General features: G+C 32.8%; 4 protein-coding genes across 7 annotated transcripts; 3 read left to right on the top strand and 1 right to left on the bottom strand.

The window, feature by feature from the left end:
- Positions 1 to 5,595: 5,595 nt before the first annotated feature.
- On the top strand, positions 5,596 to 10,644 carry LOC148176430 (putative fatty acyl-CoA reductase CG5065). Of its 4 annotated transcripts, none has more exons than XM_088034975.1 (6): positions 5,596 to 6,093; positions 6,148 to 6,538; positions 6,597 to 6,729; positions 8,990 to 9,199; positions 9,238 to 9,745; positions 9,787 to 10,644. In XM_088034975.1, exons 3-6 carry the CDS (start codon positions 6,604 to 6,606, stop codon positions 10,278 to 10,280), a joined length of 1,338 nt encoding a protein of 445 aa, XP_087891101.1. In that variant the 5' UTR covers positions 5,596 to 6,093; positions 6,148 to 6,538; positions 6,597 to 6,603; the 3' UTR covers positions 10,281 to 10,644. The 4 variants fall into 4 exon arrangements, with proteins under 4 accessions (XP_087891101.1, XP_087891102.1, XP_087891103.1 ...); XM_088034976.1 differs by having other exon boundaries at positions 5,596 to 6,072; XM_088034977.1 differs by having other exon boundaries at positions 5,596 to 5,985.
- A 3,412-nt stretch (positions 10,645 to 14,056) lies between these two features.
- Positions 14,057 to 38,368, top strand: LOC148176431 (fatty acyl-CoA reductase 1-like). Its single transcript, XM_088034500.1, has 6 exons — positions 14,057 to 14,254; positions 14,293 to 14,800; positions 14,842 to 15,169; positions 15,335 to 15,518; positions 37,388 to 37,508; positions 38,280 to 38,368. The coding sequence occupies exons 1-6, from the start codon at positions 14,057 to 14,059 to the stop codon at positions 38,366 to 38,368; spliced, it is 1,428 nt and encodes a 475-aa protein (XP_087890626.1).
- A 23,046-nt stretch (positions 38,369 to 61,414) lies between these two features.
- LOC148176432 (cytochrome P450 4C1-like) lies at positions 61,415 to 62,775 on the top strand. Its single transcript, XM_088034501.1, has 6 exons — positions 61,415 to 61,505; positions 61,554 to 61,623; positions 61,700 to 62,127; positions 62,175 to 62,337; positions 62,386 to 62,565; positions 62,612 to 62,775. Exons 3-6 carry the CDS (start codon positions 62,110 to 62,112, stop codon positions 62,773 to 62,775), a joined length of 525 nt encoding a protein of 174 aa, XP_087890627.1. The 5' UTR covers positions 61,415 to 61,505; positions 61,554 to 61,623; positions 61,700 to 62,109.
- A 3,095-nt stretch (positions 62,776 to 65,870) lies between these two features.
- On the bottom strand, positions 65,871 to 66,867 carry LOC148176433 (uncharacterized). Its single transcript, XM_088034502.1, has 4 exons — positions 66,850 to 66,867; positions 66,601 to 66,783; positions 66,056 to 66,558; positions 65,871 to 66,009 (listed from the first exon to the last, which is right to left on the bottom strand). The coding sequence occupies exons 1-4, from the start codon at positions 66,865 to 66,867 to the stop codon at positions 65,871 to 65,873; spliced, it is 843 nt and encodes a 280-aa protein (XP_087890628.1).
- Between the last annotated feature and the right edge of the window lie 5,222 nt (positions 66,868 to 72,089).

A 72,089-nucleotide genomic window follows, 5' to 3' on the forward strand; every position in this document is an offset into this window, starting at 1 on the left:
TTTAACGATTTTCAAATTTTCTGTATTATATTTTTAAGTTAATTCGTTAATAAAATAATAATAATAATTATAATACGCGACCTGAGAGGTTCTAACTAACATCTAACTAACATCTAACTAACAGCATTAAATTGATCCAGTGTTCACGTTATCAGTGATATCTCTTTAATTTATTAAGCATTTATTTACAAAATGACAGGATTTATTAAAATCATTTTGGCTTGTTAAAATATTAACTCACTTCTTTTTTATACATGATAGAACATGTTTAAAAAAATATACAAAACATACAAAACATGCAAAACATACAATTTAAATTTTGACAAAAAATCACTTAGAACCTTATAATTCTCACGTCGCGAATAAATACTAAAATGCGTTGTTCTATATTTGGTTGCAATAGTGACAATCAGGGAAACTATGCTGAAAAGAATATCATTTATTTTAGATTTTCCAAAACCAGTGTGACAAGAAAATTGTGGGTGATTTCGTGTTTGATTCGTCGGTTTGATTTTTTAATTTAGAAAATGCCAGAATATGTTCAAAACAGTTCTGTACAGAGAGAAACTTAATAGATATACGAACTGTAAAATTATTTACCAAAGAAGGGAAGAAAATTAAAAGACGAAGCTGTTTCTTCTTTATTTCTTCCTAAAAGAAAATCACACAAACCTTCAACAGCTTTGGAAGAAAAAGCGTGCAAATTCAAGAGATCAAGCCAAATTTGTGAAAAACATAATTGAAACGGAATAAGTTGGTAACTCATGGCTAATAATTTTCCTACATTACTTTCATTTCTTTTTATTTATGTAAAATATGAGGCCATTATTTGCTGAAAAGTAGTAATTAATCAAACAATTTTTCTTTGATTGTATTCTTTATAGTTTTTTCAGTTTTCTTTAATCAAATTTTTATAGGGAACTTAAGATCGACAATAACACGACGGCAACGTTTATTGACAATGTGCTTCAACTTCAAAATTTATCGGGTAAATTTACACTTTCACCTAATAAGGAAAATCAGTTTTTTTTCAGAGATCATTTTTGTGTTTGCATGTTTTTGCATGTTGTCAAATAATCAAATAAACTTTACTTTTTGTTTCGATAGCGTAAACACAGACTTCGAAAATGACTTGACAGCAAAAGTAGATTTACTTAAAAGCGAAAAACAATAACTTTAGAAAAAATTTTAGAATTAATAAATTAAATTCAGTTTTAAAAGAAAGAAAAAATAAAATTAAAAGGAACAGGGAATTTGTGAAAATTATTAATTAATTTTGAATTAAGTTTGTTTTTGTAGCTTCTGATTTCTTTTTTCTAACTTGATAAAACTTTTTTCAAACTTACTTTATTGTTTTTTTTTATCTTTGAAATGAGGGTAAAGAAGTATAGCATGGCTTACCAATTTCTGCAGATTAAAAAGAGTATGATATGTTATGTTGACAATTTTAATTTTAAAAATACGTAATTTGAAATTTTTTTTGCATTATGGTTTTTGAGGAGTTGCAAAAAATACCATAATTACATCAAAACCAAAATATTTTATTTCTACATCTGAAAAAATCACACCCTTGTTTAGTGATTTCATTATTCTAAACTGATATATCTACGCTCGTTTGCTTAATGAAATGTTTAGAACCTCATTTCAACAAAATTTTCACAAGCGACAATTATTTGGACTGTCCTGATCCGTAAATCTATAAACTTTTTCTTGTTTTAACTGCCTTCATTCAGCATTAAAATGGAAAACGAATTTTAAAGTGTTCCTTAATTAAATCGATGTTGTGTAAAACATTGTTTTTAATAATATTATTTAATAACACGAATATAACACTTTTATTCCTGCTTTTAAGCACCGTACAATGGCAATTCTTCCAACTGCTACTCTCCGAGTGACGTCACTGCGCGAGCTGGACGCGTTCGGGTTGCCTGAGTATCATATCTTAGAAATCTTTATATCATGAAATTTAGTTATTGCTACCGAACGTGAATCATCAGAAATCAAACACTTTAGATGAGTAAGTAAGGTGTAGTAGGCGGAATGAAAACACTAGCGCCAAAGTGTTCGTGGGGAGAATTAAAATTGAAATACGATTAGTATTATTATTATTTTTATTGTGGTTTCACTTAAGATCAAATAACCCAAAAATTGCTGTTGTAACTTTTATTTCTTAGTAGTACGTACTTACACTGCACTTTAACTGATGTTTTTGAATAGTTTTATGTATGTTAGGAACAGCCAATCTTGCAAACGATTAGTTTTCCCCCGGTGTGATCCATTTACAGATAACATTTTCCAGTTTCTTCCTGTTGATTATCGGTTTCGTTATTCATTCCTCTTGGCGATTTTTCACTAGAACTCTGATCTATCCATCTATGTATAAATCCACATCTCAAAACTTTACATTGTCCTTTATTTTGAGCGTTCATCCTTCCATTTTGTGCCTGTTCATATGGACAAGAGAATCTCTTGTTTATTCCTACATAATTGAATGTGTTAACTCGGTTTATGGAATCATTATTTTAGTATACCTTTCTTTCCTGGCATACTTCTTGAGGAACTTTTGTTAATGGAGAACTTGTTTATTCCTGATGAAAGCAGTTCAGTTTGTTTATTCTTTTTAGCTGGTGATGGTACCTGGACCTGATGTTCGTAATGTAGAAAATTGATGTTCTGTGGCTTCAATTTGTGTTAAATCATTTCTTACGCTTGGATTTACAACTGATTTCAACGTTTTGGAGAATGATAGTGTGACAATAACACACATTTGAAACTGCTTACTTAAGGTTATAATAAGTTCATTACGAAAAGTTTCTAAAATGTCGCTCGAAATACGTCCGGGTCTTTTCAACCTCTGCCTATAAATTTGTCGATTGAAGTTTACTAGGCAGTTATTTTGAAAAAAAATGGTTTTACACTTATTTATAATATTATGTCAAAAGTTATTGAAAATTTACTTCTCTATTTTTTGTTTTGATATTCAACATTTAAACATGATCTTCATGGGCCGACATTTTTGAAGAAAAGATTTTACGAACGTCTAGTTTGAGTGTAACCATTATTGTTAATTACAGTCATTTTTTGAATTCTGTAAAATCCTGAAAATCTAAAAATTTTTATGTAGGTAGTATATTCCAATCGATAAATAAAAAAGTCGACAGATTTTAATTATTACACTGTCCTCATAAATTTTTAAATTGGTGGTGACACTCTCTGTATACTTTTGAGCTCTTAAGACAGAATTGTGGACACGGTGAAAAAATCCAAAATGGAAAATTGATATTAGTCACAATTAAAGGTAGCTTAAGGGGTCAATTCTAATTTAGTGCCGCAATCGATTATGTAGCGGCAAAGTTGCCGCACTGTCAAATGCAAAATAAAATGAAGCACAGGGCGCTAAAGTATTGTCAAGGGTCGATGTTTTTGAAACATGGGGTAGACAAGTTATTGACGAAACGACTTGCATCATCTCATTCTTGTAGTGACAACCAATTAAGCAAGATTTAACTCCAAAATTTGGGTAAAATGAAGCTGAATGACAGATGCTGCAGTATCCATGGTTACGCAAAATCGAATTAGAATTAGGCCCTTAGGCCCTTAGACCGATTTTTAAATTCTGTTCAGCCTTCGGATTGGCTACCGTTTTTTGTCTTAACTCGATTATTTTTTGAGCTAGAAAGCTAGAGCTGTTTAAAAATTTTGGTTCAGAATTGTTGCCTTCATAAGCCTTTTTTCTCTGGGTCACGAGTTCTGGGACACCCTGTAGTAACATTGTAAATATCTCCTTCAATGTAAGCTTACTGGCAACCTTTTACCCAATATACTTACAATACCTATTGTTTACAATAAAGTAAACGCTATGTTAAAACATGCAAAAATTAATGAATAAAACAAAACAAAATAAAAACAAACAAACGAACAAGAGAAAAGCGGAATCAAAAGCGCAAAAATTTTGCAACAATGATGACAGCACACAAAGCAAAATGGATGTTCTCTTTTTGGAGTACCCAAGGAAGGCCCAACTTGAGTGGTGAGACTAGACCAAAATACGGCGATCTAACGTGCCGTGTTTGTGGCCCTGATTCTTGAAAAATACGTTTTGTTCGAACGGTTTTAGTAGTTTTATTAGAACAATTCAGTCCCAAAGCGTCGAATAACGAGTAATCCGAGAGGATTTTTTTTGCTAAATCATTATCTAGTTGGGTGTCTGATATTGGGGTTAAAATTTTTGCATTTTATACGGGTACTTGAAGAAAAATCATTTTTAAAATCTAAAAAAAAGTTGTTGATTTTTAACAGTTCAAAGTAAAATTTATTACTGTTAATTGAAAACAAGAAATAATTACAATTTAACGCTAAACTCAAAATTATGCATTTTTTACAGTTTGCATCGTCAAAAATTAAAAACAATGGGGTGATTAATGAAACATTGAATGAAGCATAAATTATTTACTTTTAATGTTAACGCCAAATTTTTCAATATTAATGTTAATATTAAGTATTTGTCTGTTAAATGAGCGAAAATAGCATTTTTTTTGGTAAATTCTTGAAAGATTACTATAACTTAACTCCAACTTCTAAATGCACTTTTTTGGTTTTCACTGTTTTGCTGAACTGTCAAAGAGCGAATCTGCAAAATAAAGTTTTCTATACTTACTAGATTTTAAATTAAAGCAATTTAAAGTCAATCAATTATAACGTTATATTAAGTAAAATTAATTTTTTTTTTGCAAATTTACTGTCCGAATGCAAAACAGAATACAGAAGGCTCTCGATAATTTGCAAAACCTGGCAAAAAGTTCAAATTATCGAGAGTTCAAAATATAGTGTGGAAATAATCGAGAGAAAGAAAGGAAAAAATTCTAATAAACAAGAGTTTAAAGGCAAACAGACAATAGTCAGAATAAACAAACCAATCAGAGAAGAAAGCGTAAAATCCATTAACTTCACTTTGAAGAAATATCGCAAAACTTATGTTTTGTAAGCTATTAATTCTTCTGGTGAAACAGATTTATGCCATCACGAAACTTCTAAGAACCTTTAAAATTAATATTAAAAGAGTCACAAAAATGGAAAATCTGATTTTAAAGCTGCAATGGAATTTTTAAAAACGGCTTGTCCAGAAGTTTTCTGTTCTTCTTGTCTGCCCACGCGAGGGACTTAAAATTAACGAGAATTTAGGAAAGACAAATTCAAATTATAGAGTGTTAGCGAGAAAAAAGTTCTCGATTTTACTTCAAATTAACGAGGGGACTAAATTACATTGAAACTTTTCAATTTATCGAAAGAAATCAGGGAGACCGGGAAAAAACTTCAAATTATCGACAGTCGACTGTATGCAGTTAACGGGTCCTTTGCGAGTTCTGGGACTCGTAAATTATAGAGGAGAGAGGGGCATAGTGAACACTGCTGCTGCTCAAATCAAACGCCGTGAAAAAAGTCGAATAGCATGTTTTGATTGGTTGTCAGTTGACAGTTGACCATGTGTGTTTTATAAAACAAAGTGTGAAATTCAGTGTTTTCGTTAAAAAATTCGCGAACTTATAAATAACAAAACGAACTCAAGTGCTATGATGGTGTACTCCTTTTGTACCATATGAGCAAAAATATTTTAGATAAGGGGAGGCTGTGCGCAAGCTTTTGTTCTGAAAGCGTCTGTCGTGTTATCTATTGACACAACTAAAAGATTTAAATGGAAAAGTTTACGCGCCTTGTAAACGGTCAGTAGTTGCATGGTTGCAAAAGAAAAGTCCCTGTCGTACCAAAAGTGACAAAAAAAGTTAACCTCAAAAAATCGTTGATTCAATTGTGATTTCATTTATTTTATTTGAATTAATAACAAGAAACATTACAATAACTGTTGAAAATGGCCACCATTTTCTTGCAAACATAAATTAACTCGCCGCTTCATGTTTTCAAATGCATTCTGAAGCATCAGCGGTGTAATGAGTGCACATTCTTCCGCAATGCGGTTTCTTAATTCAGGTAATGTTTGTATGGGATTTCTAAAAACTCTGTTCTTCAAGTGGGGAAAAACAAAAAAATCCAAAATAGTGAGATCTGGAGATCTTGGTGAGTATTCGGGGATGCAACGTAAGCTAATGAGCCAATCGTCGTAAAACTCTCGCAAATAATTAAGTGTTGCAGGGGTTGTGTGGGCTGTAGCACCGTCTTGCTGGTAGAAGCCTTCTTGCAACTCGTCATCGTGGACTTGATTAACAAACGCATTGAAAATCTCTTCCCGATACCTTTGCGCGGTCACCGTTTGTTCAAAAAATATGGGGCCTATTAGCCGCCTACGTGAAACTCCAATCCATATTCCAATTTTTAAAGGATGCAGAGGGGTTTCTCGGAAAGTGTGTGGATTGTCTGAACTCCACATACGCATAGTTTGAGAGTTGATGTACCCTGACAGGTGAAACCAGGCCTCGTCCGTAAAAAACGTCAAGTCCAAAAGGTCGTTGTGATTTGCCATGTGTTCATTAAACCATTGACAGTATAAAACACGGCGATTAAAATCTGCAGGCAATATTTCATGGTAAGACTGCATCTTATATGGAAATAGTCCAAGGTCTTTTTTAACAATTGTTCTGCAGGTTCCATATGATAAACCGACTTCCTGGGACACTCTTCGTAATGAAGTTGTTGGTCTATCGTTCATGCGTGCTTGGACATTTTCGATGTTTTCGGCCGTCCGTTTTGTTGGTCGACCAGAACCTTCTCTACGATGTACGCTTCCTGTTTCTTCAAACAGTTGCACGCAATTTCGCACCATATTAAAATAATCAGCATCCAAAAATGCAACGCCGGGAAACTGCTCTCTAAATTCATCCATAGATGCTCTTGTGTTGTAAATCCAATCCCCATTTACGCGATCACCAGTGCGAAAGTAGGATTTAATTGCAAAGATCTTTTGTTCTTGAGTGCATCCCATGTTTAACAGTTAATCACAACAATCACACATATTAATTTTAAAATGTCAAATTTTGACAGACTATTTTATAAAAAGCATACGAATTAATCAACGACAAATTCATTTGTTTTCCATGGCCTCCACTTATCTAAAATATTTTTGCTCATATGGTATAATAAGTACCCTAATTAAGTCATACACACTTGCATTTTTAGTCTCTCTAATATCTATTATATACTGCTTTAGAGCGATTATAAGTCGGCCGAGTCGTAAATGGGGTATTTATGATGAACGGTTCGTTTTTCTTTTTTTGTTAAACTACAATAAAACGACCATCAGGACTTCTTAATCCCTTGTTAATTTATTGTTTTAGTCAAATTCATATTTGTTTATCGCGACTATCGCTGTGTGATCGTCGTTTTTTTAATTGTGTGAAAGGGAAATGGGGTAACGTCGATTTAGAACTAATAATGAAATTATGAAGAATATTTTATTTATATCATCAGAACAGATTAAGTTAGGATTTATTTGTAGACATGTTTTTTTTGTAACTTGCCCCAGTATCAAAATCACATGCTTGCAATAAAATTTCCATGGGTAACTGTTTCGAGAAATATCCCAATATGCAGAAATTATTGAAAAATCATATTGTTTCGATACGCTATTGTTGTAGTAGGTCGGGAATCAATTAAAATTTAGAAAGTCGAAATTGATAACACGTTCGTATCTTTGATTACGCTTTAAATAATAAAGCCTTCGTCACCCGGAAGGGGCAGTTTGTTTAGATACCACTTCAGATCCCGAGAAATGAGGTAAAAAATACTGGTCATATCATAATACTCGGGCAACATTGGAAGCCCCGCTGTCAAGTTACAGTTACAGCAGGTACCAAATAGTGATTTAATGGCTTAATTGGAGTACTCACTATACAAAAGCATTAAACCAGTAAATTAGCAGATTCTTAAATTTTCTTATCTTCTACTTCTTTTGTGTAATGAGTTCCCGCAATTAAGCCTTGCACACTTGCATTTTTTGTCTCTCTAATATCTACTGCCGCCGAATGATTAATAATCGACCGAGTCGTAATAAAATTCGATACTCGTCGCGTCCATTTCATTTATCTGTTCTACTTTTGCATAAGTACCCCGAAAAAGAGCCTGTTAGATACTTGGTATTTATGCAAATTTTTTATACAGAGTATCAACAAATGTTTGTCCATTGATGGTCTGTGATTAAACAATGAATTCGCGCTTGTAAAGAGGAGTTCCGAAACATGCTTCCAGATTTTAGTTTAAGTTACGCATACATACCGAAAACACACCTTGATGATCAAAGAGATTTTGTATTAAAAATAGGCCGAACTCAATTAATAAATCAATCTCCGCGAATGTTTCCTTCATTGCTCGGACCGATTTAAATTAGTGCCGAGACAAAAAAAAACCGCTACCGTACATGTTGTGTATACAAAAAATCAGACCCTTTTGAGATATTTATGACTGTCTCTCGACTTAATGGTCATGGTTTTGTCCCCACGAAACTGACGTACGGCGATGTTCCAGAAAACACAGGACTCGTATCCAGAGTTTTAAAAATTTATTTCGCGAAAACCAAACGGCCGAATGGGACGAAAATTAGTTTCCGGATTAGTTTGGAAAATCGTCGACTTTTCTAGCGGGGCAAAAGCAGCGAAAAAGGTACGGTTTCGAAGTAGACTCTTCCCCTGATTCGCATCTCTTCGAACTCTAATATCTCAAGATCGAAGCGAAAAAGTTGCACGCGTTTTAGTATAGAGTTAATTTTTGTTAATTCCTATTATTTTAGGATGCGTGACTAATTGATTGTTAAGTTCCCCACTATGCCCCCCTCACCCCTTCGTATATTTTCAATATTCTCTAATGCATTCGGGATCAAAACTTACCTTAATCCGTTCCTTAATTCGTTTCTGTTTATCGGTCAAAACGGTCTAGTTTGGATGGTCTTTGTTTTACACTGTACACCAAAATTAGCTTTGCAAATTTAATTTTAACAATTCACATTGAATTTCGTTCTTATAAATAAAAGTATTCTTTTAATTAGCATAGTCTCAAAATGTCTCAGTTGCCGACAATACCGAAGTTTTTCACCAACAAAAATGTCTTCATAACCGGAAGCACTGGCTTCATCGGAAAAGTCCTTCTTGAGAAACTCCTCCGGTCGTGTCCTGACATTAAGAACGTCTATTTGTTAATAAGGGAGAAAAAAGAACGGTCTTTGGAAACAAGATTGAACGAACTGTTGGAGCTTCCGGTAAGTTATACACATGATGTCAATCAAAGTTGGTTTAGTTGTTTGACGTAGTGAAGTCTCAAACTCCAGACGCTTTGAAGAAGATCAGAATAATCAGTGGAGATGTCCGCGAACTAGGTCTTGGAATTTCTCAGTCAGACCGAAAAGTGTTAATTTATGAAGTCAATATCATCTTCCACGTGGCTGCGACTGTACGTTTTGATGACAGTTTGAAAGATGCTGTGCTGTTGAACACCAGAGGCACGCGCGAGGTTGTTAACCTAGCACTAGAAGCAACGAACTTTGACGTGTTAGTGCACGTTTCTACAACTTTCTGTAACATAGATCAGCAAGTCATTAGAGAGAAAATATATTCTCCTCACGCCGACTGGAGGAAAACGATTAAAATAGCTGAGAAAGTAGATAAAAACGTCTTGAATGCGTTGACTGAGAAATACATCTATCTTTTGCCCAACACCTACACCTTCACCAAGTCTCTGGCTGAGCACGTCGTCCAAGACTTGTGCCAAGGACGAATCCCTGCAGTGATTCATCGACCATCAGTTGGTAAGCGCTTAAAATCCAGTCCCGTACTCACACTTTTAAAGTTATGCCAACTTTCAAGGAGCCCTTTCCCGGTTGGATCGACTCTTTTAATGGTCCTTTGGCCTATACCGCCGGCTGTGGGACTGGCATCATGAGAATTATCTATGCCGATTCTGATCTGAATATGGATTTTGTGCCTGTGGACATCGTCGTTAAATCCATCATCATTTCTGCGTGGAAACAAGCAACTTTCGAAGATCGAAACTCAAAATTGAATCTCAATGTATATAATTGTAGTAACGGTGGGGCAATACCGTTGAAGCAAAAGGACAGTTTGAAACAGTGTATAAACGAAATAATGACTGTCACGCCTCTTAGTAAAGTCTTATGGTACCCCACGTGGTCATTCACTAAATCCATTTACATTTTTTACATAAAATTTATTTTTTATCAATTGTTTCCAGCCGTGGTCATCGATGCTGTCCTCAAAATTCTTGGAAAGAAACCAATGCAAGTCAAACGCCTTTCCGTAGCTTTTGTTTTCAATTTTTTGTAGGGTAATGAAGCTCCAAAGGAAGATCTATAATTCTTCTATGGCACTGTCATATTTTACCAATCATCAATGGGATTTTATTAATCACAATTTCTTGAGCCTAGAGAAGCAGCTTGTTTCAAGTGACGTTGATGGTTTTGAATTAAAGACATCAAACAGTGATGTGCCATTTTATGTCTTTAAAATGGTTAGAGGTCTAAAAAAGTTCCTCTTGAAAGAAGAAGATGACTTTGAAAAGGCTAAGAAGAAACTTAAGAGACTAAAAGTTGCGTCTTTCGTCTTTAACATTTTATGGTACATTCTTTGTTTTTGGATAGTCTTCAGTAAAATTGATGTCATTAGCAAAATTTGTAATACCGAAATAATGGCTTAGATGTCTTTAACAAACTAATAAATATACTAATTTGGTTTTTGGATTTTTTGACGTCAATTTGAATTTTTAATAGAACCTATACAGGGTGTTTTTGGTGTTGACATGAAACCACTGACTTGGGGCAATTAACTGAAATTTATTTTCTTCATTCTTTCTTGAAAAGATTCAAAGTCATCAGATTGCTTGATAGTTAATTTAATAATCTTTGCAACGACCTATAAAACTCATTGTTAGGGTTAGTACTCTCCATGATAATTTGAAAAACTGGTCTCAAACTCAAAAACACTGTTTTTAGTGATTTTCACATGTAATTTTGCATATTACTCAAGGATTATTACATCGATTTTTCATTGTAATGCGTTATTGAAAAGACTGAAATCTTGCTTTTTTGATGCACTCACAAGTACATTGCTGTCTGCTATAGTTTAGAAGTTACAGAACAAAAGACATTACGATTTTTTTTAACTTAATTAAATTAATTAAATAACATTTCTTTAGCAAAATGGGATTTACTGAAGTGAAAGCAGAATTTTTGAAGCATAAACTCAGTCTTACATAATCTTGCAGTTGACGTCGCGTCTTCCTGTGCAAACTTGTACTGGCGGAGCTTAGATAGTGCGAACCGCTTGGTGGCCAGAATGGACAGCTCAAAAGCCAACAAAAATGATCCTTTCATTGTCTGCCGCTCGAAAGACAGTAAACGTCGAAAATGATTGACTACGTGACATCTCTAGTAACGAAATACAGGGTGTATACTGTATACTCAGTTGCCATATACTTAGTAAAGGTGACAGTAACACACAGTAATAATCCTAGCGGTTGGGGAGTTTAAAAATAGACGCACACAGTGTTTGTATTTAGAAGAAAATTGAATCGAATATTAAGAACATACATCTATTGACATACACACAACATACACAATTAAAAAGTCATTTAAATCAAATTGTCATCATATTCGGAACTGTGCTTATTTAAGCTTATAATAAGTTTTTGACGAAAAGTTTTAAATGTTGCTCGAAATGCGTCCGGGTTTTTTCAACCGCTATCGATAAATTTCTTAGTGACAGTTTACCCAGCACTCAGTTTTATTTATAAGAGTAGTTTGGCTTAAGGCATAAAATTAGTTTTTACACTTTTCTCAAATTTTTCTTTCAAATTCACGTCCAAGATCTGTCACAAAATTAATGCAGAAAAATATTTGCTGTTCGCTAATCTCCAAAATGAGTGGTTTGTGAGTTTATTCTCTTCACATTTCCTCCAATTTCGCTGTTTGCCACGAAATTCGTAAAAATTTGAGAAAAAATTATGTGATCGTGGCAAATCGCCCTTATTTATATTATTACGTCAAAATTTATTGAAAATATTGTACGACATTTAGTTTTCTATTTTTTTTAATATTTAACATTTAGACATGATCTCCATGTGCCGACATTTTTGAAAAAACAATTTTAAACTCTTGATTCAAAATTGTAGACACGATAAAAAAAAATTGGTTCAGAATTTGTTCCTTTCTCTCTGGAGCGTGAGCTCTGGAACATTTGTGTTTGAAAAAAATTCCACGTTTAAAATCAAAGAATTAATGTTGTTAATTTTTAACAATTTAAAGTAAACTTTATTCCTGTTAAGGAATAAAACTTTATAAAGTTTATAAAATTTTGAAAAATAAGATAATTTTAAAGGCTTAGGGAATAAAACATAATGCTAATTAAAATTCATCATAAAACAGTTAAATACGGTCCTGTAATGAAAGGCAACTAAAACTAGTATAACATATGAATTTTTCACAGATTTCGGTCATCAAAAATAACAAACAATGACTATAATGCAAAATACTCATATTTAAATTACCTTCAATGTTTGTTTGTACTTTAAAATATTCCATCAAACAAAAAAAAATGCAGCCGAATTTTTCAATATTAATGTTGTTTTTAAATCGACTTAACATTACTGGAATAACTTGTTGTGTGTTGAAAGGGCAAAAATAGGCTGAACATTGGGGAAGCAAAACGAAAAACACATTATGTTGTCAGTTTCAAATGTGTTGTTTTCGACTGAAATTTTTTGCTTCAACCGAACAATAAAAAAATCAAGTTTTTTTGTTTAATTTTGTGTCTCTGAACTCTGTTCTAAATTTCAATAAAATGCGGAACTTATATTTTCAAATATGACAATTATTTTACGCATTTTTTTGATAAATTTATTATTGAAATTATTATTGAATTATTGAAAGATTAGTTCTACTTGCACTTTTTTTGTTTTCACTACAATGCAATGTAACTCAATTTAATGGCAGCTAAATCAAGTCACGATTTATTAATTGATATTAAAATTTATATTTTTAGTTAACTTAGGAACAATTTCGTACTTTTGTCGTAAAAACAAACATTATAATAAATTTAGATTTTTTTCGCAAACTGTTCGAATGCAAGACCTAATATGTGGTCAACAGGTCCATTGAGAGTTCTAGAAGACGTATATATATTATACAGGTGTCCCAGAACTCAAGAGAACAAGAGAAGGTGCCGACAACAATACAGATGGTAAATTTCAAATCAAAAATTGCTTAGGTTTAATAGTATTCGAGAAAGGATAAAAAATAACAACCAATCCCGAAAGCTTATTTTAGAGGTGGAGAAAAAGGCTATCCTAGTTTCCTAGGCAACGAGAGTGCAATGTTCATATGGCCAATGAATGCTAGTTTGTGTCCATAGTTACCGAATACCAAATTCTGTTTTGCTTCGGGATTGGCTACCGTTTTTTCGTCTTATCTCGATTAATTGTTTAGCTAAAAAAAATTTGTTTCGGAATTTTGGTTCAAAATTGTTGCCTTCATAAGCCTTTTTTCTCTGGGTCACGAGTTCTGGGACACCCTACATATGTATCAAGAGATCAAATAAAAACTCATCCTCAGTCACCTTTGGAATTCCACAGCGTGTTGACACTTTGACAGTTGCCAATTTTAGGTTATAAGATGAAAACTGTCTTAGAATGCAAATAATGAAAAGCAAGAGTACGTGTTGTGGTTATTTTTTCAAAAGACAACTTTTTGCAATATGAATCAAACATAGCGTTGTCAAAATCGTTTATTAAAATTTTCAGTTTGACAATGTCAAATTATTTGACAGAAACAAACTGTTCCTTCAATTAAAGACATAATTTGAAATTTCAAAGCCAACTAAAGATAAGTTTTTATTTGATCTTTTGATATATTCTCAATATTCTAATGCACTCGGTGCCTCGACGTACCTTAATCCGTCTCTGTTTTTCTATCCCTCTAGTTAAAATATTCGCATGATCCTTGCCTTCCACTGTACACCAAAATTAGGTTTGCAAATCAAATTTTACCAATTCACATTAAATTTGGTTCTAATAAATAGGAGTGTCGTTATAAATGCATAGTCTCAAAATGTCTCAGTTGCCGACAATACCGGAGTTCTTCACCAACAAAAATGTCTTCATAACCGGAAGCACTGGCTTTATCGGAAAAGTCCTTCTTGAGAAACTCCTCCGGTCGTGTCCTGACATTAAGAACGTCTATTTGTTAATAAGGGAGAAAAAAGGACGGTCTTTGGAAACAAGATTGAACGAACTGTTGGAGCTTCCGGTAAGTTATACACATGATGTCAATCAAAGTTGGTTTAGTTGTTTGACGTAGTGAAGTCTCAAACTCCAGACGCTTTGAAGAAGATCAGAATAATCGGTGGAGATGTCCGCGAACTAGGTCTTGGAATTTCTCAGTCAGACCGAAAACTATTAATTCATGAAGTCAATATCATCTTCCACGTGGCTGCGTCTGTGCGTTTCGATGACAGTTTGAAAGATGCTGTGCTGTTGAACACCAGAGGCACGCGCGAGGTTGTTAATCTAGCACTAGAAGCAACGAACTTTGACGTTTTGGTGCACATTTCTACAACTTTCTGTAACACAGATCAGCAAGTCATTGGAGAGAAAATGTATTCTCCCCACGCCGACTGGAAGAAAACCATTGAAATAGCTGAGAAAGTAGACAAAAACGTCTTGAATGCGTTGACTGAGAAATACATCTATCCTTTGCCCAACACCTACACCTTCACCAAGTCTCTGGCTGAGCACGTCGTCCAAGACTTGTGCCAAGGACGGATCCCTGCAGTGATCCATCGACCATCAGTTGGTGAGTGCTTAAAATCCAGTCCCGTACTTACACTTTTAAAGTTATGGCAAGTTTAGTGGAGCCCTTTCCCGGTTGGATTGACTCCCTTAATGGTCCTTTAGCCTATACCGCCGGCTGTGGAACTGGCATCATGAGGATCATCTATGGCAATCCTGATTTGATTGTGGATTTTGTGCCTGTGGACATCGTCATCAAATCCATCATCATTTCTGCGTGGAAACAAGCAACTTTCGAAGATCAAGACTCGAAATTGAATCTCAATGTGTATAATTGTAGCAACGGTGAGGTAATACCGTACAAGCAAAAGGACAGTTTAGGACTGTGTGTAAATGAAACAACGACTACGACGCCTCTTAGTAAACTCTTCTGGTACCCGACGTTGTCATACACTCAATCCTTTTTTATTTTTTACCTGAAAATGCTGTTCTATCAACTTCTTCCAGCCATGGTCATCGATATCATCTTCAAAATCCTTGGAAAAAAACCAATGCAAGTTAAACGTTTTCTCTAACTTCTGTTTTCAATTTTTTGTAGGTTAATGAAGCTGCAAAGGAAGATCTACAATTCTTCTTTGGCACTTTCATATTTCACTAATCACCAATGGGATTTTGTCAATCACAATTGTTTTAAGCTAGAGCAGGAGCTGGTTCCAAGTGATGTTGATAATTTCGAATATAAGACTTCAAAAATTGATAAGGCATTATATGTCTTCAGCATGGTAAGAGGACTGAAAAAGTTCATTTTGAAGGAACAAGATGACTTTGAAAAAGCTAAAAAGAAACTTGGCAGACTAAAAATTGCGTCTTTCATCTTTAACATTTTATGGTACCTAATTTGCTTTTGGATAGTCTTCATTAAAATTGATGTCATTAGTAAAATTTGTTACACTCAAAGAATGGCTTGGATGTCTTTCACAAACTAATAAACATACTTATTTGGTGTTTTAGATTTTTCGACGTTTATTTGAATTCTTAATACTCCTCTAGTACCTATACAGGGTGTTTTGGGTTTTAACATGACAGGAGTATTAACTTACAAACAATGCTTAGAGAAATCTCTTAAAACCTCGGAAACGATTAGAAAACAACGCTATAATGTTTACCGAATCAGAAACAATACGTTTAGATGAAAGTGGAAACTAAAAAAAGCAAAACCACTTTTTGATTATTTTTTATTAAACTTATTCTTAATATGTAATTAATGATCTACGAGCATTAAGTAATGTTTATATTCTTTTTCCCAATGTTAGTAATTAAGGAAGCATCTTTCTACTGCCTTAACGTAATATTTTTTATATCTATAACAGTCATTACCGCATCGATACTGATCATTACTGCATCGGTTTGGATCATTACTGCCTGAAAAACTCAGACCCAGAAACATCTCTGCTATGACTGGCCTTTCCAACGTGTCACTAAAGTTTTACATTTTAAAGTTACAAAAAAAAAATTACTTCAGCATAAAATTCAAATGATTAAAATTTCGTCATGATATTTCAACTGGTAATTTTTTTCTGAAGGGTTTTTGCTCCTTGAGAAATCGTAATTATTTTTATTATTAGTCGTCCATTATCAAGTTAGCTACTGTTCGTAAATCTAGAATTCGAAGATGCGACTCGCGTTGTCTTATGTGGCTATGTGACAGTACTACATGAAAAATCTATAATTAATAGGTGTTATTAATAAACGATTTTTGATTAGAACTCGTACAATAATTGACGGCCGGCGCAAATAATTTATTTATTTAAAAGTTACATTTCTGAGGAGCTAATTTAAATTTCAAGTGAAATAAAACATTTTATTGGCGAGTCTTATGTATTATTAAATTTTTCCGAAAAACGTAAAAAATCGAAGTGTTGAAGTGATTAAGTGACATGTAAATTTGACAAATCGACTCGTAAAGTTATCAGATGGTAGGTAAAGTCTTTACAATACAATGAAGGTTAAATTGACGTGAAAGCGTTGTTTACATACAGATTTTTAAAAAAGCTTTTTAAATGTGTTATGCATTAGTTGTTTATAATACAAGGCGTTTATAGTATCAAGAGTAGCTATGAAATGTCAAAAAAATTTGCCACTCATTGCAAATGTAAGTTTTGATTTTTCAACTGACATTTGTATTTAACCTCAATCATGGAGCAAAGTAAGTTTTGAAAAAAAACTGTTGTAGTTATGGTTTAAAACCTGAAAATCATAAACTTAGACACAAAACCGTAACTGAACCGTCGTTTACATAAGAGACATCAATAATTTTCAAGATAGTCATATTCACTTTAAAAACAAAGCGACAAAATAGTGCATGACAGGAATTTCAAAGCCAACTTGATGCTAGAAACCTTTATAAACACTTTGTATAAGTAAGTTATTTTAGAAATTATCTACAAGTAGCATAGTTAATTTAACTGGCTTGTCTCAAGCACGTAATAATGCATATATGCCATACAACGTTTTATCCACTATGTAACCACAAATGCAAAAAGCAACTAGGCATTTAAAATTAATTTAAAAAGACAAATAAAAAGATTTTTTAATGATTATTTGAAGATTATTTTTTTGGGGTTTTGTGACGGAGGGATTTGAAAAGACCACTGAAAATTTGTTCAAAGTGTTTTGAATATTGTGCAAAACGAATGACAACTCAGATTTTAATGCAGGATTTCCCGTTAAAGAGAAGTGCAACCGTTCTGGGACATCCTGTATCTTTAACATTGCGTGGTCAAAGCTCAAATGCTCAACTTACAAAAACAAGAAAAAAAGAATTACATACAAACTCTTGTTTTTTTTAAAGGATGCATTATTAATTCCAAATCAGGAAGCGGTCGTCTCTAAAGTGAAACCAAGAGACAACAACGAGAAGATTCTGAAAATATTTGTTTCCTAAGCTGAGCAAAAAGACAAAATTCGGTTTATTAGTTTTTGCACAAAAACTGTAAATTTATTTTCTTGATTTTGAGGTCAAATTCAGAGCATGTTTTTTTTTCGTATTTATGTCGCCACTGATTTTTTAAGTAAAATTGTGTAATTTGATTTTTTACACTTAAATGCTGAATTTACGAAACCAACCCTCATTACAGGGTTGTACTCACTTTCTTTCCTTGAAAGGGTACTTCTATACTTTTCCAAGTTGAAACTCGTTATTATGGCCCTGCAATAACGATTACCGCAAACATTAGCAGTGGTTTCGAGGTTGTAAAGAACCCAGTCATAAATTAGTTCTTAGGTAGTCCGAGAGGTCTCAAGCCAGGACCGGGCCGCAATTTTTTTTTGGTTTTCTCCTTTCATTTTAAAATTTAGTAAATAAAATAAATCCCTGATTAGTATAATTTGTATATTAAAACAAAAAAAAAACAAACAATTAAAACAATTAATCGGAATCATAATCACTTACAGAGTCATCGCTATCTTCTTCTAAATTAATTACAAAAGGTCTAAAATTTGGCGACACAAAAGTATTCTCTACATCGACAACATGCCTGATACAATTTTTCCAAGTTTCCGACGTTATATCTGCAGCTTCTTGGCGGATTAAATCTACAACTTTTGAGCTTAGCGTCGGGAAAGTATTTTTTCTTCAAATTGATCTTTTTAATGTGCTCCAAATCAACTCGATTGGGTTGAGAACACAGTTGTATGGCGGAAGACGAAGAACGATGTGGCCCTGTTCTTTTGCATATTTATCTATCAAGGAGTCTCGAAAAAGACTGTTTTAGTAAAATCACAACCAGAAAAACAAACAAACAAACAGAACGCAACCGAACACCAAAAAAAAGCTCCTTACTGCACTAAAGTACAATCGAGAAATAAACTACGTGAAAATAGAAAGTTTGCTCAAGACTACCTGATATCCCTTAAAACCTGCCCTTATTAGCATTTACCAACGGGTTGAGGGTATTATGGAATTATCTCTAAATTTTCCAACAAGACAAGAGGAGAAAGTTTTTCTAAGACTATTTGAATAGGGTTCAAGCAAACTTTTGTACCTGGCAGACGTCATTAAATTATAATTTGTACAAAATCTTTTTTTCCAAATTTTTCACCAAATGTTGCCCTTGTGCTTAGCTACAGAAATTGAGATAAACTAACTCTTGTGATAGTACAGTTTCAGATACAGAAAATTGTTGGATCAAATCTTGGTGTTGACAAAATTTTTTTATCAAAAATACAATTTACATATTTCCAAACACCAAATTTCGTCAAAAAATGTTGACGCGTGTTTTGATAGCAATCCTACCATTATCAAAGCGATGATTAAACAGTTTAATCTAATTTAAAACTAATTTTATCCTTGTCCAATGTACAGCATTATTACGCTAATTAGCAAATTTTTGTCAAATTATCATTGGACACATCAAGAGCATTTAAATCATGACAAAAAAAGTTTTGATCGTATTTGATCGAAGAGTTGGCACCAAAAGCACTGTTGGGTCCGGTGCGGTCCTGGTCGAACCCTAGTGATGAGTTGCAACCACAATTTATGGTCTGCATTGTAGAGCCATTTAACTTTTACACAAAGACGTACCCTCATAAAAACGAGTCTCAACTTGGAAAAGTATAAACGCGGTGCGAAAAATCATGAAATGAAATCATTCGGACGCTCTATACTTTCTTCCACGCCTGAAAATTTTAATTTTGCACATAGATGTATAAACTATTATTTTGTGGCAGTGCAAATTATTGAGGTCAACCAATGGACCCACATAAAAGCGCATGTGCTTTTTGTTATATCCATTAAAGAAATTTTGTTACTTTACTTAAATACGGTGTGTGGGACGAAAGACACGTTTAAGACAATTTTTGGGTATGTAGCTTTAATATTTTTTTATCTTTTTTTCTACATACTTTAACTTTTAGTTTCCTCAATGGCCCCCAACACCACCGTATTGCTTAAACTAACCGATCAGATTTCACAGAACACAAAAACCCAACCAATTGACACAAGTTATAGAACATTTTGGGGATATTTTGAAACACCTCTAATATGGACCAATATTATAGGGATCTTTTTACTGCATTTTTTAGCTTTATTTGCTTGGTTGACATTTCGGTTTAATAATATCTATCAATACAAAATTATCTGTTGGGGTAATTTGTAAAAAACCACTTATTTTTCGTTATTTTTTTTACTGTTTTAGAATGCTTTACGGGATTTGCAGCAGGTTTCGGGATTACAGCAGGAGCTCATAGATTATGGACCCACAGATCTTACAAAGCTAGATTACCGTTGAAGATTCTTTTATTGATATGTTATGCCACAGCTTGACAGGTAGGTTTTTTTTTAAATTAGGTTATCAATGTCCTTTTGACAAATTAGCCATTCCATGGGTACAAAATTTTTTACCCGCGACTTAAAACTCTTAACTTAACAAATAAAGAAATTGCAGGATCTTAAAAAAAATTTGTGGCATTTTTATGGTCTTAAAACGAAAATTTTTATAAATTCGACTTTTTAATCAAAATTTTTGCAAATTAGTGATATTACTAAAACAAACAAAAGAAACAACATGCCCTGTCGCACTAAAAATAACGAAATTACAGTGTTGAAAAAATTGACATTTTCACTGTTGTCCAAATAAAAATTTCTAAATATTCTCCTTTTTTGGTCTAAATTTTTCTAAAACTCTTAATAAGACAGTTAAGACTTATAAACTTCACAAATTTGGTTATAGTGGCATTAAAAAGAAAAGAACTTACAGGTCGTTTAAAATTTTTGGTCACATTTTTTTTGGTTAAAAAACCAAAATTTTTCTTCGCTCCTTGAAATCAAAATTTCTAAAAATTCTGTTTTTGGGTCTAAAATTTTCTAAATTGACGCTCTTAATAAGGCAGTCGAGAGCGATAATCTCCACAAATTTCGTTAAAATCGCATGAAAAATAAAAAAATGACAGGAAAAAAAAATTGGTGGCATTTTTTGGTCTTAAAACAAAAATTCGACTTTTTGATCTACATTTTTGCAAATTAGTGATTACTAAAACAAACAAAAGAAACAACATGCATAAATTTCGTTCCTGTCGCACTAAAAATAACGAAATTACAGTGTTGAAAAAATTGACATTTTCACTGTTGTCCACATAAAAATTTCTAAATATTCTCCTTTTTTGGTCTAAATTTTTCTAAAACTTTTAATAAGACAGTTAAGACTTATAAACTTCACAAATTTGGTTATAGTGGCATTAAAAATGAAGAACTTACAGGTCGTTTAAAATTTTTGGTCACATTACACGTATTTTTTCTTTAGTATCCCCAATTAATATAATTGCGTTTATCATTATTTTGAGTAAGTTTGGGTCAGTTGAGTAACAAAATGACCTCGAAATGTAGACCTGTAAGGAGTTGGTTTGTAAGACTGACCAGCTGGGAAAAAATATTTATTAGATGAGACCCAACCATTTGAGTGTTATAATGTTTATGGGGGTTTAGAATAGAATAGAATAGAATTTATTTGCCATTAAATACATACACAATGTAAATAAACCTGGCACGTCAACAAACCAATTTTACAAACACTTAACAATATATTACATATACACGAATACAATGTAAATATAAAATGGAACAAAATGTAAAGATAAAATCAAATAAAATATAAAGATAAAATTGAATAAATGTAAAGATAAAATTAGAATAAAATGACACATCACAATACAGGAGTTAGTGTATAGATTATACTTTTAGAAATTCTTCTATGGAGTAAGAATTCTTGTCTAATAAAAATGCTTTGACATTTATTTTGAATCGACGTAAGTTGGACGAGTCTCTTATTGTTTGAGGAAGGTTATTGAAAAATCTACAAGCATTATAATGCAGACCTTTTTGAAAATAGGCAGTGCTATGTTGCTTTGGTAGTAATAACTCTTTGTGGCGCGTATTATAACAATATGTATTTCTACCAATTTTTAATAGCTCGATATTTTTGAAAGCATAGCATAAAACATGATATATGTATAAATTTGGTAATGTCATAATTTGTAGATCTTTAAATGCTTGTCTACATGATTGTCTACCGTTTAAACCAGCTAGAATTCGTATAGCCCATTTCTGGACAACAAAAACTCTCTCGGCTTCAGAAGAGTGGCCCCAGTGTACAATTCCGTATTGCAAAATACTCTGAAAACACCCAAAATAAAATGCTTTTACTGTCCCTAAGTTACATTGCTGTACTACATTGCGGAGCCCATAGCAAATTGTTGATAGCTTTTTACAAAGATTGTGAAGATGACTTGACCATTTCATTTGACTATCGATTGTGAGTCCGAGCAACTTTACCGCCTGAGATAATTTAACAGGTTTGTCATTAAGATGAATGTGCTTGTCATTTTGATTTAATATTTTATTAAAAAAAGGAATTATTGATGTTTTGTCTTTATTGATACACAGCCGATTCATAGTGACCCAGTCCAGTAAACTGTGGTAGATTTTCGCTGCTTTTTCCGCCGCATCATCTCCTGTTACGATAAAATTAGTATCATCAGCGTATGGCATTTGGACAAAGTCACATTTTGGTTTTAAGTAGAGTGCCAAATCATTCACAAATATAATAAATAATGTTGGGCCAAGAATCGATCCTTGTGGTACTCCAATAGTTATAGTTTTTGACTCCGATAATGACCCGTTGAGTAGTACTTTTTGAGTCCTGTCACTAAGATATGATTTAAACCATTCATGAGATTTTCTTCTGATTCCATATTGATCAAGTTTACTTAATAGAATTGGATGGTCTACACAATCGAAAGCTTTTGTAAAGTCTATGAAAAGCCCCAATGTATTGACTTTTTTATCGATGTACGCGATTATATTATTTAAGTAATCAGCAAGAGCAGTGTCCAAGCCCCTACCTCTTATGAAACCATGCTGAGAATTATCCAAAATTTTATTTTTTACTAAAAAAGATATGACGTTATTATTTACAATAATTTTAAACACTTTGGAGATGCTAGGTAGAAGACTAATCGGTCTATAATTTTCTACTGATGTGTGGTCGCCTTTTTTAAAAAGAGGTTTAACTATCGCTCTCTTTAAAATAGATGGAAAATGTCCCTGTTCCAAAGATAGATTTATAGTGTGGCATAGTGGTTCAGCAATTGCAGATGCAATTTTTTTTAAAAGATTGTTGGAAATGCCATCTTCCCCAGATGCATTACTATTTTTAAGTTTAGAAATAATTTCCATTACGTTTGATGGAGACACTGGCATTAAATAAATAGAGTTCTCTACACGTTCAATATTTTCAGCAGTATAGTTCAATTTATCGTTTTTGTTAATACTTAGAAGCGTGTTACTTGCAATTTGTGAAAAGTACTCATTGAAAACTTCGGCACATTGCTGATCACTGAGAGTCACATTATTTTTCTGAATTTTAATTATGGTATTCTTTGGTTTACGGTTCGTGCAATTCTTGATGGTATCCCACATAGCTTTGTTTTTGTTGTTACTGTTGTTGACCTGACGTTCAATATAAATTTGTCTACTCTTAGTGATAAGTTTCTGATATTCTTGATTGATTTTTCTAAAAAAGTCTTTAAAAATTATGTATTGTCTACTCAGATCAGGTTTGCGGTAAGGTAGCTGTAAACGATTTAAAAATGCAAAGCCATAACCGCACTAGAGCGTTTGTTAAACTGTATGTCTATGGCAAAATCGGCAGTGGTACCAACTCATCTTAGATTTCAAACCGTTATCCAATTTTAGACATTTTGCCACCCAATAATGTTGTTTTTCGCCTTCATTTTGCCAATCGTGATTCCGTATTACTGCTGGAACGAAACACTTTACTGGTATGTTATGAGCTGTATTGCAAGATACGTTTTGAATTTGAATGCAACTTGGTTGGTAAATAGCGCTGCACACATGTTCGGGAACAAGCCATACAATAAGTGAGTTAAAATGTCAATCTGTAATGACAATGACAGTCACACCAACACAGACTAGATTTCCGCTCTGTGATAATTTTGACCTTTTTTAGGAACATTAACCCTGCTGAAAATCTGACGGTTGCTATTTGTGCACTAGGCGAAGGTTGGCACAATTACCATCACACTTTTCCTTGGGACTATAAAGGAGCAGAATTGGGGAACTACAGAGTAAATTTCACGACGTTTTTTATAGATTTATGTGCAAAATTGGGACTGGCGTATGATTTGAAAAGTCCATCGAAGGATTTAGTTCAGAAAACTGTTTTGAGGAATGGCGGTAATTCATTTATTGATCGATATGAGGACGTATATGAATAAGATTTTTTCTTTTTTTTGAAAATAAAATGCGACTATTATCGTTTACTAAACATAAGTGACATAAGAATGACAGAAGATTGGTAAACCGTAAATTCCCCTGCAACATTTTTTAAGAACATTGTTTACATTGACAAAATTTTTGAAACAAATGACTAGCGCGCATACACGTTATTTTAAATATTGCCATTGATGCGAGGCAGAAAAAGGCACTTGCAAAGTTTTGAATAGGTAAAAATGCGTATTGAACAAACAAATCGAACGATGAATTGTCTTAACCTGTAAGTTTATGACAGATTGTGTCATTAGTACATTCTACTCCACAAACATTTTCCCCTAACTTCCCCGGTACACTCAAAGTTTGACGTTGCTTGTCACTTATGTTTAGTGAACGGATAATATCTATTTATGTTAAAATAATTGTTTTTAGTGCTTTAAAAAACTCCTTAAAGCACTGTCTTGTGAGTTGGTACTTCTATGTATATATTGATTGTCAAAACTAACAATAAACATCATTTAGTTTAATTTTTTCGAGTCTACAGACGAAAATAGTGCAGCAGCGGAATCTTCCTCTTTTGCGGAATGAATCTCAAAAATTTCTCTGAAGAACGAACTTCAGTTATTTGATTGATTTATAATTTATAAACTAACTTCAGCTATTGACGCTTTGAGAAACAGACCTCAATACTTCTGCAAGAAACGAACCTCAGTTAATTGCTCTTTTACGGAACAATCCTCAAAAATTTCTCTGAGAAACGAACTTCAGATATTTGAGTGAGTTACACTTGAGGAACAAACTTTAGTTTTCGACAATTTGAGGAACTAACCTGAAAGTTAGATACTAAGTTGCTGTGGATCTATAATGGAGAAGAATTATGTAGGAAACTAAGTTCAAATATATTTTTATTACGGCAACTAGCAACAAGCATGTCTAAAACAACCCTTCTGACTGCCTATTATGCGTTAATTCATTCTGCACTTTCATTGGTATTGGTCTGGGGAAACTCTTCATGTACTCAAAGAATCTTTGCTCTTCAAAGACGAGCTATACGTATTGTTGTTCACCTAGATTACCGTGCCGACTGTAAAGAGATTTTTATCAAAAACAATATACTAACGTTTCCGGCTATATTTGTGTACCAATGCATTCTGTACACCAAACAGAATATAAACAATTTTGAGAGGTTTACAGATGCACATGGACACTATACTAGACACAGAGAAAATCTAGTCCCGATCCAATCGTAACCAATCGGTTACGCAGGACACAAACTGGCTTTCAATATTTGAGTATAAAGTTTTACAATGTGTTACACAGAAATTTTAGGTGTGCAACTGAAAAAGATTTTAAATCTAAACTGAATTTTTTTTATGTAAACATGCTCTATTTTCAGTAGACAATTATTTTAATTGTAATTTTAACATGTTAGTGTAGTGAACAGCTTCTATTTGACTCATTTTAATCATATTAATTTGTAAAACTGTGTGTGTATACTTTTTAATATGTTCAATTGTTATATTTTTGTATTATTTTTTTTTTGTATCTTGACTTGTGTATGCTGTTGTTCAGCTCTTAACATTAATAAATTACCATTACCATTACCATGAACTGTGTTGGTGTGCATCCCATGATATAAAGATAAGATTTCATTATACCATGGATTTCATTATACCATGCGAATATTCTCGTAACGCTCCAGCATTAGGCTAGTATACAATACAGGCCGCGAATTCAAAAACCAAATTAGTCTAAGCTTAATAATATTCGAACAAGGACGAAAAACTAACAGCCAATCCCGAAAGCTTTTGCAAAGGTAGAATAGCGGGGAAATAAAATACAATAGGACCGTAGTGTCAGCCTGGGTCATGAGTTCTGGGACACCCTGTATATGTTATTTACCTTATTAACATTGTGATAAAAAATTAGTGTTCAAATTAAAAGAATTGGAGTAATTAAACCTGTTGGTTATCATCAAATGTAGCAGTCCGTGTGGTTGTTCGGCATCCGTCAGAATCGGAACAGAGAATTGTAAACCAAGGGTGCAATAGGAATTTGCAAATTTTCTGACCGCAAAATATGGTGCAATAATTCAAATTTTATCGTAAATCAAATTCGGTTCTCTCTAGAACGGGTCGTGGAAATGAGGCTTTAGATCTGTAGTGAGGGTGTTTAGTCAAAACGCACAAAACTTTGCTACCGTCCTGAAAAACAAAAGAAAAATTACAACATCATCACGACTCATTACAGGACTCTGGACTAAAAATCCAGTGGGATAAAAACCTAGCCTTCACAGTCAAATCTAAAGCCACCCAAAATATTTGTTCTTTTCAAAACTCTTTAAAAGATTACAATAAGGTTAAACTACCCCATTACAATTCAGAAATTGTAGTAACGTATCTGTACGATTTGTTCGGAGTTATAAAAAAATTGTATTAAATTGTACGTCGATTGTCGTGATTTAGTTGTTTGGTTCTTTTTCTCGGATTTCCTTCAAGTATAGGCAGATTTGTTTTATTTTTGGGCCTATTTAGTAATAAATAAACAACCTGAAAATGGGTTTACGGACGGGCCCGGCCCACTAGCACTTGTAATAACACTTTACTGTGAAACCGATCGACTAATAATATTCATTCCGTCCACATTCTCACTTTCGCGGCATCGAAGATTTGAACACTAACACTCTATCGACCGTTAATCAAAACGATAAATCAAGTTAATCAAAATCCCGCGTGGGATCGGCTGAAAACATAAACAAGACAAACATAACAATTTTTCTTCTCAAACGACTAAAAAAACAACACGTTAAGACTTTTAAAAGAAATGAAATTTAACGTTATTTGTTTTTTTGACCTGTCCAAACTGGCGCCCCTAACCACTTTACCGGAAAACTAAGAAAAACGCGCCAGGCAGAATTTTGTAAGCTTCTCGAAAACCGACATGCGCTTCCTAACATTAGGTAAGTATTTTATCACCTAATTACAAGTGAAAGTAATAAGTTTCCTGGAAGTAACCTACACCCCATTTCTGTTAACATCTGAATAAAAAAATTCTCAGAAACCTGCTAACAATCAAAGTTCCGACAACCGCGCAATCAAATTATAGTAACATTTTAAATATCTTTTTTAACGTAAGCTTACTGGTACCTATTACCCACTATACTTACAATACCTATTGTTTACAATAAAGAAAACGCTATGTTAAAACATGCAAAAACTAATGAATAAAACAAAACAAATAAACTAACAAGAGAAAAGCGAAATCATATGCGCAAGAATTTTACAACAAAACAAACAGCACACAAAGCAAAATCGACGTTCTCTTTTTGGAGTACCCAAGGAAGGCCCAACTTGAGTGGTAGGACTAGACACGTTTAGAACTAGATTTAGACATACATTTAGACTAGAAATACATTTTGTTCGAAAGGTACATAGCAGTTTTATTACGAAAACAGTTGTTAAATTTAAATGATTTTGCCCCATTCGAATTTAAATTTATTTTGCTGAATCATTATCTACGCTTGTTTTAGTGTCAAAACTACCAAAAGTACAGGTTCCAATAGAAAATCTTGGAATTTTTGGCTTATTTTAAAAACAAAAATTTCTAAAATCCGTGCCTGTTGCCCAAAATAATCGGAATATGGGGGGGGGTAGACAGTTAACAGGTCTAAAGTAGTATTTTCTCCAAATTTCATTGCTCTAGTTCTAACTACATTCTAAAATATTGAAAAGTTTTGGTCACTTTTTCAAAAAAGTATGTTGACCCTTCTATGCTTCCGTAAATTGCAAATGTATTGAAAACACATTACAAAAATTTATTGTTTGAGTGAACCAAAATTTTTGATTTTTTCCAAACAGTTTCCATAAATAAGCGTGAACCCATTTAACAAGACAATTTAGTGTGATTATATGCTGCATCTTGTTATAACGGAATTTTATTGTAGTTGTCATCTAAAGGAAACAAAAAAAATTAGATCTATGTACGTTTCCATTATTTTGTTCCTCAAAGATAACTAGATGGATTTTTTTTAATCATAGTATGATCGTTCATGGATTTTTTGGTGCAATTTTTTTTGCCACTAGAATTATTCAAGGAGACGTATTCTTATAAGTATGTTATTACTGTTATTAGCTTTAACCGTTGGACTAACTTATCGGTTCAATTTTTTAACTATACAGGGTGTCCCAAAACAGGCGTGCCAAATTATTATTACGTTGGTGGTGAAGGTTCTAAAAACCCTAGAAAAGTGTTAAAAAAATTCAATCTGTTGTAGTTTTTAAGATACAGGGTTCCAAAGAGACACATTTGAACACTTTTATTTTTATGTTTGAAATTATTATCAGTGTTAGAGCTCCTGCATTGGGTTCTGTTAACACCTTTGAATGATATAAGATGCTTTTGAGCGTAATTTATTACATTGTTTCTTGTATTTTCAGAAGATTTAGGTGTCGATTTCACCTGAAAAATCATTTGACAACATTGCTTTTCCACCCCACGTCATAACCATAACAATCAAAATTTTCATTGTTAGTGGAAGTCAATGTTGTGTATGTCAAAAAGAGCTGTCAGTATTTTCCTTCTCTAAAATTTGTGGTATTTGCTGTTCTAAAATGGAAAAGGAAAGTGGTTTCGCATGAGCGATTTGTGTTAGAATTTGGCAGAAGTAAAAGCGATAACATGAAGCCCTGACTGGTCTTATGTAGCCCTTCAAAATCTGGTTTTGTTCTGAGTGGTGACGGCAATCCTTGAGTTCATGATGAAATGGCATCTAAATGAACATTTTACGGACATTTTGCTCTAATGACACAATAATGTCATGAAACTATTTCATCGTGGATCAGAACCTTTGGTGTTTTCCATCGTTTCTAGTAAAATTTCAATATTTATTTGTTCACCTTCTTTGGCATTATTATTATATCACTCCAGTCACTATTACTGTGCATTGTCTATTCGTTAGTTAATGTATTTCTTGTTTTACATTGATAATAAAAGTTTTCATTGCTGAAAATTGTTAAGCTTTCGAAACGAAGCGTAATAAAACAAGAAATACTTGTTGTTAGTCTTTGAGAAATACCTCTACCATTTAAAATATAGTTTTTTCTGAGATTTATTATGGAAAAATGCATTAAAACGAACATTCAATTTTAGAAGGTTTAAAGCAAATGTTCAAAGTTCCGACCATTGGCTGGAAGACACCTATTCACCCTTCTAATTTTATTTAATTAAACATCTTCCAACATCTCGGTCGTTACTGCATTAGCAGCCATTGTGATTCTTTCCAAGAGTTCGTTTCTGCTTTCTGGCACAGTGGCATAAACCATTTGTTTCGCATGTCCCCAAAAGAAAAAATCCAATGGATTGAGATCAGGCGATAGGGCCGGCCAATAAACAGGACCTGCTCGGCCGATTCATTTTTGAGGAAAATTTGAATTTAGTCATTCACGTACTGGACCAGCTTGGTGAGTTGGTGCACCGTCCAATTGGAACCAAATTTGGCGCAAAATATTTAGAGGTAAATCATCGAAAAAAAGTTTGATTGTTATTTAGGAATTCTAAAAAGTTTTGGTGATTTAGTCGATTTGGAAAAATGAAAGGACCGACCAAGCGATTTCCTAAAATTCCGGCCCACATATTAACTGAAAACTTCTGCTGGTGTTTACTTTCTCTAAACACATGAGGGTTTTCCATGAACCAGTAATGATGATTATGATAATTGCAAACTCCTTCTCGCGTAAATGTTGCTTCATCAGTCCTCTTCATCAACTCATTACGCACACTAAATTCAGGATTTTGATTCTGCTGATCCATTACTCAGTTGCAAGAATTCAACCTTCGATTATAATCGTCAGGTTCCAGAGCTTGAACTCGTGTATAAGGGTGCAATCTCTCGGTCCTTCTTCCTATTAAGCTAGAATTGACTTCTAGTTCTCGAGCAATTTGGCGAATGCTTTTATTTGAAAATTCTTTAACCTGATCAAGAACAACTTCTTCAAGTTAAGGGGTTCTTGTGGTTCTTGGTCTCCCACAATCATGATTTTCTCCCAAATCGATCTCAAATACTAGGTATAATTCATTTTGAAATGCTTCAAAATTTGGCTTTTGGCTTTTGACTTTTTAAATGTCAAATTTTGCTTCTTCATTGTTCCTTCTAATTTCTATGGATACAAAAAAAATGTGTAGGTGGGTACAATATTCTTATGTATCATGTTGCCAAATTTACTCTTAGAAATTTACTCTTAGAAAACTCTGAATATCAAAATGAATTTTTTTAAATAATTTTCTCGAGCTGCTGGGACCCTAATTAACAACGTACCGACACTTTGGCACGCCTGTTTTGGGACACCCTGTATATACAGGATGCAACCGAATAAAGTGCAAAGATTTTAACTCCAATATCAGACAGCGCAGTTTAACATAATGACCAAATTCAGTCACCGTTACCGTTATTTTTCGGCAAACACCTAACGCGCCAATGAACTCTTAGGGTAGGCCATTTTAATGTCAAGTTCAGTCAGGATATCGGAAAGTTGGGATTAAAAACGCTAATAAATAAGTGGCAAAACATGTCTTTAAATTGTTCAAATTTGGATTATTTTCAGTTAATTTTTTTTTGATCATTTTGAGTAATTACTTCAGGTAACTTTTTCATTATTTCGTTTCTAATTAAAATTTCAATTTGACAACTGCAAATCGGAAGAAGTCACCTTCCAAACCAATCAAAATAAAGATTGCCTTTTTTGAGAGTTTAATTGCTTTCAAACAAATCAATTTTTAGCAATAGGCACTTTTGAAAATTATGTTTTAAAAAGCAATAATTTAGTGAAGGTTAAACAAGTGTGATAAGAGCGAGCGTAAACGTTTTTTATTCGAACAGTTTTTGTAGTCTTTTGTCCTATTCAAATTTCGATTTTTTTTGCAAAATTATTATATTAGGGTTAAAATCTTTGCACTTTATTCGAGTACACCTGTATTTACAGGCTGTCCCATAACGTTCGCACATCATCACAATCTGAGTTGATTGCTGCATCGCACAATCTTCAGGCATTTATAGTATTCAAGTTACAAGCATTTAGTTGACCATTCACAGCGCATCTTCGTGCAGTTTAAGGAAAATTTTCGCAGGTAACTTACCTACAGGGTGCTATCTAGCGATTTATGCTAGATAAATAAATAAATTTTTATAAATGTGTGCTTTTTTAATCAAGATAAGTATACTAGAGCTCATTACTATCGGTCCATTTAATAAAAAGTAAAGTTGGTCCCTAGAAATTCTTAGCGGAAACAGTTGGCAAAAAAAAACGTTTGACCTTGAAGCAATTGTGACATGCGTAGAAGCTAATCGTCCAGCGGAAGTTTGTCAAAACTTGTTAAATCCTTATTTAAATCTTTTTTTTGGAACAAACCGTTAATTAATTCTTAATTAATGTGAGATGTTGAGACACAAAACTTTGACAACGTGTTAAGGCTCTGTCCTACCCCGGCCGAAGTGCATAGGAAATAGTGCAAAACGCCATTACTTTTTACGGCCACAAATTAAGAGTTGGAGTTTTGATTTTTTTTGTACGTGTAGACAATATCGAAATGTACACGGGAAACTCTGTGATTTTCAAAAATTCTTAATAGATTTATTTAAAAAAAATAAAAACTGAAAAAACGCCATGTCGTTTTACGGGCACAGTTTTAGGAATTTTTGCTTGAACTACGACTTGATAGATAGAGAATTGTATTCTACACCCGGGAAACTCCTTGATTTTTTTCAATTATAAATAGTTTTTTCAGAAAAAAATAAAATGTAATGTAAAAATGGTCCTCAATTTTCTAAAAGTCGGCAACCAACACTTCAAAATACAAATGATTTACAACCCCTCACAGCAGGGGTCTCTAATCCTAATGACGGTTCGACGACTACGGCTCGACCGAGTCGGGATTGACCATTGGAACCCCAACCAGATACCTACTCACTACCGAGAGCTAAAGCTCATGAATCCCATAACATTTTAATCTCATTCTTATCAAGATTATTATTACTAAATTTTCTTGCCAGGCATAAAGCTGGCCCAATTACGAACGAACGAAAATTGTAATTATCAATTAAATTACACTCAATTAAAAAAATAAAGAAAATAATAAAATTATAATACCCCTCTTTTTTTAAATTATCTAGTTTACCCCTTCGAATTGACACATTTCTAAGAAGTAAAATTATGGTTTGCTAATGTTATTTGCAATCAGTGTTTACAAATATTTAATACTTTTAAAATAAAAATTTCTAAAAGAAAAAACCTTATCTTTCGTATAATTGAGATGCACTCTTGTTTTGAGACTTCAAATTTTGAATTATCTATTGGATCTCAAAATCTATCCTTTGGATTTCAAAAATATGTACCTAATAAGTAATTCAGTAATCGCTATGCTTTTTCCATCGGTTAGACTTGATCTTTATTGATTTATCGACTATAAATTCCAACTCGAATATAAGATACATTTCAATTTTCGAGATGCAAAAATAGTAAGGTAGTAAGGCTAAGTATTTTTTTTGACCCAAGATTTTTATTGTTTGTTAGTTTGTTGCGAATTAATCTCATATTTTCCAAAGCGATGAAAATAAAAAATAAATAAATAAATAAATAAAAATATAAATAACAACACATACAGCCGCGGACACAAAATCTTAGACGTCATTTTTCTGACGTTTCAAAAATTTGAGTGTAGTCTGTGCTTTACTATCATTGCCATTATTGACGTTTAAAACATCAAAGTATTGACAAGTTGACAATTAAGAATTATCAAGACTGAAACGAATAAAATTAGAATATTATCTTTAGTACAGAGCGGTATGATCTACAGTCAGTTCCTTGCAATATTGAAAACACTGAAAATTTAGAAATTAAAAAATTATAACTCAAAATTGACAGTACAAATAAGTAAGGTTACATATTTTAAGTGGGGTTTTACACCATGCGACAATTAAATGACATTGACGTCAAAGATTTTTTGTCCACGGCTGTATATGTACAGGTGTCGGGAAAGTGGCACACCATCTTGAAAGGACGTAATTGGGTGGTCCACCAGAGTACTAAAAATTTTTTTAAAAAAGTGCAGACTCTCTATTTTTGCAGGAGGATTAAAAGAAAATTAGGAAAATGGCAACATTGCTGAACTGTTCCCCCAATAATTTAAATTTCTAGTATTCAAAGCCATAGTAACGTTGCTGCAGTATTGTTGGCGTTAGTCAGGTTGGTTCATGAACGAGTAATGTAACTATGGTTTCATGTGAACGATGTCACACTGATAGAGATTGTTCATTACAAAATCTTATAATAGTATATTATGAAAGGCGTTTCATAATGAACATTTTGCCGCACGCATGTTTTTAGGACACGACGAGCGCAGCGAGTAGTAGTAAGTAGTAAGTAAAGTAAAGTAGTAAGTGCGGCAAAATGCATTATGAACAAGTATCATACGCTATTTTTTCTATTTCGTCTTGTTTTAAACGAAAAAACTTAATTTCGAAATCTAGGGAATTTTAGGGTCGTTGGCATTTGCAAAATGTTCGGGAAAAAAATTCGAAGTAGTCAAATCCAATGTCAGTTTGACAGTTGTGACGTTTTGAGGTAAGGGAGCCAAGAGAGCAAAGATGTTGATCATGATCATGATGGTTCTCTTGCATCCAAAGAGTTTTTCTCCGATGAATTATTAAGCCAAGTACAACAAGAAATTTATCAAAACCAAAATCTAAATTGTCAACGTTGACGGCAGGTTGACGGTACTGCTGCAAACGTAAGAAAAATTTATGCTCCTAGAAATATTGGCACGGGATTGGTCCATTACGATACCGAAATACGCTGAAACGCGTATCGAAATATCTTCATTATGAACGCGAAATAGAAAAACAGTTTTCTGGCATTTCTAACAAGATTTTTTCAATTTTTTTTGCACTATGCCTTTGCGTAAAATGACTATTAGGTAAAAAATTCTTTTGAACCTAAAATTACTGCACAGAAATCGTTAATTTTGGCATTAAACTTTTCCTCTTTAATCCATCAAAACTCGAAAAATTTAAGACATGATTTTTTTTAACATTTTTCCGGTGATCTATGGCATTATGATACAGTTGGGTTTGTTTCTTTTGATTCTGTCATGTGAAGTGTCGGTTAATCACATTTTAAAGACAATTTAATATAATACTTGGAATTCTTCTAGAACGATGGATTAGCTTTCTTGCTTTTAGGACTCTACCTGAAAACTGGTAATGACTATGGTTTCTTCGCAAACCTCACTCTAATTTCTCTACCTGTCAAAGCACATTTACACAGATTTTAAAACTAATTTTGTTTTCCAAAATAGTTTACCTGAAATATTTTGTTTTATTTGGAAGTGCTCAAAACACACATGCGCCAGATTTTTAAATTTGTTGCAATGGATTTTATTAATAACAGCGTAAACATTCAAGCAAAAGAAATAACAAGATGGGAAAACATCTTTATTTTATTCATTTTGATTTATTATCATTAATGATAATTTTCCAATGCATTAAATTAATTTCGAGGGACATCGTATTTCGAAATAAGAAAAATCTATGAAACAAACTCTGAACCAAGGCAAACTTATCTGCCTGGTTTATTGCTGTACTGTGGTAGAAAATATGCTAATTTTACAGACGATTTTCACCCTTATGGATGATTGGCATGTGTCAAATGATTAGTATGTTGGGTTGCATATTTTTCAAAACACGAATTTTAGTTGAGGGGTAGAACAGCCTTAACCTCAAAAATCGTTATTCAATTTTTCCCTAATTTTCTCCCTAAAAAATTGAAAGCCGGATTTACACCCAAGAATTTTAGAAAATTTACACAGGGGAGTGGACTGATAGCAATAAGCTGAACTTAAAAGCTTTCTTTTATAAACGATCAAACTCTGTTTCACATTTTTTACATACAGTTAATGATATTTTGAATCAAAAAAAGTTCAATAAGCGCTTTAAACCAGATTTCGTAAACATTCAAAGTACCTTTTTTTGGCATTGTAGAAAATTTTTCAATGTTGCAACATTGTAAAGTTTTTAGTACAAGGTGTTTATAAATGTTTCTAGCATCAAGCGTGGCTTGGGAATTCCTGTCGTACACTATTTTGCCGCTTTGTTTACATAGTGAATATAACTATCTTGAAAATTATTTATAATGTTACTTACTTCAATGACGTTTTGGTTATGGTTTTGTGCCCAAGTTTTCAATTTTCAGGTTTTAAACCGCAACTGGAATAGTTTATTTCTCAAAACTTACTTTGCTTTATGTTTGAGGTTAACTGCAAATGTCAGTTGACAAATCGAAACTCACATTTGTAATGAGCGGCAAATTTCTTTGACATTTCATAGCCACCCTTAATGCTAGAAACATTTATAAACACCTTGTATTAGTTGCTTAGTTTCGAAGCCGAATGGAAAATTTTATTAGAAAGGGTTGAGCAGCTTTGCCAAGTTTTTTCTTTAAAAAAAATCCATATTTGAATGGAATGACTTTAAATTAATCTTCTTTTGATTTCTGAGATGGTTTAACTGGAATGGTACTTTCACTCATGGGTGCCTTCTTTTCATCGCCCCGTATACTACCGTTTTATGTTATGGAATCTTGGAATAAAAGCAAAATTTGTTTGACAAAAATGACTTTAAACTTTTACTTCCTTGAATTAACATATTGCAATTTGCAGAATAAAAATCTCAAAAATTAGGAGTAAAAAAGAGTAGGAAAGTAGAGAACTGGAAATGGTAAAAAAAACTAGTTTTTAAGTGAATGGTTTGTCCCACGACTGCAAAATAACTATTCCAAACGAGTTACCACACTATACATTTTTTGGTTAACGATAAAATTTAAAAAAAATTAATTCCCAACAGTTTCCACACATTTCCTTTTCCTCATCAACACCTTAATACGTCTCTTCGATTTAAAAATCCCCTGGAAAATCATTTCAATTTCATGCAACGACTGAAACTGTCCTGCAAGAACCTCAAAGTTCTTCACAATTCTTGTCACCAACACCTTCACAGTCATCATTCAGTGCAAATTTAAAAATTTACAATTGTCACTTATGGAGTTTCTAGGTCCTGAACTAAACGGCATATATGGGCCTCGAAGTTTCTTTTTAACTTCTTTGGGTAAAAACCTGTCGGGATCAAACTTTAACGAATTAGGCCAAAACTCCAGATTTCTGTGAAGATAAACTTCTCCGTCTAAAACTAAAATTATTTCATTTCTATTGACACATTTGACTGTTTACCTTATTTGGACAGTTTCTTCAATGTAGCGACCAACCAGAGGAAATGTAGGAAGAATTCTTATGGTTTCTTTAACAACACGGTCTAAGTAGTCGAAATTGTTTACATCTTCGAGAGTAAAAAGGAGGTACCTTCTAGTTCTTCGAAGAGTTTTACAGAGATGATAATAAAGGCAACAACTAAAAAACGTGTTGCAAGTGAATTTTGCCGAAATCCAATATCAAAAACTAAATATGTGCTTTTAGGCGTCGCGACGCTAAACTATCGGTGATAAAAACAGTCAGATCCTATAACTTGACCAACTGTAAGTTAATGGAAATTTTCAAATTTTCTGAAGGGTTGCCAGACCTGTACATGCAAAATGTTTATGTCTTACCGTTTAATTATTGGCTCCTTATGGCTCGGATTTGCAGTACGTTAGAGGTACAATTATGCCCTAGGGCATTAAGGTGTCATAGCAACCTCACAACAAAGAGCGACTGGCTACGAATCGACTTGCTTTCTTTGCCCGCCATATTCAAATTGCATTTAAACTTAATTATCAACAAACAGTCAAATTCAAAAGGTACCTGAATAAATAAACTGGTTGTAATGTTTTTTTTTTGTCCTTAATTCTCCGTTTTACGGCTGTAACACATTCAAGCTTTGCAGTTCGCTGCGTTGCATAGCCATGCTCCACTGTGCGCGCGTGTTTTTTTGAAATTATGTCAAATGGGTTATCCATGTTGTGAATTTTTCGCATTCTTTATCGTATAAATCTTTTTCTACTCCTTCTAATATAAATTATTCATTACGTATTTGACAACAAATAAGTAATAGTCCATTTAGACTACACGTGTATTCTAAATTATTGGCGACCGAAGAAGAACCGAAAATTTAAATCGACTACGTATTCAAAGTTTTGGTTGGTAATTCAGTTTGGTGAGTACATTAAAGTGTTCGGAAGAGATATTTAAAAGAAAAATCGCTTTAAATCAGCTCGATCATCGATGTAAAAATCCAATTTTTAGTGAATTTGTTTGTGTATGGTTTGTGGATTGCCATGAGATCTAGTAGATAATTTGCAAGTGTCAACGATTGCTCGTGTTGCGCAGTTCGTGGCGCAGTTTAATACAATGTCTGACGCCGAAGACGAATTTACGGCTACATCTCCAGAAATTACCGCCCAAGCCAATATGGTTATTAGTGATTTGCTGCCACCAAAGTCGAAGGAAAGTATGAGTATAATTATGAAAAATTGATGAATTGGAGAAGAAAGAAAAATATAACCTCATTTTCTGAAAACGTTATTCTTGCCTATTTTGAAACTTTAGGTAAAACATTGAAACCTTCGTCATTATGGGCGACATATTCTATGTTGAGAAGTACTCTCAACATCAAGGAAAATGTTGACATTACCAAATATTTGAAATTACGTGTGTTTTATCGTAAGGTAGGGGATGGATCTCACTAAGAACTTCCCCAAACTATACCCTTTATTAATTAACTTAAGTCTTCTTTACTACCGACAATGAGTGAACGCAAATTGAACTATAAACATGGATGGCTATGCATGTAGTTGTCATTGATGACATTTACTGTGAAAAATATTGGTTTTAAAGAGTTTCAAAGTTAAGATCGTGCAAGTTCCATTCAAAATGTAAGTCTCAAATAGTAACCGTCACAAAAAGCACTTTTTTCTATTTCGCGTTCATAATGAAGATATTTCGATACGCGTTTGAGCGTATTTCGGTATCGTAATGGACCAATCCCGTGTCAATATTTCCAGGAACATATATTTTTCTTAGGTTTGCAGCAGACAAATCGTCAACCTGAGGTCAACGTTGACAATTTAGATTTTGGTTTTGATAATCCATGATAAATCGATCAATACATTATTATTTCTTGTTGTACTTGGCTTAATAATTCATCGGAGAAAAACTCTTTGGATGCAAGAGAACCATCATGATCATTGTTATGTATGTAAGCGAGTACGCTCCTGTCCAGGGTACGACTCTGGACAGGAGAGACTGCGCACCAAGGGAGCGCAACACAAGAACGCAGTGTCGTGCGCCACCGAGATGTATTATGTGTGAAACTAAATCTAAGGTTTGGAGAAAAAGTAGTATTTGTTATTTGCCCGAAAAGTGGCTTTGCTGTCTCGCACGCTACGCTTCGCCTTGCTACTGCAATTTAATTGCTCCACAAAAAGTACCACTTTTCTGCCGTAGGTATAACAAAATCTACTATTGTTTATTTACCAGTAACAATTTTATTATATGTATTTTATTTTTTTTAATTGAAATAAAACAAATTTTCTTAGTATATGTATAGCTACCTTGTGTTGCAGATATCATTTTTAAGTAAAATTATATAAATCACATTCTTTAGTTACATTGGGCGACAAATTGAAACTAATTTTGAGTACTTTTTTTGAAGGTTGCTGTTTTGTGATTTCAATAAGCTGCCAAGCAATATTCTCACCTCAAAAACTTCGTATCACGTACCATTTTTTTGTTGTCACTTTGAAAAATTGTTAAAAAAACATACAAAAGAACTTGTTTTTTCAAGTTTATTTAACATATCAATGTAGTGTAGTTATGATCATAAAGATTCAAAATATTTCAAAAAAAAACAATTCAAAAAAAATGATAAAAATCTATGCAAATCATAATTGGTTTGGACCGCCTACTTTGAAGCGAATTTTTACACTCACAAAAATTCGTGCTTTTTACACAAATTTTGAATGATTGTACTTAAGCTGTGTAATAACTTTTATTTTAAAAACAAAACAAATTTTATTTGTCACGGGTGTGACAAACTGACAACATTTTTTTAATTTATTTACGACTAAGAGCTCTTTCAAGCAGAAGTACACTGTTATCAGGTAGGTTAAAGTGCTGCAAATTATCTAAATAAAATTTGTTAAGTTACGATTGCAGATCATAGAGCAGCAAATTAATTTGTGGTGTCACGGGTGTGACGCGTACAAATTAAATTTATTGTTTTTAATAACATTTTTCTATATTTCTGCGAAGTCAAATTCCTTCTCCTTTAGTACACAAATATATGAACTATAGGCACACATTTTAAGCCTCTTTGCAATTAGAATAACCAACTCAATTGTGCACTGTATTTTTTTGAAAACTGTAACGGGTGTGACATACATTTGTAACGGGCGTGACAAAGCAAAACTTGTTAAATAAACGTTGCTAAAAAATGAAAATAATGCAGCAGAAAGACTAATTTTATTAATGCTTGTAACATTTTGAACAAAGTAAGTTATTTTACACAGGCGAAGGCGCCCACAGCCCCCAGTTTCGGTTTCATAAATTGGTCGAGTGTAGTTGCTTATATCCGCTAGACATACACCTACATCCACCGTAAACTTACTTCTTTATTTGGACAAAATATGAGATATTGTTGGATATTTGGTATTGATTGCTTGAATATTTTTACTTAGTTGATTCAGATATTTTGACTTTGAATTCACCAGTATACAAAATATTTATATTATTAATTGATTTTTTGCTTTCAAGAAGAAATCCTTATCAGAATTGTTACCTTTCTGTGAACGATACGTTTATTTGTGCCTCCCATACCATCCAGAGTTTCTTTAACGTGTGAGCATTTTAATAGGAGTTGTTAAAACCAACTGTGTGTACATGTTTAAGCCTTAAATCATCAAATTTGAAAAGTCCATCTAACAATTGTCACACCCGTGACATTTATTTTCAGTATTTCTCTAATATATCTTTTAACTTTAATTAGTGCAATTACTGCATTATCAATTTGTATACAAATTATCAATTTTTAACTCCACAGATTTCAACCAGTTTTGCCAACTTTTGTTAAATTGTCACGGGCGTGACAAATTTTCTTAACAAAGTTTTAATTCAAAAACAAATTATGAAATTACTTTTTTATGTATTCAGTATCTGATATGTTAAGTAAATAGTTCAAACTGATTTGTCCACCAATTTTAATTTTTGGAATTTATATTTTAAGTGAAAAAAAAATAAGTGAAGTTAAGTGAAAAATTTAATTAAAATAGATGAACGAAAGTGTAGTTAAAAGAAGGTGGTTATTTAAAGTATCAAGAAGCAAACAATTCAACCATTCATGGTTTGGTTAATTTAAGATTTATCTATTCGATTTTTAACAAAATTATGTTTTTCGAATTTGCCGCTTTAATAGGTCCATTAAAGTACTCAATTTGGAGTCGTTTATAGGTATCTATAAAAGAACTCAAAGTAGGAAATTTTGTTTTTTAAGAATTGGCAGAACTAATTAGTCTGGCTGTCACCTGTCTCCTGTCAAGTTCTTGGTCAATTTGGTTTTTACGATTTGTGTTTAATAAATTGCTGCGTGAATAAAAATGTATGAATATAATTGAACTGTCCTTTGCGGCCAACAATAATTGTACTTAAATATAATAGATATGAATACTGGCTGTGAGGTTAGGTTACGTTATCTCAAAATTCAGTGACAGTCAAACTCAATAAATGTCAAATTTTAAATTAAATTTGAAAATCAAGTGGCAAGTCGTGGTTACAAAACCATTACCAATCGTGTAACACGAAAACTCTTAGAATTCTAAAATTTAATTTTATTATTAAAAAAGGGGTGCAAATTCGAAAAAATAGTATAAAGGACTTGTTTTATAATGGCATTGGTGCACTCGTCCCATACAAAACTACAAAACTCGCCTACGGCTCGTTTTGTACACCTCGACCTCGTGCACCAAATTGGTCATTATAAAACACGTTCTTTAATATACTATTCTGCTTGATGTTTTAGTTTTTAATGTGTCAGGTTCAGTTCGTGTGGAACTGCTGTTTAATACTTGCAATATACTCATAACCTGCTTGATTTAAAAATTTAATTTAAAAATTGGTATTCTTAAAAGACCCATAACTTCTAAACGCAACGTAATAGAAACTTGCGGTAAACAGCATTTGTCTTATAAAAATGTGGGCTACTTATTACATGTAATAATTTTGCCACGCAGAGTTATTATCAAAGATCACACCGGGACGAATTAAACTGGGGGCAAATTGGGGACGAATTGACCGGAGGACCAAAAGAGACCAATTGACGGGGGCAAACTGTCGGGAATTGGTTTTGCCTACCGTTTTTTTTTTGTTTTAACTCGATTACTTTTCGAGTTAAAAAATTTTTGTTTCAAAATTTTTATTTAGAATTCTATGATTTTGCCTCTATAAGCCTTTTTTGTTTCTGGGTTATAAGTTTTGGGACACTTGTTTGTATGTATATAATTACACGACATGATTAGATGTTTATACACAATGTTCATATAAACAAAAAATATGGTAGTTTTCATTTTCCTCTTTTGACTGACTCTTTTCTACTGAATTTTCCTTCTTATCTCGACATTATATAGCATTCTTTTTCACACCAACTCTCAATAGCCGGTTTCTTTCTTAATGTCGGCCAAATTTCATACCGCAAAATTGAAATGAAATAATGAACAACTCAAAGTGGAAAGCATCGTCTTCTGTCACGCGAAAGTGAAAAGTCCGAAACGGACGAAACTCTCATATCCCTTTAAGCAAAATTATTGAAAAAAAAAAACGGACTTAGTGACTTTTTACCTATAGAGTTAAAAGTGTTATTTTTAGTTGCTCAAACAACGCTCAAAATCGCCCATAATAACAATTTTTAGCATACAAAAATTACTATAATGAGTAATTGTTTGTCAAGTTGCTAAGTGGTTTCTTGTATTCAAATGTAATCTATTTATGAAAACTTTGTAACACTTTTGAAAGTGATAGTTTATTACACACCAAACCATTAGGTAGGTAACTCGCCATTAATTCAAGACAAAGTGCTCATCGTTATATACAACTTGACATTTACCGAATGGAATTACAATGTTACTAGCTAAACAAAACTTTTGAGATTTTTTTTTCATTTTCACTGTAAAATTACTATTCGATATCTCTTCAATTACCTTCAGATTTTCATCTCTACAAATATAGAGCATTGTTCAAATATAACCTTCTTTAAGAATTGCCATAGACTTGAAAACAAACCCGAAACTGTGTAATGGTTAAATCTAAAAAATAAACCGATTTTTTTGTACGTTTAATCAATTTGAAGGTTGAAATGTGCTGAAAAGGAAGGATTTTGTTAGTACTTTAAAAGAGTATTAATTTTTAAGATAAAGCCATTATTTGGGATAAAAAATACTGCGGCAAAATAGTGGATGCGCCGCGCCGGGTTGAATACTTTTGATAGGTTGGTAGACGATCAAAGCGTTTATGTTGGTACCTCTGACCTTCAACTTTAAGCTTATCAAATCGATATATTCGATGGTTTCTGTAATGAGCCAAATACTCCAAGCACTCCAAATAGAAATTAAAAATGAAAGAGGTTCTTTTGTAATAAATAATTTGAAAGGAATTTTTTGTACTGAATTGGGACATCACTATGAAAAAAATCGGATAAAAAAACGTAAAATTTTAAATTTTTTGATTAATAGGGTCCTTTAGTGGTGATTTCACATTAGGCGCAAAATTTTTAAGTACTCACCTACTTGGAAAAGTTGATTTAAAACTCGATTTTACGTACTTATAAAACAGTGTTTTAGGATTAAATTATCCAAAAATATTTCCTGTTACATTGTAATACAGGGTCTATCAGAACTAGCGGACCAAAATGAAACGATGTATTCACAATCTTCTGGGAATAATTGGAAAAATGTTTAAAAAAATCCATCTTTAATAGTGATCAGAAAATGAACAATTTAAACTAACCAAACGTGTTGCTGATGTTAAGTTACCTGAAAATGAGCTTTTCCTGCTTTATTTGTAACTATGGATGCATCTTAAATATTTTTGCATTGTTGTTACACTGACGTAATTTTTTAGGTGACGTCTTCTCATAAAAATTGACAAGTTTATTTTGAGACCAACAAAATGAAATAATAAACTCAAACTTAAAATTAACAAAATCCGAAAAACAAATTAGTAAATAAATACAGAAATAACAAGAATGAATGAATTAGCGGTATAAATTTGAATAAATAGTTAAATAGTAATAAAGTAAATGTTCAAAATTTCTTCCTTCCACTTGAATGCACAGACCAGCTCTTCTCAGTAGACTTGCCCTAGCATTACTGACCATTTCAGCTGTTATTGAAGCAAATGCTTCTTGAATGCGGTTTCTTAACACGTTAATATTTTCAGGCATATTTCGGTACACCAAATTCTTGACGTGTCCCCAAAGGAAAAAATCTAACAGCGCAAGGTCTGGCGATCTGGGGGGCCAACGTCTTGGGCCTCCGCGGCCTATCCATGCATTAGGAAATCTAACATCTAAATGGTTCCTAGTTACATTTGCAAAATGTGCTGGGCATCCATCATGTTGGAACCACATATGATTAATGTTTACATTTCTTAATCTTTGTAGAGGAATATTGTATAGCAGCATGTCCAAATCATCAACTAAAAAAATTGTATAAACCTTAAAGGCCAACCTTAAAGAATGTGATGTTTTATAATTGCGTATAACTTGTTTTCAAAACAATTTACTATGGCGTTCCCAAAAATTCCAGCCCAAAGATTGACAGAAAATCTTTGCTGGGGATTACTTTGCCTGAAGACGTGCGGATTATCTGGCCTCCAAACATGAAAATTTCTTTGATTGAAAAATCCATCTTTTTGAATGCAAGGTTCGTCTGTAAACAATATGCTTCTGACAAAGTTCTCATTTGCTTCATGTTCCCGCAGAAGCCAAGTACAAAACTTCACTCTTCCGGTGTAAGACATTGCACTTTAGTATAATGAAATGGGTGCATTCGTTCGTTTTTAAGAATACGTTGCACAAAAGAGGTGGACATTTCACGATTTTTGGCCACAATACTAATCTTCGTTGTCCACGGTTCTCGCAGTTCTTGGGGCACCCCCAACCTCCCATCTCCATACTTTTAAATTACCAGATTCTCTTCCTCTCTGTATTAATCTTAAAATAACATTTCGGCTAGGCTGTTCCCTATTTGAAAAACGAAGTGCATATTGCTGGATAGTTACAACAAGACCATATCAAAATATTCTTCCGGGGTAAACATAATTAATTATTAAATACAATGAAACCACAAATCAACGTTTGGAATGACTGTCTAATTGTCAGAAATACTTTGTTATGACATTACAGTCAATTATTTTTTGCAACAATTAAGTAGGTTTTTATGGTTAAAAATATATGTTTTAAGGTAATTTTACATCTACAACACGATTGGTCAATTAAAACCGTTCTTATTTTAAAATCCAACAAGGATGGATTTTTTTAAACAATTTTCTCTTTATCTGCAGAAGATCATTTATCCATGGGATGATTTTGGTCCGCCAGTTCTGATAGACCCTGTATAATAGCATGTTACTTTTTTTATAGTTTCTAACTATACATAGTATTTAGTTTTACTAGGTACGTACAGTACGACTTCGATAATACAAAAATAACTGTTTGCGCTTTAGCATGATAAATTCTACAATATAATTTTTGGCTGAAGAGTCAAATGTGTTAACTAACATGGGAATTACATATTTTTTTTAATTATTTTTGCTTTGCACGGATAACCCAGACACGGATAACAATTGAAGTTGTCGCTTGGCACGGACAATACGCAGCCCGGTTAATCGAGGTCCTACTGGCTATCCGGAAAGTGGCGCATCACCTTGAAAAGGGTGGTCTTTGGAATGGAATTCTTCAATAATTTAAAATTCCAGTATTCAAAGCCATAGGAACGTTGATGTTGTATTGTTGGCGTTAGTCAGATGGGTTTATGAACGAGTAATGTAGCTATGGTTTCACGTAAACGATGCCACACTGATCGACATTGTTGATTTAAAAATCTTGTTAATAGTTTTTAGGCATTTTTCATAAAAAAAATTCCGATTTTTTTTGCACCATGTTTTTGCGCAAAATGTCCTTTAGATAATAAATTTATTTGGACGTGAAATTATTGCACAGAAATCGTTAATTTTGGCATTAAACATTTACTCTGCAATCCATTGAGCCGTATGAATAAAAAGGAGTAAAAACTCATGCTTGTAAATTTTGAAGCAATTGCTACTAGATACATGAATAAAATTTTAAAGCAAAAGTTTTTACTCTTTGCTCACCTTAGAGAGTTATTCATATCCTCGTTTTTAAGTAAGACGTATGAATAAACCTTAACATTTGCTCACAATGGTGAATATTTACTACCAAAAAATTGATCTCGTCAGGACTAGAACACAAGTGTCTTGTAGTTGTCAAATATGGCTGCATTCTTACATGTTAAATTGTTCAGATCATGAATACAAAATGTTGTATAGATTCGAAAAAGAAAATTTACAGTAGTTGTCAAATTATTTTCTCGGGGATAATGCAGAAAAAGAAGAAGGGGTCTTTTCTTCAGAACTGAAAATAATTTTTTTTGCGGTATATGGCTGATCCTGGTTTTCAAATTGGGATTGGAGAAGAGTTGGGCGTTCACCAAACCAGTTTTAAAGGTACAGTGGAACTTCTATAAGTCGAATCTCAAGGGACCAGAAAAAAAATTCGATTTAGGAAAATTTCGAATTGGAGAAAATAACAAAAAATAATGATATACAAAATTATGTGTCTATTTTAAAATATTCAGTAATTTTTTTTTGCGTTGTGTTACAACATTTTTCCTTTTCTACAAAATCTTCGAGTAAATTTAAGGAATTATGTACAGAGTCTGGAACATGTTCTCTAAATTTCATAAAAGTACGGAACTTCTGAAGAGATGCATTAACTTTTGGTCGAGTGTGGGCATGGCAATACATTGGTATATTTCGCCTTCGTCACTATCATCATCGGATTCTAAAAAGTCTTTGTAAAAATAATCTAAGATGACTCAACGTGTCTAAATTATTACCGTCTGCAGTAGGAATGCGACTATCTAAGACGCTGGCTAATATATATTCGTCTGTTGGATAATCCATGGTAGATACATCATTATCTACGTTGACATAATCTTCAAATGTTACGTCCATGTTGATAGCAGTGCTATATGAAGACCAAAAAACATTTAAAGCGGACAGTGGCAAAAAGTCTTCGTCATCCCAGTCTCCATCGCAATCTTGTGGCAATTCGTCTTTGGTAAATCCTGCTTTCCGGAAACAATTAACAATTGTTTGCTCTTTTACAACAATACTCCACGTTTTACTAAGGTCTCTTATCGCGTCGATCAATGTTATAATAGTAGGGGTTTCTTCCTCCATATTCGCCAAAACTTTTTGCACAATCCTTTTCCGGTATAGTGGCTTTAAATTTTTTATTATACCCTGGTCCATGGGCTGTAGCACTGAAGTCATGTTTGGTGGGAAATACGCAAGTTTAATATTTTTCAGTTGATTTTCGATGTTCTTTGGGTGTGCAGGACAGTTGTCAACAAAAAGTAAAATGTTTCTTTTTTGAGACGCAAATTTCTTATCTAGCTTTAGCAACCATTGCTTGTAAATTTCACTTATCATCCATGCTTTTTTGTTATGTTCATAATCCACGTCTAGTGATTTGATTCCTTTGAAACAACGTGGATTTCTTGATTTGCCAATAACAAGCAGTTTTAATTTATCGGTCCCCGTCATATTACAAGCAACCATCACAGTTATTCTTTCTTTGCTGTTTTTGCCGGCAAAACATTTTTCATTTTTAAAAGTTAGTGTTTTGGTCGGTAAACACTTAAAAAAAAGCCCTGTCTCGTCAGCATTAAAAATATCATTTTTATGATATTGTCTTATTAGATTAGGTATTGCATTGTCAAGCCAATCATCACGAGTTTGCAAATTTACTGCTGCACTTTCTCCACATAACACTTTATGCACAATATTATGCCTTTTTTTAAACTTATCTAACCATCCCAAGCTAGATACAAAAGCTTCATGTCCCAAAGCCTCTGCGAATTCTTTAGCTTTTTCTCTAATTATTGTTCCCGAAAGGGGTAAGTTTTTAGCCCGTGCCGCAGTCACCCATTGAATCATAGCTTCGTCTATATCGTCGTAGACACAAGTTTTTAGTCTTTTCCGTTTACCTGCGTCATCAAACTCGCTGGCTTTCTTTAAGATTGTATCTTTGTTTTTTAAGATGGTAGATAAAGTACTGGCGGGAATACCGAACTTGGCAGCAATGTCCTTTGTCTTCTTGCCACTTTTTTCTATTTCATTAATTAATGAAATCTTCTCTTCAAGTGTTAAGATTTTTAAGGTACGTTTCGCCATTTCATAGCCGCTTATATTACACTTTATACCTCGGAGAAATCGACTTAACCTATGCAAGTGCTCGACTACACTGCAACTAAGACAAAGAATAACTTCTGTTGTAGGTATTTAGGTTTTTCCTCGATAAATTCGAGTTGTAGAAATATTCGGGCAAAACTTTAGTTCGAGTTACAGAAATATTCGAGTTATAGAAATTCGACTTAGAGGGACAAAAATACATTACATATTGAATGAAATGTTACTGTGTAGAATAAAAATTCGAGTTAGAGAATAATTCGAGTTACGGAAATTCGACTTAGAGAAGTTCCACTGTAATTAGTGCAGTGATGTCCAAAGTAAAACTTCGTGCTCACTTATGGATGAAATTCCCCTCTAACGAAGAAGAAGTTAATGAAGTAAAAGTGCAATGGCAAGATTTATATAATTTTCCTGCATCTTTAGGGGTAATAGACTAAACCCAAATTCAAACTGAGAAACTCGCTAGGTATGGAGACGAATACATTTGTCGAAAAAATTTTGCTTCTGTAAACGTCCAAGCAACAAGCAATGCAAAAGAGGTTTTTACCAGCATAAATGCAAGTTGGCCAGGTTCAGTACACGACAGCAGAATTTGGAAAAATTCTAACGTTCGTTTAATTATGAGGTGCCTAGAACATACCGATGCTGTCCTTTTAGGAGATTTAGTATATGGCTTAGAACCATGGTTAATGACACCTTACCTCACCGAGTCTGTTATACAAACGCTGAAAACGTGTACAATAGACTTTAAAAAAAACCGAGTTATTATAGAAAGATGTTTTGAACAATTAAAAAGACGATTTCCTATTATAAAATACGTATGCCGATTGCATGTAAAAAAATTTCTACCATTGTAATATGTTGTATGGTTTTACATAATATGGCAAAATATTTAAAGGACGCAGACTTTCCCGATGACGATAATGAAAATATTGAAAATTAAGTTCATGAAGAAATTAATAATGAAGACGGCATTATAGGTCAATTTCACGAAAGATCACATGCTAGGCAGACAGAAATTTCAAACATAATTAACAGACATCAACTATAAGTTTTTAAAATTAATTTTATTAAAAAATAATTCGTTATAATATGTACAATATTTTGACGTATGACAAGTGCCACTATTGACAGAAGTTCAAAGTGACAGAATCGATCAATTTATGCGAAATAGCGCAATATACATATTATCGAGGTAGAAATCAGTAAGATTTTGCTCTACACAATTTAAGAGGTGCCGATTATAATAAATATTATTAACAGTGAAGCAAACATGTCATAGTACAATAAAAAAAAGAGTGGTTTACATTAAGTGCAGAGATAAAACTGGCTTTCTGTATTTGCAAGTAAATTCTATGAAACAAATATCCTTAAAGGAGAGAACTATTTTCTACTTATTTGAATAGTAATTCGACTGCTTAAAACGCCTCAAAACCGAAACCATAGAATAAATCGATTTGGATATCTAAAAATAAATTTCAGTTAAAAAATTAAAAATAACAAGAAATATCGTATAACCTACCGAAACACCCAAATTGTAATTAAGGCTCACGCCTTCTGTAAAGTTTAGTTTTACGGTCTTTTGTGAATTGATAAGAAGTATAATATATGTCTTTTGATTTTCCAAGTTCCAGTTGTACCAATTTGTCTTTTCCAAAACGTCCAAATACTCGGCAGACTAAATATCATTTAAATGAAAAAAAAAACAAAAACAATTAATAATCTTACCATTTCTTCTAGTAGTTGCCCTGCTAGGATCACATGGGTAAAAGTAAGTCCTGCGGCAAAGAGCAAGGAGATTATGCGAGGATAACGGCCCTCAAAAGTACCTTGAAACTTTAAACAAAATTTAAGAAGACTTATAAGTAATAATTTTTTTACTGTCAAATAAAAAACCAAGATGCTGATACCAAGCACTACACCGGAAACACTAAGAATAGCAATAAAAGATTTTGTCTTTGATAGAACATCCCTTACTTTCCTAAAAACCACGATTGAGACAAAAATGGAAGAAAACTGACACTCACCCTGATAGATAAAAGTGTCGCTCACCGCAAATTTTTAGTTTTCGTCGAATTTCTTTTTGATACTCTTCCTCATAAAATATATTTTTCTCACAGTCAAATCCATCGTCAATTTTTCTCAAAAAGTCAATCAATAAATAAAATTCGTAACGAACAATACTCGATATATACACAGTCAGAAAAAAAGCTGATGTAACTAAAAAACTCCCAGGAAAAAAACAAGCTCTTAAACTCCAGTTCAAGAAGTTTTTCCATGCCGGAAAATATTCCTCGAAAACAAAGATAGGAAAAAAAATATCGATATCGTCAGGAAGAGGTATTGCATGGGTGATTCCACCTACAGCAGTTAGAACAAGATTAAGAATAGTTACAGTGTACAGACGAAATTTGTCGTTTTTTATCCGTCTTTGGGTTGAAATACTAGCTAGCTTGAGATTCCAGAAGTCTCCACATTCCACACTTTCTCGAAAATATTTCACAAGATAGTGAGTGGAATGCAGACTCGCCATTGTCTGGAAACCAGAATTAATTGGAATTCTATCAGTTGGTACGTACAAAACATGTCACTCCAAAAGATGGAAAATACTTTATAAAAAACAGACCATCGAACTTTTGCAAGAATAAGTATATTGTGAAGAGTTGAAAAGCAGTTACTATGCAGAACAAATTTATGCTTATTATCTTCATGGGTAAATAACTTATAAAGTCCATGTAGATTAGGCGAAGAAGCCAGAGATTGTCAGCTAATTGTAAAAGAAATTCAGATTATCAAACAGTTGAGTTTTTAAATTTACCTTTTTTTGAATATTTTTGGATTGGTGGTAAAGTTTTTACCTTGGTATGTCTCATCTTGGAAAAGTTTCCATAAACTGTAGCTAATAGATTTTTGTAGACTAGCCGTTATCGTAAATGAGTTAATAAATAAAGAAAATATTCTTATTATAGTCATTATATTGTCAGGTGTAGGTAATGTCAGGGATATTGTGAGTCTGTTTTTCCATTATTGTAAAATTTCCGAATTAAATAAACTGGTTACCAATCAAACAACGTCTATTGTGTGATTCAGTAAATTTCCATTCGCAGTCGGCTTTGAAAAAAAAAATCATGTCGTAACTAACACCATTACAGTAGTTTCGACTTAATATTTGCGAGATTTGCTAGTTATCGAACAAGAAGTCAACGCACGTCCAAAATACACGGCCTATATAGAATGGAAATTTAATGAATCACACGATATTTGAGTCTTTTGATCATCTTGGGACAGTTTATTTATAGTGATTCGATTTATCTGTAGGAAAATTGAGTCATTAGCATTAATAAATAATAGGAACAATTAATCGAAATATAAATATTAAGTTGTATGTTTGCTTATTTATTAAATACCATGTGTTTGGCGGTTTGCAGGAAAATAACAGGGGAAACAATTTTTTTCTGGTCTGGAATTAATTGAAACTAAATTGAAAATAAAAAATATAAATTTCAATTTTTTTAAAGTTTCAAAGGTGGACCTGGGGTGCGTTCCCAACATTGTTTCCATAGCTTTTTTCGTCCTAACTCTATTATTTTTTGAGCTAAAAATTTTTAATCCGAAATTTTGTTTCATACGTGTTTCCTGGGTCACGAGTACTACCTTTATAAAAAAAAGTGATTTATTTGCAATAACGTCTTATTTGACAATTGATTTTTTATAAAAGTTAAAAAAATCAAAAATTCGGAAGTAAACAAAGGCACACCCAATTAACACTTTGCAGCCCCATATGGAAATAGACAAAACAAATTTAAATTTTAATTTAATTTAAAGCGTGAATTATTGCCTCAATATGATTCCTCGCATGTGGATGTCAAGATTCATTCGTTAACCTTTCACAAACGAATATGTCTGAAGCCGTAGGGGAAGTTTCAGAAACTATTGTACATCATCTGGGTCATTTAGGGGCTTTCTCAGAGCAACACGAATACCACAAACTGTTGAAATTAAACGGCGCCAGACGGTTTATAGTTTATAATACAGGGTCCGGCAACACTTGTGTCCACCCCCAAAATCGTCTTTAATTTTAAAGATAAAATTTTGAAAATTTGCATAACGCTCACAGTTGTCAAAGTTCTAGAAGTTGTTTTTTTATCTAAAATTTGTTTTTTATCACTGATAGTTTTGGCGTCGCGACGCCTTGTAAAAATTGTGATGGTTTGTGATATCAACCCCTAATTTAATTTTTTTTTAATATAAATGTGTAAAAATATCTCAGTTGTCAATTTAAAAAACAAACACTGAATTTTTCGGGCAGGCTCGTAGACCCTTAAGGTTAGATCTATTTAAGTAATACAAAAGATAATCTCCACCAGTAAGTACCACCGCGAGACAAAGTATGTAGTAACAAAATATTTTCACAACTAAGGTTGCGGATGTTGCCGCTTAGACGCCGAAATTATACTTAGTAACATTTTAAATCACTTTTTCAACGTAAATTTACTGGCAACCTTTTACTCACTTAACTTATATTATCGTTTACAATAAAGAAAACGATAATATTAAAACATGCAAAACTAAAAAATAAAACGCAAAAGCACAAAGCCACAAATAAAAAATTGTGCAACAATGGCGGCACCACACAAAGCAAAATTGATTTTTTCTTTTTGGAGTACCCAAGAAAATTAGTCCCGATATACAATCGGTTACGCAGGACACAAACTGGCTTTCAATATTCGTGTATAAAGTTTTACAATGAGTTGCCGACAAATTTTAGGTGTGCTACTGAAAAAGTTTTTTTATTATACCTGCATTATAATCCTAAATTAAAACACGCAAAAGCGTGCAAAAAGGGGTCTTTAAAACACTAAAACTTTAAAGTCGTCTAGGTAACAAGAAATAGTGAAATGTCAGGATCAATTTTTATTTCTAATATAAGTAAACATAAAAATTAACTCTATACTAAAACGTGTAGGGTAACCCTCACTCTAAAAGTTGAGATGTTCGAGTTCGAGCGTCTACGTACTTTCAAAATTATCTCCTCCCGAACCGTACCATTCTCGCTCCTTTTGCTCCGCTAGAAAAATCGACGAGTTTCCAAACTAACAAAGTGGCCGGTTTTCGTCCTTTTCGGCCGTTTGGTTTTCGAGAAATAAATTTTTAAAAATCGTTTTCGTTCGTCCGGCTTTGCTGACGTGGTAGACGTTTCAAAATGCTTTAATGTTCGTGGGGACAAAACCATAACCATTAAGTCGAGAGAGACTATAAAGATGTAATAAACATTTCAGAAAAGGGTCTGATTTTTTGTATACACAACATATACGGTAGCGGTTTTTTTTGTCTCGGCACTTATTTAAATCGATCCGAGCAACCAAGAAAACATTAGCAGAGATTGATTTCTTTGATCGAGTTCGGCTTATTTTTAATACAGGATCTTTTTGACCATCAAGGTGTGTTTTCGGTATGTATGCGCGAAACTTACACTTGAAAATCTGGAAGCATGTTTCGGAACTCCTCTTTACAAGCGCGAATTAATTGTTTAATCACAGATCATCATTTGATGGACAAACATTTGTTGATACTGTGTATAAAAAATTTGCATAAATACCAAGCATCTAACAGGCTCTTTTTAGGGGTACTTATGCGAAAGTACAACAGATAAATCAAATGAACGCGACGAGTATCGAATTTTATTACGACTCGGTCGATTTTTAATCGTTCGGCGGCAGTGGATATTAGAGAGACAAAAAATGCAAGTGTGAAAGACTTAATTGCGGGAACTCATTACACAAAAGATGTAAAAGATAAGAAAATTTAAGAATCTGCTACTTTACCGATTAAATGCTTTTGTATAGTGAGTACTGCAATTAAGCCATAAAATCACTATTTGGTACCTGCTGTAACTGTAACTTGACAACGGAGCTTCAAATATTGCCCAAGTGTTATGACCAGTATTTTTTACCTCTTTTCTTGGGATCTGAAGTGGTATCTAAACAAACTACCCCTTCCGGATGACGAAGACTTTATTACTTAAAGCATAATCAAAGAAACGAACGTGTAATCAATTTCGACTTTCTAAATTTTAATCCATTCCCGACCTACTACAACAATAGCATTTCGAAACAATACGATTTTTCATTAATTTGTCGCATATTGGGATATTTCTCGAAACAGTTACCGATGGAAATTTTATTGCAAGCGTGTGATTTTGGTACGGGGAAAAGTTACAAAAAAAAACATATCTACAAATAAATCCTAACTTATTCTGTTCTGATGATATAAATAAAATATTCTTCATAATTTAATTCTTAATTCTAAATCGACGTCACCCCATTCCCCTTCACACAATTAAAAAAACGACCATCACACAGCGATAGTCGCGATAAACAAATATGAATTTGACTAAAACAATAAATTAACAAGGGATTAAGAAGTCTTGATGGTCGTTTTATTGTAGTTTAACAAAAAAAAACCGAATTGTTCATCATAAATACCCCAACACCTAAGTACCATTTACGACTGGACCGACTTTTAATCGTTCTAAACCAGTAAATAGGTATTTGAGAGACTAAAAATGCAAGTGTGTATTACTTAATTAGGGTACTTATTACACAAAAGGAGTACACCATCACAACACTTGAGTTAGTTTTGTTATTTATGAGTATTTATAAGTACCGGCATCCACTCCACACCCTTTCTCACCAGAAAAAAAACGACCATCAGACAGGGATAGTCGGGTGGCACATTTTACCGATGTTTACCACTTATTTAAATCGGTCCGAGATTGATTTATTTAATCGAGTTCGACTTATTTTTAATACAGGATCTCTGTAATCAGCAAGGTGAGTTTTCGGTATGTAAGCGTAACTTAAACTTGAAAATTTGGAAGCATGTTTGGAAACTTCTCTTTACAAGTGCGAATTCATTGTTTAAACACAGATCATCAATTGATGGACAAACATTTTTTGATACTCTGTATAAAAAATTTGCATAATTACTAAGTATCTAACAGGCTCTTTTTAAGGGCACTTATGCAAAAGTACAACTGATAAATGAAATGGACGCGACGATTATCGAATTTTATTACGACTCGGTCGATTTTTAATCGTAGATATTATAGAGACTAAAAATGCGGAAACTCTTTACACAAAAGGAGTGAAAAATAAGAAAATTTTAGAATCTGCTAATTTAGCGGTTTAATGCTTTTGTATAGTGAGAACTCTAATTAAGCCTTAAAACTATTTGGTACCTGCTGCAATTACTCTAACTTGACAGCGAAGCTTCAAATACTGCCCGAGTATTTTTTAGCTCTTTTCTTGGGATCTGAAGAGGTAAACAAACTGGACCGCCCCTTTCAGGTGACAAAGACTTTATTACTTAAAGCATAATCAAAGAAAGGAACGTGTAATGAATTTCGTTTTTCTAAATTTCAATCCATTCCCGACCTACTACAACAAAGTCGTACTCTTTTATCTCCTGAAACTGTAGCGTATCATGACAATACGATTTTTCATTAATTTTTCGCAAATTGGGATATTTTTCGAAACAGTTACCGATGGAAATTTTATTGCAAGCGTGTGATTTTGGTACGGGAAAAAGTTAGAAAAAAAATCATATCAACAAATAAATCCTAACTTATTCTGTTCTGATGGTATAATAATGAATGAACGGATAAACAACACGAAAAAAACAATAAATTTACAAAGAATGGAAACTGTTAATTTTAATATTTACTACGCAATATTGCTACACTTTCAATATCATGTAACAGTCTATTTTTTCCAAAGTATCAATTCTGACAAAATATCAAAAAACAGATTTACACGTTTTTATCGAAAATCAAGGCAGACGTAAAAAGGAGACTACTTAGAGTTAACATAAGTTTAACAGATAAATGAAATTGATGCGACGAATTCAAATTTTGGTGACCATTACGACTCGGTCAATTTTTAATCGTTGTAAGTGGTACTTACAATAAAGAAAACAATAAATTTAAAAGGGATTAAGAATGCGAAACGTCCTGATGGTCGTTTTATTTTATTTTAACAAAAAAAACCAAACCGTTCATCATAAACACCCCAAAACCTAAGTACCATTTACGACTCGGCCGACTTTTAATCGTTCCAAAGCAGTTACTAGATATTAGAGAGACTAAAAAGGCAAGTGTGTATGATTAATAGGGGTACTTATTACACAAAAGGAGTAAACCATCACTGCAGTTGAGTTAGTTTCCTAGGCGGTGGCGTCTGTTTTTATTTAAGAAAAACTGTTTTTGAAGAACACTAAACCGTATGACTCTTTGTGGATCAAGTTTGAAAATACCAATTTTAGCTTTGTTTTTGCTTGTATCTACCGTCCACCTGTCAATTGGCAGTTAAATAATGATATTAATGACGAACAATTTATTGCTGGATTAAAATCTGCTATAGAAAAATATCCTAACCTAATTATTGTTGGAGATTTTAATTACTCACAAATAAATTGGTCAAAAAATGTTTCAAATGCATCCTCGAAAAGTGCACAAATATTTCTTGATTATGTTGTCGAAAATAATTTAACTCAACTAATCTTTGATTCTACAAGACATAGAGCTGGTGAACGATCATCGTTACTAGACTTAGTGTCAACAACTGACTCGAACTTGCTTAATTCAATTGAAATTTCAAATCCTGTAGGAATATCAGATCACTCAGTCATCAAATTTGACGTTCAAATGCTTTTTTACTCGGCTAGTAAATTTAAAGAATTTAACTATACGAAAATCAATTATGATAAAATCAACAAAGAAATTCAGAATTATGATTGGAACGTCTTAAACGGCCTCTCAGTTCAAAATCAATGGACTCAGTTTTCATTAATTATACAATCATTTATCAATTTACACTCAAAAATTTGTTTAAAAAAAATTAATGTAAAAAAACTATGGATTAAAAAAAATAAAAAAAATTAATAAAAAAAATAATTACAAAAGAAAACTTTGGAAAAAATATAAACAAAATCAAACCGAATACAACCTGTTGCAAAGCCAGACGGAAACATTTCATCAAACTTTAATGAAACTGCTGACATTTTGGTCGAAACATTTGCTAAAACATATAACTCACAAACCTTTAATAATCACATTAACTCCTTACCTTCATGGAAAGCTAAATATTTGTCACAAGTTGATTTTACTGCAGAAATTGTAAAGCCATATCTAAACGAACTTTCTGAAGACACTGCGCCCGGTCCAGATCAAAATATTTCAGCAAAACTCTTGAAACACTGCGCTTCATCGTTGTCTAAGCCACTGTCTGTTATAATGACATCGTCAATGGTCGAAGGAATTTTGCCCGATCAATGGCTTAAAGCGACAGTTAGTCCGTTGTACAAATCAGGAGATAAGCTGGATTCAAATAATTACAGACCTGTAAGTCTTACTTTAGTAAGCTGTAAGGTTATGGAAAAAATAATAGTTAAGACATTGCTTATGCACATGGAAAACAACAATTTAATTCCGAAGCATCAACATGGATTTTTAGCAGGCAGATCAGTTGTGACAAATTTATTGGTTTCAACAAACATTTGGTCCAAAATAATTGATAGTGGTCAACCAATTGACATAATTTAGCAAGATTTTAGCATAGCTTTCGACAAGGTGTCGCACAAATTATTAATACAAAAAATGTATAGCTATGGTGTCGATGGTTACTTGCTAAGATGGATTGAAGCCTTTTTAACAAATCGAAAATTCTGTGTTAAGTAGAAAAAGTTTTTCTACTTACAAATCTGTCTTGAGTGGTGTTCTGCAGGGTTCCGTTTTAGGACCAATTTTGTTTATAGTTTACACTACGGACGTACTCATTGAGCTTGATAAATGTTATTCGGCTTATGCAGATGACTTTAAGTTATTTGCATTGGAAACTAAATTGCAAAATAAATTATCTCTTATTGAAAACTGTTGTCAAATTTGGAAAATACCATTAAATTTATTAAAATGCTGTGTTCTACATTGTGGCAACCGTAACCCAAAAACAAAATATATAATTAACAAAACACCATTGGAAGTCAAAACATGTCAAAAAGACTTAGGTATAATTATCACAGACACATTGAGTTGGAGCAACCAATGTTTGGCCGCTGTAGGCAGAGCCAGGAGAATATTGTTTATGCTTAAACATGTGTTTACAAATCCATTAACTCAACTGGTTTCTAAGCTATATAAAACATATATTCGTCCACATTTAGAGTTTGCGATTTCGGTTTGGCGGCCACATATGATTAAAGATAAGAAATTATTAGAGCGCGTCTAACATGAAGTAACACGATGGCCGCAGCAAACAAGACATTTAAATTACGAAGAAAGACTAAAATTACTAAACATACCTGAGCTAGATGCAAGATTTGATAGAGCTGACCTTATTCAAATGTTTAAAATTACGCACGATTTATATCCAGTCAAATCTAATAATTTTCTAGAATTTGCTTTAGACACTAGATTGCGTGGACATTCATTTAAATTGCAAAAAAAAATTTAATTCTTCCTTACGTCAAATTTTTTTCACCAACAAAACCTTTTCTTTATGGAATGAAATTTCTGATAATATAGTTTCAGCTGATACAGTGTATAAATTCAAAAAACAATTTGATCAATCAAACTCGCGTTAAAATTAGACAAATTTGCGATATAGGTTTCCTTTGCAATTAATTTCTATAATAATAATAATAATAATAATAAGTACTTCTTTTAGCCAATTCGGCGACGTCAGATATCTTTGACAGGTCTCTGTGGTCAGTCTTTAGAAGATTAGTTCTCTAACTGTATTTTTTTTAGAGAATCACCTAAAAAATGATTTTTCTGATTGTGTATCGAAAGGAAATTACAACACGGAGGAACTTGAAGACGAAGTTGCATTATTCGTTGTTGGAGGAAGCGAAACTTCAGCTCCTCTTACAGGAAATGTTCTTTTCGTTTTGAGCATGTATCCAGAAGTTCATATTTGGACAGACCTCTTCAGTAGTGTTAGTTCTGTTTTTGCTTCCAGAGGAAACTGTACGAACAACTGAACACTGTTTTGGAGGACAGAAAACTTATTCTTGAGAACCTCAACAAGTTAGATTACTTGGAACGAGTTATTAAGGAAACCAAGAGACTCCTTCCTCTATTTCCATTCATATCGCGCTACGTTGACAAAACTGTATCCATTGGTAAACTGTTTAATTTTATTAACAAAGAAAAAATTCAAACTGTTTGAGATGGTCAAGTTTATTCACAAGGAAGCGCAGCAGTCATTTCAATTCATAAATCCAGAATATTGGCCCAATCCATCCAAATTTGATCCAAATATATTTTTACCAGAAGAAGTTTCCAAGAGACCTCCATGATGTGCATATTTGCCGTTTAGTGTCGGTTGCAGGTTTGTAACATGCGATGATGAACACTAAAATTCTGTTGTCAAAAATAATACAAAATTTTGAAGTATTTCCAGGTCAATAGAAGTCGTTGAGTGAAATTGAGATGGTTTTCATGTTTTTCAGAAACTTAAGACTGGTTACCGAATGTTGTTAAAAAGAAGATAAACCTACCTGAAATTGATTTGTCAAATTTGAATTTAATAATAAATGATGGTGTTGGGACTGCCTTATTGTCTTTACTTTCAATTTGTTCAAAGAATTGATTATGCAAATTCTTGAACTCATTTCCTATTTTAGCTCAAGAGGGTTTTTCCAATATTAGCTCAAAGGTTTTGGGCTTATAGGGCGACAAAGTGACAGTACTCGAAAAACGTCAACTTTGCGATGTCAAACACGAGCGCAAATGCCTACTTTCTGTATCGATTGTAGAAAAAAATACATTCAAATTCTGTTCAGCTTTGGGATTGGCTACCGTTTTTTCGTTTTAACTCGATTATTCTTTGAGGTAAAAAATTTTTGTTTCAAAATTTTGGTTGCCTTCATAAGCTCTTTCTCTTTGGGGCGCGAGTAAATATAACCTTTGAATTATTCAAAATTATGATCATTTTAAACATTTATTAAAAATTTGTTTTCTCTTCATTATTGTTTGGACCATGAAGGTGCCAATAGTTGATTTTGGTTTTTCAAAGAACCAGTGTATAAAAAGTACGATTTTTGAACGAATTGTATATTATACACAATGAAAAATGAGGAACACTAATGGAGCTGCGTTTAGAGAACTTAGGTTAAAGTGTATTGCTGGTTGCATCAGTTATTTAAACAAAACTGTAGTACTTTTTCTTTCTATTATTGACGCCACTGATGTCAGCGACAAATTATTCATTAGGTCGAAATATTACTTAAAGTTGGATTTAATGAATCCAATTGGACGATTTTAAAATTTTGTATCTTTTTAAATAAAACGAGAGCAATTAAAATTAGAGCGGATTTCAAAATAGTTTACCTTCCTTGATTAGCCATTACTCTATGGCCGTAATGTTAACACCTTGTATAAGGAAAAATTTGTGTAGGTAACTTATTAACGGAACACTATCTAGCGATTTATGGACAGTGCTTGGTGAATTCAAAGTGCCTAAAACTCTAAAACTGAACTAAAAAGTCCATGAACATTGTACGATACTAAAATCAGCTCAGATGTGGTTGGAAAATTTTCTGTGACACCTTTATTATTATAGTGATTGTTATTGCTGTATTTGTTTTGCCACTAAAATTATTCAAAGTAGCCTTTATTCTGTTTACAATGTTAATGGTTAAAGGTTGGAATAACTTATCGATTCCATTTTTAATTATATCCACAGGGATGATAAAAAAAAGGAATAACTAGATTTTTATTTCAATATTTTGGCACAAAAAAACATGAAAATGTGTGAAAATTTAAACTTACCTTACAAAAATAACAATTTTTAATGACAAAATCGACTAATTTTCTTAAATGGTTAAAAGCCAAGACAAGCCAAATTTTGGTAGATAGACGCAATTTTGTATATTTAACGTGTTAGTAAACATTCTGAATATATTTAGAATAAGAAGAGAGCTGAAAATGTATTACATATTATTACAGTTGAAATAGTTTAATTAATATCAAATTACGTGTTCTGTACATAATAAATTCGTTCACAAATAACTAAGTAATTGAGCTTGAAAGACACCCAGTACATGATTTCATCAACTTTTTTATCCATGTGGATGAACAATTCGTTTTGCGAAATTTCTATTAGTGTACACCCTGTATATTGGCGAAATTTTGGTTCTTAAAAATTTACCATAATTACGTCGACCAGCAAAAAGCGAAAATAAGTATAAATTTGTTTATTAAGTAGCAGTTGCAAATAAAGTATAAATATCTTCTACATTCTGTTTTTTTTACTAGTTATTAAAATGAATGATACAATTCAGTCAGTTTTCTTCTGGATCATCATTGCTTTGAGTCTGTTGCTCCTAAAACTTCTTTGGGCACGGCGATGGCTTTACTATTATTCGTGGATATTACCGGGACCCCTTTCATTACCTTTTATTGGAAGTCTGGCTGTTGTCTTTACCGGAGGGAAAGGTAAATTTTTGGAAGTAAACTGCAGTAAAAACATTCGTTTCTAGGACCTCTTGAAGCTTTGTTTAAATTGTCAAAGCAATACCGCTCAGTCTTTAGAGTTTGGATTGGGCCCCAAATGAACATCTTTACCATAAAAGCGAACGAAGCGGAGTATTTACTTAATAATTGTCTGCATAAAGAAAATATTCTATTTTATCAATATCTTCAAGATTTTGTAACTTCCTTAGTAACAATAGACAGTAATTTGAGCATCTCTTAAGACAACTTCTGATGGTAAGTTTTTAGTTCATAAATGGCAACCACGCAGGAAAAACTTGAATCGAAGTTTTAACCAAAAAATATTAAATTCGTATTTCGAAAAACAAATAAAAATGACCAATAAAATGACGAAGGAATTGGAACTTGAGTGTGGAAAATCAATCGATTTATTTTTTTTCCTTTGGGCTGCAACGCTCGATATGATTTGTGGTAAGAATTTTCAATATTTGGGTACAGTTTGGTTATTTTTTTATTTAGAAACGATCGGAGCGACGAATGTGGCAACACTCCCATTGGAAAATGCAAAGCTTTTACCATTCATTGCCAGGTAAAAAAATTAAAGAAAAATTCAACATATTTTGGATTCAGTTTGAAGTTGATGACTCCATCTACTGTTGTTGTAGGACCGAAGAATTATTTGTCGAGCGGTTATTTAATCCTTTGTATTATTTTGATTGTATTTGGAAATTAAGCTCAAAATACCAACAACTGTTTTATACAAAGAATCTTTCTAGGCCTAACATAAGAGAAGTATGTGAGGAATACAAAGAATAATCAATCAATCACGTTCTTCTTTTAGATAATTCGGAGTCGTCAACTATCTTCAATAGGTCTTTGTGGTCAGTCTTCAGAAGATCATTTTTTTAACTTTGTTTTAGATGAAGCGGAGGATCACCGAAAAATTGACTTTATCGATTGTGCATTGAGAGGAGATTACAACACGGAGGATCTTGAAGACGAAGTTTCATTATTTCTTGTTGCAGGAAGCGAATCTTCAGCTCTTGTCACAGCAAATGTTCTTTTAATTTTGAGCATGTATCCAGAAGTCCAGGTTTGGACAGACCTCTTCAGTAGTGTTAGTTCTGTTTTTGCTTCCAGACGAAACTGTACGAAGAACTGAACACTGTTTTGAACGACAGAGAACTCACTCTCGAGGACCTCAACAAGTTGGACTACTTGGAACGAGTTATCAAAGAAACGATGAGATTCCTTCCTCCATTTCCATTCGTATCGCGCTACATTGACAAAACTGTATCAATCGGTAAACTGTTTAATTTTATTAACAAAAAAGAATTTCAAACTGTTTTAGATGGTCAAGTTTATCCACAAGGAAGCGCAGCAGTCATTTCAATACGAGACATTCACGTAAATCCAGAATATTGGTCCAATCCACACACATTTGATCCAAATAGATTTTTACCAGAAGAAGTTTCAAAGAGACCACGATGTGCATATTTGCCGTTTAGTGTCGGACCAAGAAACTGCATTGGTAGATATAGTAAGCATTAAAATTAGTCTTGAAGAAGTGTTTACAGGTTTAAAATATGCGATGATGTACACTAAAATTCTGTTGTCAAAAATAATACAAAATTTTGAAGTTCTTTCAAGCCAATACAAGTCGTTGAGTGAAATTGAAATGGTTTTTCATCTTGTTCAGAAACCTAAGAAAGGTTACTGGATGTTGTTACAAAAAAGATAAACTTTTTAAACTGTGTTGTCAAATTGGAATATAATAAATGACGGTGTTCATGTTTTTATTTGTTTTTTTTTAACTTGTTTAAATTTAGGCACTTATTTAACTTGGCACTGATAGAAAACTTCTAAAATTAGCCAATTATTTATGAAATTAGCGGCATTCACGAGCTATTGATTAAGACATCGTGTGATGACGACACTTTTGCCTCTTGTTTCGTACTAGATTATTTCTTATTTAGTCCAAAAACTGCATTAAAATTAAAGTTTGACACGGATTTTGACAGTCTTTTTGTAACTAATGACACTATTTTATTGACTAACGATAAAATAAACGTCACTTTAGAAATGAAACGCTGTTTACTGTTGACTCCTGTCATTTTATAACTTAATTTAGAAAAATAAATTGAAATTATTTGACTAAATTAGACTTTGCATCGATGAACAATAATGAGGTTTAGTGATAAAATGAAGTACTTCTGCGTCTAGTCGTGAAAATAGATATTTAATTGAATTTAATTTAATTTAATTTAATTATAAACACCGCCCAACAGTTAGACCAATTATAAGGCAGGTTTGAAAGTAAAATTAAATGAATAAAACAACAGCTAAGAACGCAACAACATTAAATTTCCCCTTTAAACTGCTAAAAAACTAGTTTTAATATTGGACCCAATTTATCAAAAAATTGTATTAAAGTGAACTGCAGCCGTATGTAATGGTGCTTTCATTCCAACATTTGTTCTTGGTGTTTCTTGTGTAACTACATTATAGTACCTGGTATTATAAGAAGGAACATCAAATTTCAATAAAGATAAAAGTTCATTCGCCGAGTAGACAAAGTTTCAAGCTCATATTTATTATGCAAAACAGTTTGTTGGATACCCCTTTTCGGATACTCCCCAACTTCAAGAAAATGTAAAAATTTTAAAAAACGCCGCTGAACTCTTTTTACAGTATATCCTATAGCAAAAAATGTTATTCCTTTGTCATTTTTTTGTAAAATGGAAAATAAACTTTTTTTCCCTCTTGTGAACTCAATCCGGGGACATACTGTATACTATCAGCATGTCTGGCATAAATTGGCGACCATATGACTGCACGGTACTCAAGCCTGCTGCGTACCAACGTTTTAAACAACAACTTGCAAATCTCAGTCTTTTTGAAACATTTACGTACTGTAACGTATTACAAAACCAAGTATTTTATATGCCGAAGAAACAATTGTTTGGATATGGTCAATGAAACTCATATGTTGGTCAAAAATAATTCCAAGGTCTTTAATAAGTGATGATCTAGTAATTTTGTTGTCGTCTAAAGCATAATGATACTGAATCACACTTTTCTTCTTTGTACAGGGTCCGGCAACACTTGTGTCCACCCCCAAAATCGTCTTTAATTTTAAAGATAAAATTTTGAAAATTTGCATACGCTCACAGTTGACAAAGCTCTAGAAGCTGACGCTTCTAAAATAAAAAATTTGTTTTTTATCACTAATAGTTTTGGCGTCGCGACGCCTTAAAAATGTAATTTTTAGTTAATTGTGAGGGTTTGTGATATTAACCCCTAATTTAATTTTTTTTCAATATAAATGCGTTAAAAATATCTCAGTTGTTATTTTAGATTCAATGCAAATTGTCTTCAAAATTTGAGAAAAAAAATGCTGTTTTATCAAGTTATTTTCCAATTTCATTACGTCAAAATTGGGAACTACGTTTACACCCATCTTGTGTCATAAATGACATCTATCCTTTGGCTCGCTTTAGATTGTAACAAAAGTCTTACTCGGTGAAATTGTCGCTTTATCGATGTTAATTAACAATATCTAGTGTGCATAAAATGCAACATGCCCGTGTTAATCAAAATTAACCTTTATAAGAGTGAATGAAGTGACTTGTGAAATTTTGGTGTAAACGTAGTTTGCCACTGCGCCGTCATAATTTTGAAAACAAACTTGATAAAACAGCGTTTTTTTTGCAAACACAATTTGAATTAGATTTAAAATAAAAACTCAGATATTTGTATTACAGTTATGTTGAAAAAAATTCAATTCGCGAATATTTTCGCAAAGACTCAAAAATCGCTAACAATTATTCTTCTTAGACGTCGCGACGCCAACCAACGTGTGATAAGAAACAAATTTCTGCGTCAGCTTCTAGAGCTTTGTCAACTATGAGCGTATGCTAATTTCTAAAATTTTATTTTTAAAATTAAAGACGATTTTAGGGGTGGACACAAGTGTTGCCGAACTCTGTATAAAAATCAGAATTGTTAAAAGTGACAAAGTGAAAAATACCGTAGAATGTCGAGATAATAAGGAATGTTCAGTAGAAAAGGGCCAAAAATCGACTAAAGAAGAACGAAAATAAAAAAAGTAAAAATAGCAAAATGAAGCTCGATTACAAAAAAATACAGTCCGCAAATACTTTTTCCAGAAATTCCGAGTACGATTCTAATGTTTAATTAATGTCCAATTATGTTGTCTTTGCCGCTCATCCATAAGGTCGAGTTTTAATTAATGTCACCATTTGATTCTCTTAAGTGGAAAATTTTAAATTCCCCAATTTTGATTCAAGTTTTTGAATAATGTCGGACTGATTGAATAAAAAAAATATAAATAATTTATTACTAAAGAATCTCTTTGTTTTCCAATTTCTATTAGTGATGCACTACAACATCTTTTCTTTAGTCTGAGAACTGAACCTGGCTCATCACAGAAACCATGGAGTATATCGATTTGACAATCTACAAAACCCAATTAGTTTGATTTTGTTGAATCAACTACTCACCGCAACGCCTAGATCATAATTTATCGTCATGGTTCTTGAAAAGGTCAGTTCAAGAGTCTTCTGAGTATTCAATAGAAACATAAAGTAATTCTTTTTATTTTCGGCACTCCAGTTGTACCAATTTATCGTAGAAAGCAGTAAACTCAGCTCGTTTGACTACAAATGTAATTAAAATGAATAAGTAAAAGGCATTAAACTCTTACGACATCTTCCACCATTTGTCCTGTCAAAATAATATGAACAAAAATTAGAGTGGCTGTTGCGATCACAGAGTAGATCCTGGCATATCGTCCTTCGAAGGTTCCTGGATACTTTAGAAAAGGGTTAAGAAGTTTGATAAGGTGCTATTTACAGTGTATACAAAAACCAAAATACTGATCCCCAAGATGGCGCCGGTGACGCTGTATAAAACTATCAGTGGGTTCAGTTTCCGCACGATATTTACAACGATACTAAAAAACAATAAAAGAAGAAGTACAATAAAGTTGCAACACGTACAGATAAAGATAAACGTGTCTATCAACAGCAATTCTCAGTTTTTGCCCAACAGTTTCTTGGTACTCCTTCTGATGAAACGTTTCACCGTCGAACCCGTCATCAATTCTCTTCAAAAGATCGATGAGTAAATAGAATTGAAAACGAAGCACACTCAGGAAGTAGTTGGTCATGTAAAACAGAACCGGAGTCATTAAAGCGATCGGAATAAATCCCATTCTGAGCGTCCAGGTTATAACTGGCTCCCACTGTGGGAAAAACTCCTCAAAGATGGCGAAAGGAAAAAAAATATCAGCGTCTCCGTCCACCGGCAGCATGAATGCAAATCCGCAGAAGGTGGTCAAAATTGTGTTCGTCACAGTGTAAGTGTTGAAATAGAGTGCTTCCAAGCGAATTCGTTTTCGGGTGGCAACACTGACTGTGTTCATGTCCCAGTATTCAATATTGCCAACTATGTTTTGGTACAGTGTTGCAAACAGCGGAATGGTAGCAATAGAAACAATAATCTAAAAACTGAATAGAAAGAGATCATTTCCAATGGTACTTACAAAAAGAAAGCATCCGTAAACTGGCAGGTACTTGATAAAGTACCAGAAATCAAACTTTTGCAAAAATAAGAAGGTTTGAACAATCACCAACATGGCCATGATGATGGTGACGACTCCTGTTGAGACTTTCATGAAGACGTTTTGGAACGCATCGAGATAGATGAGGCGAAGAAGCCAGGTCATCTGCAACCACACAGATTAAATTTGTGGTGTTGTTGGAGTCATACCTTCTTTGGAGAACGAGACAACTTTTGGAGCGACAATCATCTTTCCCCACAACCGAATGAATGTTTTAGTAGTTATCGATAATTCGAAATTGTCATTGCAATTACAATTGTTGTTATGGTAACTAATAACGAGAAAATAATTATTAATCAATCCGTAATAATTAGATCTGTCACGGGGTTTCGAAAATAAAACAAACTATTGTAATAACAATCAATAACAATAACAATTCCTGCCAAAGACATTGACATGCGCACAAGGAAAATATTTGAAAAACACACCAAAAGACCGCGAAAGTTTCAATCTCCAAAATCTCGGTCCAAAATTGTTGGAGTAACGAAAATCCGCATGCCATCTTTGTAAATAATTACCAGCACCGATGTAGCATAAATCTCTGGGCTGGAATTCTTGGTGACACTTTGGTAAATATAATTAAATTGTATTATCAGTTGCCTAACAAAAAAAATTAGAGATTCAACCTTTCGTATTTCCGCCTCGTTTGAATGCAAATATTTATTGTAATTTTTTACAAGAAAATTTACCAGACCATTTTGCTTAGAGAATTTTTAAATGAACAATAATCAAATCGCTAGATAGGGCGCCTTAGCACGCCTTTCGAGTTTTTGTCACGTTTAAAACTGTGTTTACCGTGTGCCCGTAGAAAATGTTGATATTTAGCGACACAGGATTCAACAGGCGATGGCTGAAGTAACACCACAAATGTTGGCAAATGCCAGGAACAATTTATTAAGAAGAGCAAGTTGGTGGTGGTCACTTCGAACACTTGTTATAATTTAGTTGGTTTAGTTAAAATCCATTTTAATAAATTTGGCCGCTAGCTTTGACGCAGTACTCTATGAACAGAAATTGTCACTTTGACAGATTCAAGTGGTCCTAAAAAGTTCTCTGCAGTGACACATTGGTAATTTTTGAATAGGCGTATCGCATAAAACTTGCATCAGCGCCCTCACGCGGCGGCTCTGACATTTTTATTAGTAAACATCTCATTAATTACCATCGCAATAATGCATATTATTCTGTTTTTAATATGAAAAGGCACATTTCTTCTTCTTCTGTATATTTTTTATCCGGTACATCAAACAATACTTAACCGATAGTCACTTGCTTCCATGAGGAGTAAAAGCGAGCAAATACTTTAATAAGCAAACGCGCGCTCATAAATTTGCTAGTTTCATTACCAAATACGAGACTCAAACTAAAAGCAAATTATGTACAATTCCAGTAAATTTTAAATAACATAATAGTTTTTTCTTTCCATCATATCAATTATTGTGATTTAAAAATCTATTTCTCGCAGCTGTAAAAAAGACAGAAAAAACCCCTATTCGTGCAAGATGAACTTTTTGTTGTTATACAAACCAGAAAACCGACAAAAGATTTAGTTTTGTACCCAAAACAAAACCACCAATAGTGTCGCTGCTTGGAATTCTTTTAAAAGTAACATTTTTGGATTTCGGAAATGGCTTTAGTTTTTTATTAATATCTTTGATATTACTGACCCCAGTGTTGAGCTTTCTAGCTCGTTGGAAAGCTTATTAATTAAGCAGTATTGCACAATTCCATCTTTAAAAAGAAAGAGTTTTACAGCAAACCTAAAAAATATGTTTTCAATAATATTTCTAAGTCCAGACCTAATGGATCAAAACGGACTTCAGATTCAAAATTAGAAGACAATATTACGTTTAAAATGACTGCCCACTTCTCCAAGTAACTCACAATTAATCACAAATTAAAGCAAAAAATAAGCCAATTATCAAGTTTCATGTCTTTTACTTAAGTAACACCATAGAAACGTTTACAGGAGAGATCTTCCATTTAAAATACTCCACGAACAATGTGTAACTTTTTATGCAAGGTGTACAACAAATATTCTGCAGGACAATGCAATTTTAGGCCCCGAAAGTAACGCGATAACGCGGAAAACGTTTTGTTTTACTACAATACATGCAATCACCTGGCGGTAGGCGGCGCTGAAGTCAAATGTGCGATATCCCTATTTTAGGAAAATCACATTTTTTCTGGGTATCATCATTCATTACTCCAACAAATCATAGTTATTTCCAACACTAAGACAATAAACCAATAATAATAATTGTTGATGAATAGGAGCAGTCAGTCCAGGTTTACTTACTATTGTTTGCCACTTGAATCTGTCAAACTGACAATTTTAGTCTATAGCGTACCTACTAAGTTTGAGCTAGCGACCAAATTTATTCAAATGAACTATACAGTATGTCCCCGGATTGAGTTCACAAGAGGGAAAAAAACGTTATTTTTTATTTTACAGAAAAATGACAAAGGAATAATATTTTTTGCTTAATTTAAAATAAATAAATCTTTAATTACAACTTTAATATTATCAAGCTGTATTCTGGAAATCGAAAAAAAAAAAACAAAAAATAACGAAGAACTTTTTTATTTTAATTTAGCTAAAAATGTCAAAGGAATGAAATTTGTTCCTTAACTCAAACTAATTTCCACTATTTGATTGACCCATTACCTGTTTTAGCACATAGTTCAATTCTAACTCGTAATTGTTTTGACTGTTTCGAATTTTCTCAATTATTGTTAAGGATGCAATTGCATTTTTTTCCAATTTTTTAATACTTACACATTATTAGGAAAATTTTTCTTTAATTTTTAACGCACTATTTGATTTTGTGAATCCACAACCTGCTATTATTTGAATACGATTACAAAATTTAATAAATAAAAATAATGAAAAAATTAATTTTAAGAGTACAAACTAATAATTTTGAAATTTTAATTGCAGATTTATCTGTTTTGAAATAAGCAAAAAATGTTATTTCTTTGTCATTTTTTTGTAAAATGAAAAATAAACTTTTTCCCTCTTATGAACTCAATCCGGGGACATACTGTAGTTTAATTTAATTTCCATTCGTTTCTTTTGGTTTTGTTAAGTTTCGTTGCTTTTAGGTTAAATGTCATTGTGACAGAACACACCAAAGTTGATCAAACAATTTATGGATATTTTTTCTCAACAATTCGGATAAATGTTTCTAAGGAAACGCCCTCATTTTTTGAAAATACCTTTCAAGAAAGAGATTTGATTGATTGAAGTAAAACGGTTTTTATATCAATACTAAACATTATTTTACACATTTTCTTGTGCAGTTCGTTTCAAATTTAACATCTGCATCCGCTGTTAACGGGTCCTGCGCGAGTTTTGGGACACCCTATATGTGACCGTTACAATATCGGCCGTTATATCCGTGGTGCCTAGGCAGACGGTAGAGCGGAGCGCACTAATTTTTTTTTGTTAAAATTTTTTTTTGATTAAAACTGACAATATTACGGCATTTATTAGAGTGGAGAAGATTTTTGGTTTGTCTTCAAAATGAAAATTTCTCAAAATTCGGTTTTTTGTTTCAAATTTTTGAAATTAAGCACATTTAATAAACAGATCCTAAACAGTACAACTCTCGAATTCTACTTCTTCTACTTCTACTTTTTTTTCGATGAAAAACTCTCAAAATTGTGAAAGTTGAAGAAAAGTGGAGGAACTTTTTGGTTCGTTTTAAAAATAAAAATTTCCAAAAATTTTGTTTCTTGCTAAGGATTTTTGGAATTTAGCACAGTTTTTAAACAAGCCAAAAGTAATAAAACTTTTAAATACTGTTGTTATAAGAATAAAACTGTTGAAGTTTTAGTCTTTGCTAGAAAATAATGAACATTTTTAGTTTGTCCTGAAAATTAAGATTTCTATAAATTTTGTTTTTTGTCCGAAACTTTTGAAAATTAGCACATTTAATAAAATAATTTTAAACAGTAAAACCTCTAAAGTTTACTGTTTTTGGATAAAAACTTCCAAAGCTGTGGAATTTGTTAGAGAGTAGTGAAACTTTTGCTTTATCTTGAAGATAAGAATTTCAGATTTTTTTTTGTTAAAAAAGTCAAAACTAATAAAACTTCTAAATTTTATAGTTCTACAATTAAATCTGTCAAAGTGACGGTATTTATTAGAGAGTGGTGAACATTTTTAGTTTGACTTGAATTTTTGACTTTTTGTCTCAAAATTTTGAAATTAGATAAAAAGTAGTAAAACTTTTTGGAAATTTATGGTGATTTAAAAAAATACTAACTTTAGACAATTTTGCTTTATTATTGAATTGTTTATATATTTGTAGGTGCATAGATTTAATACAATCGAGAAACCTATGTTTGAAATTTGAATGGGGCAAAACCCCCTTGGATTACCCGTTATTCGACACTTATGGCACTAAATTCAACAACTGTTTCGCAAAGACAATAAAAACCGTTCAAGCAATAGTAGATTTTGTTATACAGTATGTCGCCGGATTGACTTCACAAGAGGGAAAAAAAGTTTATTTTCCATTTTACAAAAAAATGACAAAGGAATAACATTTTTTGTTTATTTCAGAACAGATAAATCTGCAATTAAAATTTCAAAATTATTAGTTTGTACTCTTAAAATTAATTTTTTCATTATTTTTATTTATTAAATTTTGTAATCGTATTTAAATAATAGCAGGCTGTGGATTCACAATATCAAATTGTGCGTTAAAGATTAAATTAAAGTTTTAATTAAAGATTTATTTATTTTAAATTACGCAAAAAATATTATTCCTTTGTAATTTTTTTGTAAAATGAAAAACAACGTTTTTTTTCCTCTTATGAACTCAATCCGGGGACATACTGTAGAGCAGAAAAGTGGTACTTTTTGTCGAGGAGTAGCGAGGCGAAGCGTAGCGTAGCCGAGCGTGTGCAAAATTGGGAAACAGCAAAGCCATTTTTCGGCCAAATAACAAATACTACTTTTTCTCCAAACGTGAAATTCAGTTCCACGACCGACAATGAGTGAACGCAAATTGAACTAAAAACATGGATGGCTATGCAGGATGACATTTACTGTGAAAAATATTGGTTTCAAAGAGTTTCAAAGTTAAGATCGTGCAAGTGCCATAGAAAATGTAAGTCTCAAATAGTAACCGTCACAAAAAGTACTTTTTCTGACTAGGCAGCAAAAGTGTTTCCATGTCAACGAACATTTTTCATTACTTATAACAATTTATTTTTTTTTTATACATTTATTTATTTTTTATATTATTTTATATTATACGTGTATTATAGGAAAGTCGCGCACCACCGTAAAACTGTATTCTATAGGTTACCGAAAAATGTATAAAAAAATCCATATCTTCAATTTTGCGAGAAATGTTGGACTGAAGTGTAAAAATTTAATTCTAAAATTAGCGATTTAT

Source organism: Gnatocerus cornutus, chromosome 4 (genome assembly GCF_029298725.1).
Source record: "Gnatocerus cornutus isolate USDA-ARS CGAHR chromosome 4, icGnaCorn1.1, whole genome shotgun sequence".
NCBI lineage: Eukaryota > Metazoa > Arthropoda > Insecta > Coleoptera > Tenebrionidae > Gnatocerus > Gnatocerus cornutus.

Bases quoted from the DNA above. Each gene is read 5' to 3' on its own strand.
- LOC148176430 (XM_088034975.1), top strand. From the start codon at position 6,604: ATGATAAACCGACTTCCTGGGACACTCTTCGTAATGAAGTTGTTGGTC. The intron at 6,730-8,989 runs GTACGCTTCCTG...TCTTTTAATTAG, and splicing joins ACCAGAACCTTCTCTACGAT to CATAGTCTCAAAATGTCTCA. The intron at 9,200-9,237 runs GTAAGTTATACA...AAGTTGGTTTAG, and splicing joins ACGAACTGTTGGAGCTTCCG to TTGTTTGACGTAGTGAAGTC.
- LOC148176433 (XM_088034502.1), bottom strand. The intron at 66,559-66,600 runs GTAAGTACCATT...TTCAGTTTTTAG, and splicing joins TTTACGGATGCTTTCTTTTT to ATTATTGTTTCTATTGCTAC. The intron at 66,010-66,055 runs GTACGTGTTGCA...ATTGTTTTTTAG, and splicing joins AGACACGTTTATCTTTATCT to TATCGTTGTAAATATCGTGC.
- LOC148176431 (XM_088034500.1), top strand. From the start codon at position 14,057: ATGTCTCAGTTGCCGACAATACCGGAGTTCTTCACCAACAAAAATGTC. The intron at 14,255-14,292 runs GTAAGTTATACA...AAGTTGGTTTAG, and splicing joins ACGAACTGTTGGAGCTTCCG to TTGTTTGACGTAGTGAAGTC. The intron at 15,170-15,334 runs GTACCCGACGTT...AATTTTTTGTAG, and splicing joins CCTCTTAGTAAACTCTTCTG to GTTAATGAAGCTGCAAAGGA.
- LOC148176432 (XM_088034501.1), top strand. The intron at 62,338-62,385 runs GTAAACTGTTTA...AAACTGTTTTAG, and splicing joins TGACAAAACTGTATCAATCG to ATGGTCAAGTTTATCCACAA. The intron at 62,566-62,611 runs GTAGATATAGTA...AAGTGTTTACAG, and splicing joins CGGACCAAGAAACTGCATTG to GTTTAAAATATGCGATGATG.